The 68,604-nt window shown below is 50.8% G+C and overlaps 4 protein-coding genes across 11 annotated transcripts; 3 read left to right on the forward strand and 1 right to left on the reverse strand.

Annotated features, from left to right (window-relative positions):
* The first annotated feature begins 4,249 nt into the window (after positions 1-4,249).
* On the forward strand, positions 4,250-7,475 carry COPS7A (COP9 signalosome subunit 7A). Of its 2 annotated transcripts, XM_050897000.1 has the most exons (8): positions 4,250-4,436; positions 4,559-4,634; positions 5,206-5,294; positions 5,370-5,572; positions 6,049-6,154; positions 6,460-6,611; positions 6,853-6,918; positions 7,248-7,475. In XM_050897000.1, the coding sequence occupies exons 1-7, from the start codon at positions 4,275-4,277 to the stop codon at positions 6,890-6,892; spliced, it is 828 nt and encodes a 275-aa protein (XP_050752957.1). In that variant the 5' UTR covers positions 4,250-4,274; the 3' UTR covers positions 6,893-6,918; positions 7,248-7,475. The 2 variants fall into 2 exon arrangements, with proteins under 2 accessions (XP_050752957.1, XP_050752950.1); XM_050896993.1 differs by having other exon boundaries at positions 6,853-7,475.
* An 11,331-nt stretch (positions 7,476-18,806) lies between these two features.
* Positions 18,807-32,037, reverse strand: MLF2 (myeloid leukemia factor 2). Of its 6 annotated transcripts, none has more exons than XM_050893520.1 (11): positions 31,415-32,037; positions 29,471-29,578; positions 28,942-29,029; positions 25,486-25,559; positions 23,398-23,524; positions 22,900-22,935; positions 21,337-21,390; positions 20,786-20,911; positions 20,273-20,432; positions 19,944-20,184; positions 18,807-19,394 (listed from the first exon to the last, which is right to left on the reverse strand). In XM_050893520.1, the coding sequence occupies exons 3-10, from the start codon at positions 28,963-28,965 to the stop codon at positions 20,006-20,008; spliced, it is 780 nt and encodes a 259-aa protein (XP_050749477.1). In that variant the 5' UTR covers positions 28,966-29,029; positions 29,471-29,578; positions 31,415-32,037; the 3' UTR covers positions 18,807-19,394; positions 19,944-20,005. The 6 variants fall into 6 exon arrangements, with proteins under 6 accessions (XP_050749477.1, XP_050749486.1, XP_050749494.1 ...); XM_050893529.1 differs by having other exon boundaries at positions 28,942-29,333; XM_050893537.1 differs by lacking the exon at positions 31,415-32,037 and having other exon boundaries at positions 29,471-29,624.
* A 2,069-nt stretch (positions 32,038-34,106) lies between these two features.
* Positions 34,107-36,898, forward strand: PTMS (parathymosin). Of its 2 annotated transcripts, none has more exons than XM_050903714.1 (5): positions 34,107-34,280; positions 35,004-35,075; positions 35,843-35,924; positions 36,084-36,148; positions 36,773-36,898. In XM_050903714.1, exons 1-5 carry the CDS (start codon positions 34,233-34,235, stop codon positions 36,821-36,823), a joined length of 318 nt encoding a protein of 105 aa, XP_050759671.1. In that variant the 5' UTR covers positions 34,107-34,232; the 3' UTR covers positions 36,824-36,898. The 2 variants fall into 2 exon arrangements, with proteins under 2 accessions (XP_050759671.1, XP_050759674.1); XM_050903717.1 differs by lacking the exon at positions 34,107-34,280 and adding an exon at positions 34,746-34,824.
* Positions 36,899-55,050: 18,152 nt separating this feature from the next.
* On the forward strand, positions 55,051-60,446 carry LAG3 (lymphocyte activating 3). The gene is made up of 8 exons (XM_050915437.1): positions 55,051-55,138; positions 55,310-55,472; positions 55,631-55,857; positions 56,128-56,385; positions 56,566-56,859; positions 57,211-57,501; positions 57,781-57,896; positions 60,336-60,446. The coding sequence occupies exons 1-8, from the start codon at positions 55,084-55,086 to the stop codon at positions 60,444-60,446; spliced, it is 1,515 nt and encodes a 504-aa protein (XP_050771394.1). The 5' UTR covers positions 55,051-55,083.
* Positions 60,447-68,604: the final 8,158 nt, after the last annotated feature.

Genomic DNA, 68,604 nt, shown 5'->3' on the forward strand with positions numbered 1-68,604 from the left:
AGAGAGGGATGACGCTAGGGGTGGTTACAGCGAAGATTAGAAATCCCAAACATTCAGAAATAACAACACAGAACCTCCTCATGTCACAAGATTTATCTTAAAATTATGAAATGTTGTAAAGGCTTGCTTTCATCTGCACTCTTCGCCTCCTACTTTCGACTCTTTAGGTTACATGAAAATCACATTTGACAGTTTTCCTGTGACCATAAGGATAGGCGTTTGCTTTGTGAACAAAGTGAAAGCATGGGAGTTAATGACTCCAGGAGTCTGGAATTTAATCTCAACACCTGGCACCCTGATCTAGGGACGAGGCAAAGACTTCACTAAGTTATGGGGATATTACCGTGCACTCTCACGAGAGTTTGCCTGTTTCAGGAAGACCGTGACCTTCTCATTTGGAGAGCTCAGGATGTGATTCATTCAAAGGACTTTCTGGTCTTTGCCCTTGTTTTAGCTCTATGCAGGACAAAGAAGGAGCAGACAAAAACGTGGGGACCCAGCACACAGGACATAGGACCTAGGGGTCAGAGTGGAGAAGGAGGACACAGAGAGCATCATGTAGCTAGGATGCTTGGGCTGCCTGGCTTTATCTGACTAATAATGAAAGGCAGCAAGCGTGTCAGAGAGTGTGAGAGAAACAGATCGATAGAGAGATAAAACTGAGATGGAAGGAGCTGACGAGGGGGTGGGGAAGAGAGTAATAAAACACTACAAATCAGCAGGGTTACGTTTGAACCTGATTTGAATGCACTCTGCGCTGGTGTAAGTGAATACAGCAGGTGTAAGGCTATGGTGAATCAGACCTAAATACAGGAATAGAGAGGGAAAAGTAGGAAGGAGATAGTCCTCTTGTTAATACTGCCCTGTAACCTGCCTTCACAGCTCTGACCTAACCTTACAAGCCCTGCTTCTCCTTTAATCCTGCTCTATGGAGAAGCCCAGACCTCGCTAGCTCTGAGAATACAGATTGATGGCCTTTCCCTGCTTCCCTGGGGCACCCTGATCTTCAGCCTGTCCTGAAGATGTGTCTGTTGGGTAACATGCGTCCCGGTCACATTTCACCCGACCGAGTGCAGGAAATGCTCCTTACTACCTCGTTGACCAAGGACCCGGGGCAGGACAGCTTCTGACAATGCCCTGAACTGGTGGGTTCGGGGCACTTTTCTAGGAGAGATGATTGACTGTGCCCACGCGTATGTACCAACGGGAGCTGACCAGAGAAGCCTTTTTGTTCAGCTCCAGATTTTTGAGGCAAATGAGACTGAGACATCCCAAAGCTAAGGGGGCATCAGAGCATGTAAATGAAAACGTGCTTTGCCAGAACAGGACTGAGGGTCTGGGTACCTTCCTCTGTTAGGGCACCTTTTTGCTTCCCTGGCCCAGGCACTCAGAGCCGCTTCGCTCCTTCTGCCTGGAATCAGTTTTGAGTGATGTCCACCTGATTCTAGCGGCATGACCATTAACGTGAGAAGTTCGGTTTTCCACACTGACCATCGCTGTCCACACGGCTCCCTCGCTGTCAGTAGCCTCAGCGTGGAGACCAAGCACTGAAGGAGCCTCAGGGGCTGAAGGGACCCTGACAAGGGGTAGGGACAATACATATGGCTGTTCCAATGAGCTTGGAGCAACCTCTCACTGGGAGGCACAACGACCTAACTCCCCAAGGCAGCCATGGGTTGTATTTTCTAGCTCTAAAATTGTGTTTGGAGCAGTACAGTACCCCAAAGGAGCCTTCTCCACAACTCAGCCACAGCAGCTGTATGAGAAGAACTAGAGTCAAAGCAAGTGATGGGAAAAGAGTTGTTGACACTGGCAAGTAAAACCTTAACAAACTTAGACTTTACCCAGATGAAGATTTCAAGATGTTATGCTTATTTCAAGGATAACATTCAAGCATTGCCGTGTGGAAGTTTAGTACATTCAATTTCCTAAGAAAAAAACAAAAAAACCCCACCCCAATCCCCACCCCCAAATACACTATTTGAAAGTTAGCAATGATTGAAATCCCTCAGCTACTGTACAAAGACAGCCAGGGACGGAGCATCCAGACTTTTATTACAATTCATCCCTTGCCTGACGCAAGACAAAGCTATGCAGTGATTCAAGGTCTCTCGTTCCATTGTGTTCACTGACTTTCTTTCCACCTCGGAAAAGCAGAAGTGTAGGATAACCACGTACAGAAAATCTGTTGCAGACGTTACGTTCCACAGTGCAGTCTTACAGAAGTCTGGCAAAGCTCAAGTCAACTGCCTTTAATACGTGCTAAACTGATCAAGCTGAAGACCAATTCTCTTGCTGGCAATCATGTGCTGGAGCGCAAACTTGCCCTGACAGCACTAAGATTTTAACATGCTAAAACCATGTTGCCTGTACGGACTATATTGGGCTCCCATCAATTTGTTGCCTCCTTTGCTTTCATGGAAAAACATCCCTGATTTCTAAAGAAGCCAGCCATGAGGAAGTTGGTGCTGGACTGGAAACTCTTGGCCAAACAGCTTAGTGCTGCTTATTGAAATGAGTGTTTGCTGACTGCGCTCTTCCCAGTCCCCCTCACAACTCACCTCCGCCTACCACATGATTTACACAAGACAAGAAGAGCTATGAAGGTTTTTTCCAAAATGACCCTCACTTTTTAGTCCCATCATTGTAAAAACAGCTCTTTCACCTAGCATGGGGAAGCGTGCCCTCGGTGATGCCTCCTGATGGCATTACACTAACTCATTTGCCCACGAATTGATACTTAAAGTATACCATAAACATTTCTGTCCTTGTGGAGTGTTTAAACTATCTTTTTATGGCCATACCCTGCCTGCATCAGGGATTCATTTCTTGACAAGTGCGATGGTTAATGATTCAGCAGATAGTAAAGCTATTTTTTTCGTAAAAATTAATGCAGTAGAGGAGGGGATGCATGCAGGGATTTAAGAAATGCACCGTTTAAATACATAAGTATGGTGCTTTGCAACATAAGATTTTTTACATTTACATATCCCCAAAACAGTGCTCAAAATAGTGAGTTCTTAATGGTGTGAAAGCAAAGACGAGAGCGATGTGTAGGCACACACAAGGTATTCGATGCATCTCTTTTAATTCTGGTGTGGTACTTATGGAATATACCATTGAAATATGAAAAATACTGTACCATATAGTGGCATATCTGTTTTCTCATCGGTAATTTTAACATAAATATTGTACGGATAAAGAGTAGATCTTCACCAAAATGTATGGAAAGACCCATAAATACGTGGATATTCATGTGGCACCCGTGACCGCTACGCCAACTGCAGCTTGTTGGACACATTTCGGTACGACTGGGCGGCTCAGGGGAGCTTTTGACAGAAGGCGGGTCGCGAAGAACAGGAGAACGGTGAGTAGGTGCTGGCGGTGAGCAGGGCAGGGCGTGAAAGAAGTGGCGGAAAACGGAGATGACGGCTGGCTGGTGCCTGTCACCAGCGCGGCCAGAGCTGGTGACACACCGGTGGCCACCGCCAGGCCTGGCGGGAGGCTGAACCCCAGGCAGCCCCTGCGGCGGCCGAGTCCCAGCCCGGGCAGGCCCAGCCGCCCCTGGAGGCCCAGCGACCCGAACCCTGCCGTGCCAGGGTGGCGCGGGGCGGGGGGGGGAGGCTCCCCGGGCTGTGGCCCTGCCCGGGGCCCTGTGGAAGGGGGGTGCCGACGCCCCGAGGTTGCGCCCTGGGGGCCGGCCCGCCCGTGCCAGCCCGCCCCGGCCAGGCCTCCTCTACCACTTCACGCCAGACCAGGCCGCGCCCCGGGCCCCACGGAACCGCCCAGGCCGCAGGGGCTGGGGCAGCAGCGAGCACCGGGGGTGGGCCTGTGCCCGCCACCGGGCCGGGAGACGCCGGGGCCGAGGCGGGCGGCGCCCCAGGGCGGCGCTCGGCTGCCGAGGAGGCGACGAGGCGCCGCTCCGGCCGGCGGAGGGGCGGGGGGGGGCGCCCTCGCGGCAGGCCCGCCCCGCCGCTCGGCCTTCTGGCCGGCCAATGGGAAAGCGGCGGAGGCGGGCCGTGCCGCTGCCTCCCCCAGTCGGAGGCGGGCGCGGGGCCGCGGCGCGGCGGGGGCGGGTGGCGTCGGCACCCGGAAGCGGCCGCTCTGCGATCGGCGGTGCCATAGAGAAGTTCTGGCGGGGCGGGGTGGGGGCTGAGCCATCCGGCGGGTGGCGCCCGGCGGCGGGGCCGGGGCCGGGGCCGGGGCCTGCGTGAGGGCGAGCGCGGCGGGGCCCGAGCCCCGCGGGGGGCGGCGGCGGCGGCGGCGGCAGCGCCATGGCGGCCGAGGGGAAGGTGACGGGGCAGAGCCAGGAGCAGTTCCTGCTGCTGGCCAAGGCGGCCCGCGGCGCCGCCCTCGCCAGCCTCATCCACCAGGTGCTGGAGGCCCCGGGCATCTACGTCTTCGGGGAGCTGCTGGACATGCCCGCCGTCCGGGAGGTGAGACCGGCCCGGCCCAGGCACGGCCCGGCTCCCGCGGCCCGCCCCGGGCGGCAGGCCCGCCGGGCCCTGCCCGCGGCCTGGGCCGGAGGGCGGCGGAGCCTGACCCTGTGTCCCCGCAGCTGGCCGACAGCGAGTTCTCCCCCGTCTTCCGCCTCCTGACCATCTTCGCCTACGGCACCTACGCCGACTACCTGGGTGAGGCCGGGCGGCGGGGGCACGGCGCGGTTCAGGGGCCCTGTCCCCTCCCGGTGACGGTGGTCCCTCGGTGCGGGAAGCGTGCCGGGGCGCCGAGCCGTTGTAGACCCTCACCCAAACCGCCCGCCTTTGCGGCAAGAGCCGTGCTGCCGTCACTGCGGCCCGACAGATGCCTGATTGCGGTTTGGGCCCCAGACCACTGGAGTACCTGACAATAATTAATGCTACCATTTGCCGGCTGCGTGGGGAATTTCCAAGAACATCTTGACAAAGACGTTTTTTGAGGGGTGAGGGGAAAGACTTAGGTATCCACTGGGATGTGCAGACCTGCATAAATAAGGCACGGGACAGCTAGAGAGGATGACTTGAGGCTGAGGGGAGGAAAGGCTGCTCAGAAAAGGTCTTTTGAGCTGAGAATTAATGGGGATGGCTTGGCAAGATGAAGCGTTGCTTGGGGGATTGGTGTGCAGACGCTTTAAGAAACGGGTATGGTGCACATGCTTCTGTGCAGGGCTGGGAAATGGAAAATGAGGCATAAATTCTTATACCCTGTTCTTTCCCCTGACAATAGCTGAAGCAGCAAACCTCCCTCCCTTGACAGAGGCTCAGAAGAACAAACTGAGGCACCTGTCAGTCGTCACTCTGGCTGCCAAGATCAAGGTAGTGGCCCTATTTTTCCCCGAGTTCTCCTTCCACTGGGATTACCTCATGCTAGTTACCGTCATGTTTCCACAGTGCATCCCCTACTCAGTGCTGCTGGAGCAGTTACAGCTGAAGAACGTCCGGCAACTGGAGGACCTCGTGATTGAGGCTGTGTATGCAGATGTGCTGCGAGGGAGCTTGGATCAGCGGAACCAGCGCCTGGAGGTGGATTACAGCATTGGGAGGGACATCCGGAGGGAGGAGCTAAGCACCATCACCCGCACATTGCAGGAGTGGTGAGGAGGAAGCCCCCGATACTAACACCCAAAAAACGTTGCAGGAGTGGCCGGTGGCTTCCCCGGATCCTCTGTGTGTGGCTGGGGGGTAGTGTTGTGAGGTGGCCTACTCGATCCCCTTTCCCACACTCCAGCGGGAAGTGATTTTCCAAAAATAATTTTCCAAAATCCCCTGTTTGTTGCTGGAGGGGTGATGAGACCGCAGCAACCTTTGCACAGTCCTGGCTGCTGGCAGGAGGCTTTTGGAGTGTATATCTGTAGTTCCTAACCTAGTGTCACTTTGTTATTTGTCCCCCTCCCAGGTAGTAACGTCACTACATTATTACATTGAACTCCTGCTCCTCTGTCTTCCCTGCCTGGTGTAGCTGTCACCTGCCAGTCTTCTTGGCCTCTAGAGTTGAAACCTGTCATCTTTCACGTTTCTTTCTATGCTGTGTAACTTACCTGGCCTGTTCAGTTCTACGTCTTCTCTCCAGGTGCCAGGGCTGTGAGGTTGTCTTGTCGGGCATTGAAGAACAGGTTAGCCGGGCCAACCAGCATAAAGAGCAACAGCTGGCACTTAAGCAGCAGATAGAGAGCGAGGTGAGTGGGCCGAGGAGGGAGCAGCCAGTGCTCCTCACTTTAAAATGACTAGAACCAGCACCCTGTGGTTGTTACGGTCTCTGCTCAAGTAAGGCATTACCTTCTCCCTAGGCCAGACCCCCCAGGGGGTTGTGGCTGAAGAAGAGTCCTGAGTCAGCTTAACACTCCTCTGCAGCGCAGGGGTCTGGACAGCTGTTAGCTCTTTTGTTTGACCTGAGCTCGCAGCTCTTAACTCCAGGGCTTGCTTTAAAAACAAGCTAAAAACCTTGGGAAATTCCTTGGTTCTTGCTTTTCTGCTGTTGCAGGTGGCAAACCTGAAGAAGACCATTAAAGTGACAACAGCAGCCGCTGCAGCAGCCACATCCCAAGACCCGGAACAGCACCTAACAGAGCTCAGGGAGCCGGCCCCTGGCACCAACCAGCGCCAGGCGAGCAAGAAAACTTCCAAAGCCAAAGGGTGAGGAGTGGGGGCAAACGAACAGAGCCACTCTGTCTCTCTCTGTGGGTGGGTGGGTGGCTGTGGTGGGGGTGGGTGTGTGTGTGTGCAGTGAGGTTACTGACTGCAGGGGTCTGCTCCCTGGACAGGGGATGGTCAGAGATGTAGTCCCAGCTGAGCTTTTCTCCTGAAAAGGAAGTCAGGGATGAGCCCGAGTGTCCATTCTGAATTTTTTTTTTTTTCCCCCTCCCTCTCTCCACAGGCTCCGGGGCAGTGCGAAGATTTGGTCTAAGTCAAACTAGTTGGATCTCCCTTCACAACTGGGAGGGTGAGAGGAAGAGATTTGGGGGATGGAGGGGGTAGCAAGGGTCCCAAGTGTGATGCTTCTGAGCTCTTCTCCAGGATCCATCTTGCCAACTAATTCTCCTGCATGTTTGTTCTCTTTCCTATCTTCTTTACTGACTTTCCAGGCAGTGTCTCCCTCCTTTTCATCACAGCATTTCACACTCTAAGCTTCCAGTTGTATGCGTTGCTGTTTCCCCTACCACTCGAGCCCCCATTGCCATGGCCATGTGTTTCTCTCTTTCTCTCTCCCTGTCTTTTGACAGGTCAATTTAAAGAGCCATAAAACTGTGTCAGTCACCTTTGCACCCACAGGGCATCGCAGAAGCTTGGAAAGAGTGCGCTGGTGCTCGGCAATCATTTTGGCTCTGAGACCCCTGGGATACTTTGCTCCAGGATGCAGCTGCCATCTTTTGATTGTTTAATCTTTGTTTTGCTAGGTGGGAGGGTAGTTTTTGAAGGGATTCTTTTAAAAATATATAAATATATTATAAATATATATAAAACAATAAAAATATAGATCTATGGACATATCTATACAAACTTGTGCTCCTGTGGTGGCGTCTCTGTCTCGTATAGTGGTTCTGGATGTTCCAAAATAAGTCGTGATATGGAGACCCTCTGTCCCATTTCTGGGTGGAGTATCCTCAAAATAGTCACTTGCCTTTCCAAAGGGTAGTGTCGTGGTATGTGTCATGTCCTCTATTGGGACAAGAGTCCATAAAGCAGGAATGAATCATAAATCTTATTTAAAGAGATTCTTGTGTGATTGATTTGCATCTGGAACGTTCAAAAGAGGTGCTTTTCAGGTAGTCTCGGAGGACGGTGCAGGGACTGAGGAAAAAGTTCATATTTGTGTCAATACAATGTGATCCCGGACAAAATGGAAAGTGATGTGGGGACTTGTCTGACAGAGTTGAAGGGAGCAGAGTCAATGCCCAGCTGGGAGAGTGTTCATAGTACAGACGCTGCTTAAGCCAGTCTTGGGTGATGCTGGAGTGTGGTCAAAAAAAAAAAAAAAAAAGTGAATTGACTCCTGTGAGTTGCCCAGGAAAGAAACATCGGATTCTTCAGAGGATGCATCCTCGAGGCTGGCTTGAAGCCGAGTCAGACGATGCAAGTGTCGCACTGCTGTTCCACGATGGTGTACGCTGATGTAAATGTAAATTGACACCGTGACTCCCACCCCCGCTTGGTTCTGCCTCTTCCCTTGTGCCAGCGCTAAAATTTGATTCCCTGAACCTGGGTTTCTGCGCGCGAGCCAACCACCGAAAAATTAATCCGACGAGGGAAAGCCCTGGTCTTTGTCTGCGTGGAGGCTTTTTCAATTCACTGGCCCGGGTGAGTTTTCTTCTGGGTCAGCTCCCTGTGCAGACAAGCGAGAGCTGGAGCTGAGGCAGTGTAGGTGGGAGCCAGCCTTGTTAAGGGGGAGGGGAGGGGGGGTGAGACCGCGCTTGTTTTAGTGGTAGCAGGGTGCGATGCCATCTCAATGCTCGAACACCGCAAAACGCTGCTTTGTGCAATGTTGCTGTTTTACTAATTCTGGACTGCCGTGATACAGCGCTGACTTTCAGTGGGAAAGCCCTGTCACCTGAACCCATGAACTCATAAAACTTTCAAGCAGCTTCCTTCCCTGTGTGTAAAGTCACAGGGCCGGGCATGCCAGCAGGCCGTGCCAGGGGCAGGGATGTGCCGAGCTGTCCCAGGGTGACTGCGGTTGCTGGCTGAGGCCTCCAAGAGCTAGGGCAGCCCCACACCTTTCCCCCATTCTGTGCCCCGAGGCATCAAGCCCCTTAGCTGTAGTTGCCTGGCACGGAAGTGCCAAGTAGGAGAGGTTTAGCATGAAGTCGTCCAGACGAGAGATGCAAATCTGGCTGCAGGAGCACATAAGGGGGCAGCTGAGCCGGGGTTGTCTGAACCCACCTAGAGAGGTCTGACTAATTTGCAGCGATAGGGAGTCTACTTGACAAGTCCTGTTTTCCATAAGTTGCACGGAGGGGTTGTGACAACCCTTCCAGCTTTTGTTCAAATTACCTTGAGCCTTCCTCCCTCTGCATCACATCACCTTCATCTGTCTCTCTCTCAGTGAGGAAAGTCACCGTGCTCGCTGCATTTGCGATTGTCTGCAAGAAGCAATGAAGTCCGCGCGCATCAGATTCTCCCGCTCCCTGGGAAGGGCTAGTCTGGGACTGAGATGCCAACAGGGCAGGTGGTACCTGGCAAGCCCTGAGCACCTGTCAAATGTCTGGCACCTCACGCCCTTTGAAAGAGGAGCTGCTTGCAAAGCCATTGGGGTGTGATGTGAAAGAGGAGAATGGGCTCAGGATGGAGCTGAGCAGCCGGAAAAAGCATGTCTCCTAATAGCCGGCTGAGGTCCAGCAGGAGCTGGGTTGGAGCGGTGGCTGTAACAGTGCTGGAGCAGTGTCACCTCCAGGGAGAGCTGAAGTTACCAATAATGGAGGAGGATATTTGTGCCCCGCAAGAGTCCCGCTGCGGCTTAGGAAGAGCAGCCGTAACAGCTCTTTGTCCCAAGCGTCTCGGCTCCTCTCTGACCTGTTGGGCTCTGCTCTCTTTAACCGCACTGTGGCTATTAGGCACAAAGAGTCTCTTTAAACACTCTGAATCCACGGTTTAAATCCAGGCTGCAGATCCCAGGAGCAGAGTTGGAAGCATCCCTGAGCCTGCACTGAGAGCTGCCCGCCGGTCGCACGTGATACGCTTGCGTGAGCGCCCTGCACAGCACATGGCAAGGCGGAGCAGAGCCTGAGCTCCATACACAGGCTGACATCGGTCTTGTGAGCACAAAAACCCACGCATGGGTGACAGCAACCAGAGTGCGGACCAACATGGGGTCCTGGGGGGGCTCACCACACCAGACCTAGGCTGTGCTGAAGCCCCAGGCTCAGATCCTCATGGCTAAATCACAGCCGGCGTAAGTCTGCCTGCGTCTTTCTGCCATAACTTCATTTCGTGGCATCTGGCTTACCTTCCTCTCCGAGGCCAGCAGCGGCATTTGCCAAATGCAGCCATAGGCCTTGCTCCCCCTTCCCATTTTCTTATTTGCCCCTCTCAAGGCTGGTTGTGTTGTGGATTTCAGAAGAGTTTGGAATTAAACATATTTGATCAAGGGGCATCTGCACAGCTCTGAAAGTCTTCCATTCTGTTTACTTTTCAAAGGGAACACCTTTTAGGACCTCCATTAAGAAAAAGGAAGCAGAAGGTAGCAGATAAAATTACTTCAGACCTTTGGTATGACTGAAAAATAAATGAGAGGTGTGCAGTGCAGAATGAAAATATTGGTGCAAATTGCCTTGCCGGATGGCAAACAGCGGGCAGGAGCATAGGTTTCCCTTTGCCCTTCACCTGAAAACCACGCTTTTTATTTTCCTGCTCACTTCAGCCATGACTCTGAATTTCAGTCAGAGAGGATGTGAAGATTAATTAATTAGTTAACATTTGTAAATCACTTTGAAGATGGCAAGAGTGAGATAAGTACTGAGCATTATTATTATAAGTTTTCATTTTAATTTTAAATGTCTTTGTGTTTTAACCTTGTTTTTTCCCAAAGAAAAGACTGAGAAAACAGACCCTGACTAGAGCAGAGCAGAAATACCTGGACACATGACACCCTAAGCCCTGGCAAAGGAATGAGGTTTAGGGGATTGTAGAGGAGAGGGTATGGAGAAGTGTTCGTCCCAGCTAGAGGAGCAGGAGATCTGCCAGCCCTCACACGGAAAGTGTAATGACTCTTGCGCAGTGATTCATTGCAACCCCTCTTTGGGTATTATACATGGGGCTTTCACATCTGGATTCAGAAAAGGGAGGAGGTAGGACAGGACCCAAATGGCTCTATCGCTGATGTCTGACTTCTGCCAGCCACCTCCAGCTGCCCTCCTGCCAAGAGGTAACGATGGATTCTTATTAGGAATTGGGTTTAATGATGGTAATTCTTCTTATTGCGTTACTGGGGGCACAGTTTCTTCTGGGGAGCTTGCTGCTTCCTTTCTTGAAGGTGGTGGGGGTGTCAGACACCATGGTGCCAGCAGCCCAGTGTCTGCCATGGTGCCCGTCTGTACCTGGTGAGTGGGGAGAAGTGTAACAGCCGAGCAAGTGCCCTGCAGGACTTGTCCGAGGTTCTCCTCATCCTCCAGTGGTTTGTGCTGGAGGACCTGTGGAGGTAGAGGTGGTCTTTGTGCTGAACGGCCCTCAGCAGGGCTCCCCTCAACGGGAGCCAACATTTTGTTTATGAGGGTTGCTGGGGCCGCCCTTGCCTCTGTCCCCCAAATGAGACATTTAAGGGGTTGGTTTTTGTTTGTTTGTTTTCTGATGAACAGGAGGGCTGGTGCGTATGAAAGTATCTGTGCATGTGGCCGTGTGGTCCCCGGAGCTTCACGCAGGGATGCCTCACCTCTGCTCCAACAAGGCATTGGCTCACCTCCCCTCCGAAGGCTTTTTGTGGAAGGTGGGTGCCTGACAGTCTGGTCTGTTGGGTGGACTGACACAGATGGATGGGTGTCCTGGTCTGCTTCCCGCGGGGCCGTACCTTCTTGCAAAGGCTCCCTGCCAACAGCAGCCACTGAGGGTTGTGCCTGCCTCTTGCCACGGCTGGAATAGCCCCCCTGGGATGAGGCCCTGGATCTGCAGGACTACGATGCAGCGCAAAGTAGAGTAGCCAGAAGAATCCCATGGTCCATGTCAGCAGCTGCAAATGCATCTCTCAGATTTCTGACATCCTTCTTGTCTCCTTTTTAAGCCCTGGAATAGCTGCTCATTTTCCTTCTGTGACCACTTTCCCTCTCTGCCATCCTCTCCATGGGTGTCTGTCTGTGTTCCCACCTGCAGGGCTCTTCTTTCCTCATCCCTTTTCCTAGTACTAGTCACTGCTTAGCTGCAATACTCAGAAAAAACCACCTGCTTTCTCTACTGGTTCCTCAGCCACCCACCTCTTGGGTGTTTCTCTTTGAGGCTGCTCCAGTTTTCCGGGAGCATCCCTGCCAGTGCAGTGTGGAACTGGGCTGGATTTTTGTCTGCCTCCTCTGCTGGTGGCAGGCTCTGCCACTGCTGGGGGAAGGAGATTGTTTGCAACAAAATTCTTTGTGCAATGTGCAATTACATTCGTGTTGCGATGAATTCAATAGCTATCGAAATGTCAGCTGGATTCAAGAACCGTGACTCTTATACGGGTAACAAGAACATCCAGAATTACAGTAGCACTTGTGCGTGCGTTAAAAGCAACTCTACACCCTCCGGCTCAGAGGCACAAGTGAAGCCCCAGCCCCTTCAGATCTGGAGAAAACGTTTTGGGGGAGTCTTTACCCTGTCTCCTGCAGGTTTCCCTGCATCTGCCTCTGAAGCATTTAGCACTGGCTTTGGGACATGGGAAGATGGATGATCTGTTTGCTGGGAGCAGAAGTGAGAAGGAGGCTCCTGGTGACCGAGTGTGATCTCTTACCGGTACTGTCTCATAAACCCTTGTGAAAGCTTCTCAAGGGCCAACCAAAACCTGGTTAATTTTACTGTCCCCACTAGTCCCCTTGGCAGGCTGCCCCAGAACCTGACTGCAGTGGTGGTTAGAAAGTTTTTCTAATTTCCAGCTTAAATGGATTCACAGCTATTTTATATTCTCTTGTGCCTGTGCCAGTGCAGCTTTAGCTGAAGCTGTTCTTCCTCCCTGGTGTTTATTTCCCTTGAGTATAGACTTCACTTTGCTTAACTAACCAAACCAGCCCCCTCATACATTGTGAGCTCTCCATAGCTTCTAGGCTATCCTACAAGCTTGCTCTTACTTGCACTTCAAATTAAGCTTTCTTGGCTAGAAATGAGCACAGTTCTCTTCCACAGGTGAATTCTGATCAGCATCTTGCATAGCAACAGTAACGCATACCTACAGCTACTAGAAACGCCTCCCAGATTGCACGTGTCTTCTCCTCAATGCCTCAGTAGGTGCTTACAGCTATTATATGATTCACTGGTGATCCTGAGTCTTTCTTCTTTTCTGCTGCCTATAATCAAAGAGGCTCCAGTTTACAGCTAAGAAAGTCTTGATTTTAGGTCCTATGTGCCTTTTCCCTTTTACTTTGTGCTACTAACTTTAGCCCCTTTGCTGTTACTGACACCTTCAAGGCCACCTACGTCCTCCTGTGCGATACTCTCATCCAATTTGGCAATGTGTCTGGGTTTTATTTATTTACTCATGTATTTATTTTTTGCAATCTTTGTTCTCCTTTTCTCTTATTAGTAAGGGATGGATATCATGAGGCTAGTATCTCTACTTCCAGCTTACCTCTGATCATTATGGCACCAGCAGTTGGAGATAGGTAGTGTCTATTCTATTCCCCTTCCTTTGTATCTCCTTCCCCCCCAAGTTTGTATTAAGTGCCCTCAGGATTTATAAACCCAGCCAGCCAAACAGCCAGATGTGAGGAGATAGTGGAAGTAATGATAACCTAAGTGGAGTTTCCCCACGGGGACATTTTTTGAAGTGTTGTCTTTAAAAAACGAAATTTCCCAGGAGGAAAAAAATAGTTACATTTAAGACAGGGCTGAAAAATAAAATCAAGTCATTTTTTCAGAGTGTTTTGGAAAGTAGAAAAATGTTGCAAAATCAAGTTATTTTAACCTAGACCCCGTAGTCAGGTCTGTTTTAAATCCTGTTGTTCTCCAACACTGGAGCCGGTGCCACGGGAGTGGCATCTGCCTGTGGGATTTTACACTCCCGCCCCATGGAAGCGCACATTTGTTTCCCAAACCAACCATTGTGCCCACAGACCGCTCCGTTTCCTGCAGCTCGCTCTGTGGTCCCATGTGCTTTGAAGTCCCCGTCAAGTCACCAGGTCTCTTCTTCCCCTTCCCACCCGTCCCTGCAGTCTAGCACTGTGCTAGCCTGCTTTCCTCTCTGGTTCATAGATTTTCAAAGCCTGAAGGGAGAGGTACAATCACGTCGTTTGGCTTCTCAAGTGGCCAAGAACTACCTCACCCCGTTCCTGTGCCCGCTCTCCGACTTCTCTTTGAGACTCCCCATCTAGGTTTGGAGTAGCGAGAGCTGGAAAACCCAGGTATGCTCTAATGGACCCGGGAAGGTCTGCGTCTCATTGCCAGTTCCATCACTAGGTAGCTGCAGGTTTTCTGCTAGGTTAAAGAGCCCTCTACTGTCAGAAGCCTCATTCCCATATAGGTAACGCCAGCTCGTGCGCGAGTGGAACGAGCTCGGTCACAAGAGTCTCGAGTTCGTGTTATCTTGTAGGGCCAGTCAGTGTTTCCAGGCTTCAAGTCACCCTTGTTGCTCCCTTCTTGAGTCCTTCTCATCTTTGATGTCCTTTTTAGTGTCGTATACTCAGATTTCACACGATGGGTTCACTATTGTGATATAGGGGAGAAACTTTACCTCCCTTCTTGGTGAATGGAGGCTAATGCATCCTGTAACCCATCTTCACAGATGAAAAATTATGCAAGTACCATTCATTTACTTGGTTATGTCCCAGTCCCCTAATTCTTTTTGGAGTCCCTCCAGAGTTTCCTGAAAACAGTCCTCCATCTTGGAAGAGCACAGACCACATTTATGTTCCTGGACGAATGTCTTTCTGCTTTCAGTGCAGCCAAAAATACTTATTGTTTATAAATAAACACCACACCAATAGTTACAGACTGCTCCGCGCATCTCATCTTTTTCCATCATTTATCACTTTCATCGTCCCTTGGGTCCTCTGAAAGCTTCATCAGCACTGGTTTAATATCTTCTTTCAGATCATTAATCAAGTTACTACTGAGCATTAGTTTCAGAACAGCATCCCACTAGAAATCATTCATATTCTGGGGTCTCTTTTTCCCCTCATTACTTGAAATCTATCAGTGAACTAAAATTTATAATATCGGCCCTTTTGGTGTTTTAATAATTATTTATTTCTTTTTAATCAGAGCATATTCTTGTGTGGCTAAGTAAGATACCTTGTGCTGGTGTAACCTTTAATTTTAGGTCACTGTAGTGCCTTTGTTAACACAACCCATGATTTAATCAGAAAATATTACAGCTGTTGGACAGGAACAATTTCGAGAAAGTGAGATCGAGAACATTATAAAAACTGATACATCCATTTTTATTTTTAAATTTAGTGCATTTTCCATCTCTTATCTTGACTTAATATCAGTTTACCTGGCTTACAGCTGTGGATATCATCTCATTTACTGTTTACAAATATTGGCACAAGGTTAACTTTCCCAGGCTCATTGTATTTTGCCAGCATTCTACAATGCTTTAAAAAGTACAGTGAAAGGTGCACAGAGCTTCAGGGCTACCGACAAAAACATTTAAGGACAAAGTTCCCACTAGCTCTAATGGCTCTTATTTTCATGACAAATTTTCAAATATGGAAAACTGAATATACAACAAACAAAACCCCTTAAGTTTCTATTCTATTTGTGTGTAGCTAATGCACTCTCATCCGAGGTCATGATGTCGTCCATCTTTCTACCAGTGTTTCCAGCTTCTCTCCACCTCATTCTGTGCACCTTCCCTCCCCCCCCCCCCCGCCTTTTAAGCACGGCAGGCCCCTCTGTCTCACTCCAGGTGCCCTACTTGCTCCTTAGCAAGATCCAGAAGTACCACTGAAGTGCACTGCTTTGGCGCTTCAGCTAGCCCCATTTGAAGGTGACAGCTGTGGGAGGAGGAGTGAGAATGGATTTTGTCTCTATCGGATGGATAAGGATGACTTGGAACCACGCCCTGCGCATCTTAAACAAACACTGCTTGACTTTCACGTTGGGAACATCTAACCTCCTCTTTCTCCGTCCTGTTGGAAGAGCTGTCACAGACATCTCGAAATGTGAGAGACTCATCCCAGGCCTTCCCTTTGCCCCAATACAGGACGTGGACTACTTTTAACAGGAAACCATTTCACTTGAAACTGTAACTAACGGGGAAAAAATTAACCAGACATAGGTGTGGTCTAAATGCCGAAGTTAGGGTGGTGTAACAGAGGTGGGCTTTCTGATTGCGTGGGTGTTCTTGTTTTCGGGCAGCTCAATTAGAGCAGCGCTGCACGCACAGACTGGGCCACCTGCTTACAACAACATAGAGCTTCTCACAGCTTGTCTAAAGACAGAGGAAGAGGAGTAAATCATTGGTTGTGCACACATACCTTTTTGTTGCCTCCGTGCACTTCTCTGCGCGCTCTTCCACTGGATTAATAACCTACGTCAGCGATCAGTAGCAAGTGAATTTTCATCAAACCAGGGTATCGGCGAAAGGGAGAGCCCCAAGCACAACTTGCAATCACTCAGCAAAAGGCACCAGTGGCAGTGAGTCTTACTCCCGCTGGGGTACAGATCTGCCTTCTTTCTTTCTCCTTGCCTTCACATTCTCTTCTCGAGAGTCCCTCAAGCCACTGATTGAGAAGCACCATCGTGCCCGGATCAATGCCAGCCTGGAGCAGCTGAGGCGGCTTCTTCAGCAGAAGCCCGAGCAGCAGGTGAAAAATGGCCTCCCAGGACTGGAGGCATCGAGGGAGGTTCCCCTCTTTGGGAAAAAACCTCTTGCTCTCTAAAGTCAGAGGTTAACGTACCATGTCAGCCTCAGGGTCAGCGAAGGAGAGACCCTCCCAATACAATTCCCGTACTTACTTTTTGGTTTGGGATCCCTGAAACTCTCTCCTGGGCTCCTGTCTCTGCTTCCCAGCCTTAACACAAGGTCCTCCTCTAACTGAACCTCTTTTCTGTCTCCCTAGACCACCAGAGCCTTGTCATGCCTGGTGAAGGTCAAGATCTTGGAAATGACTGCTTTCGGCTGGGGTAGAGTTAATTTTCTTCCTAGTAGCCGGTACAGGGCTGTGTTTTGGATTTAGTAGGAAAATAATGTTGATAACACACTGATGTTTTCAGTTGTTGCTAAGTAGTGTTCATACTAAGTCAAGGATTTTTCAGCTTCTCATGCCCAGCCAGCAAGAAGGCTGGAGGGGCACAAGAAGCTGGGAGGGGACACCGCCAGGACAGCTGACCCAAACTGGCCAAAGGAATATTCCATACCATATGATGTCGGGCCCAGTATATAAACTGGGGGGAGCTGGCTGGGAGGGGCGGATTGCTGCTCGGTAACTAACTGGGCATGGGTCAGTGAGTGGTGAGCAATTGCATTGTGCATCACTTGTTTTGTATATTCTAATTCTTTTAGTATTGTCATTTTATTATCATTATTTTCCTTCCTTTCTGTCCTATTAAACTGTCTTTATCTCAACCCACGAGTCTTACTTTTTTCCCCGATTCTCTCCCCCATCCCACTGGGTGGGGGGAGCGAGTGAGCCGCTGCGTGGTGCTTCGTTGCCGGCTGGGGTTAGACCATGACAACTGTACAGCAGTTAGCAAGGCTCAAGCAGCCGGGTAAATCACACCCCCACCACAGCGTGGAAGAGCGCGCAAGGGTCCCAGATCTGTAAGCAGGATGGCACCCAACAGGGTGCAGAGGCTGAATCCAGATAAAAGGATAAGGGATTAGATCAAGATGAGGAATTCCATGCCCAAAGGGGAATGGATCCTCACATCTTAAACATCCAAGTTAATGCCCACCACCACCACGCCCATCTCCCTGTTCTCTTTCTCAGACCTTGCCTCAAAGAATGGCCAGGACTTCGCGGCTGGTTACCACCACTGCCTCGATGCTGTAAACACCTTTCTGAGCTCAGCTGGTTCTTCACTGGATCAAAACACCAGGTCCCAGATCTCACACCAGCTCAAGACTACCACTGACACGAGGGCTGCTGTTGCTCCAGTTCCTTCTTTCAAAGTCTGGCAACCCCAAGACGACTTGTCTTCCACTAAATCTCTCCCAAGCCCTGCTTTGTTCTGTGTAGCTCCTCCTTCGGCCTTGCTCTCCTTGCCTGCCTTGACATCTCCAGAAACCCAGTCCACTCCCAGAGGCAGCTGGCTTATCCCCCCGCAACACTTACTTCACTGTCTCAACCGAGGTCCCTCCCTTCATTCTCCCAGATGCCGGGGAAACCTCTCCAACTGCACCCGGACGTGGAGCCATCACCTGAAGACCAGGACTCCTACTGGGGTTTGCTATGGGACAAAACAGCGCTGGGAAGCGGGGACAGAGCCTGCCATCAGCTAAGGCTCTGCCCTGCACTTCCTTGAAGGGTGGAACATGCGCAAACTCTGCCCTAAGCTTCCAGGGGCTGGATTCCACATTCTTTTTTCAGGGAAAGATAGTCAGTCCTGAGCGGGGTGTCTGTCCCTCTGTTAGTGCCCACACGTACAACATGGGGATACGTGGCAAGATCCCGGCACACCACTGCCAGGTGTCAGTCAGTCACGCATCAATTTCCTGCCTTCTGTTCCAAACGAGTTGATGAAAAGGTTTACATAAGGGTGCGTGCTGGAGCAGGAAACCGGCCCAAGAACCCAGGAGATCTTCTCTAGTCCTGTATTCCTAATGCCTCTCAAGTTTCACCTAATACTGAAGAAGTTAAGAAAAGGTGATTCGTAACAACGTCAGCCTCAGTTGCAAAGAAATAGTAAGAAAATAATGGAAATATTCCCTGGCCGTGCAGGAACCCCAGAGGCCCAATTCAGGGCTGCGCAGATGACCAGGCAGCAAGAAAGACGAGCCAGCCTCCTGTGAGTGCACAGCAAAACTACAGCAATTAAAGGGTATTTTTGCAAACAGTGGGTTCTTGGGTCTTCTTTCACAATTTCCATGTTGAACATTATCTCACTTTGTAACTATATGGGAAGGCTGCAAGGCTCTTTTCTGTAAGAAAATAAAGCCTTAGAATTAAATACCGAGTTTCTCCTCAATTTCCCAAGGATATGAAAGAGGTTACTTAATTCCACAGCAGGCACAATTAGGTCAGCTGAAGGTAAAGACTGATCCAACAATTCTTTACAGTTTGTTTCTTTATTCAGTAAACATCTAGTTACAAGTTTCACAAATTAAAAAAGTGGGGGAGCTGATTGAAGAGGGGTCGGCGGGGGGGGCCCACAGGCTGATCCAGCTTTTGTTCTGCTTCTCCCTTCTCTAACGCACACATCCTTCTGCTTCTCCATAGCTGCACCAAGGAGCAGGAGGGGAATGGAAGCCTCTGTCCCGGTGAGGGGACCGACACGGGGTTCTAGCAGAATTCCCTCATATTTCTTTCACAGGGGACTAAACACAAACTTCAGAACCAGCCCAACCCAGCACAGAAAGAGTGGAAAGGATGGAAGAGGCAAGGTGGCAGCTCCTCATGCCCACCACTACTGGCAGAAAGAACAGAACCAAGGGAGAGCAGAAAGGGAATGGGCAATTAATGCGTTCCTTGCACATCAGTGAGATTCCCCACGCCCCACTGCAGCACCCAAATGGGGCAAAAAAGAGCAATGCAGAAGATTAGTTGCTTTGTTTCAATTCTTAAGTGGGAGGGAGGTTAATACTAAATTTGAGGAGGGTCCAAGTGGTGCTTTGAAGGGGCTTCAGAGTTTCACTGTCTGTACCTGGGAGGAAGGGAAACAGAGAACATAAAAAGAGTAAGTGGTGACTAGAAAGCAGCACAGAAGACAGATAAAGACATCTTTAAACCTGATATCTAGACATCAAAAAGAAAGGGAAAAGGTCCCTTTTCAAGCACTAGATCACATCCTAGTCAACCCTATTCAAAACACAGGAGAGCAGACACCAGCAGTTACTCATATTTCAAACTGGACTGACAGCAAATGGTCTCTAAGTTCTACACAATGACAGTATGAACACTCTACAGATTGCGATCCTACATCATTTCACACCATTTCAACCATCAGTTAAGGCTGACACCACACTTTTTGTTGATGACAAAGCTAACTTAAACAGCTTCCACCTTCCCATTCAGAACAGTATTTTCTCAAAATTCACATCTTCCCCTGCTCTCTAGATTAAGTGGTAAAACCCATTTCCAAACAACACTTCAAAATAATGTAAGATTGGGGCAATAAAAAAAAAAAAAAAATCATTTTGCTAAGAGGCAACCACACAGTGGAAGACAAGGAAAAAAACTTGTTAAGACTTACAAGAGCGTGTAGGTAGATTTGGGGGTGGCCACGCTGCACCCCCCACAAGGTCTGCTCTGGGTTCACCAGTCATACCGACGGGACTGTCTGGAGGGAGAATCCTCAGGGCCCTGGATCGCAAGACGAGTCCCTTCAGCCCGACGGCCACTGCTGCCTTCATGACGTCGGTAATCCAGCCCTCGCTGCGGCCGGAAACGGGATGTCTCTCGCCTCCACTCGTCATCAAACGCGGCTGCATCACCTATGTAAAGAAAGAACAAGCTCAGATGGGGAGGAGGTGGGGAAGGAGCACCTGGGTTTGCTGGGAGGAGGACACGGTCAGTACTCACTTTCATCCATGTTGATGTAGTCCTGCCTCTCCTCCTGGTCACCCGTGCGATGGTTCCGGGACCGCTGCATGATGTGGGCCCGCTCCCTGATGTGGTGTCCAATCGACATTTGTTCCAAGCCACTGTCCGAGTCCCTTACGGTCCGTCTAGTCTCACGGATCTGAGGGCAGATTCCCGTGTAGGATCAACATTTTAATTCATTCTCCCAGCCCCATAAGGCACTCTCATTCTTGCCTGCAGTATTTCAGTCACGCTGCACTGCCACCATTCCCAGGATGTCAGACGCAACATAATGAAGAGGGAAAAACGGATTCCCCCCCACCAGCACTTCCCATCCCCTCCCAGTGACCCTCAGCATGGTTCAGTGAGTCACAACGCGCTCCTCGAACTGCAACTGACTGCAAAGCAGAAGTGCTGTGGGTGGCCAGCACCGAGCCACCAAATGAAGTCTATCCACCCACAGCAAAACCAGCAGCCTCATGCTGAGAAGACGCACTGCAGCCTCCTCCTTACCCCACCAGGTGCTGAACGCATCTCTGAGGTCTCCTGATAGACTTTGGGCCCATCACCCAGGTTGGAATAGGAGATGACAGTTGAGGAGGTAAATGTCTGGCAGTTAGCACCACTTGTCATATGCTCCTGCATGAAGAAATGGGGAACAGCATAAAGAAGGAAGGGGAGGGAAGAAGAGATGGCAGTTAATTCTCTCTCTGTACAACGAAGTAGGAAGAAATTACAATGGAAAGAATGTAATTCCCATGGGTCTATTTTTCCGGAGAATACATCTTCCTGTTAAATTAATTCTTGTTTCTTGCTAAACAAGTCTACCCCCACACTTCCTTCCTCACCCATCTCTCCTCCCTGCACTCAGAGGGTACGCCTCAGGAACAAGCCCTCTATCACTGAATCCTGGTCACGAAGCAAGGCTTACAGCCTCTGCCACCTAGGCAGCTGAAGCACAGCCCATACCAAAGCAGCACAATAAGATGGGAGACATTAGAGGGGATGGCAGGAGCACCCGCAGTACTCCCCTCAATACAGACTGGTTTATGGAGGGTTCTTACCATGTTTCCAATCATGTCGTTCATCATCCCAAACATATCTATAAAGCCACCTGCCTGATAAAAAGGAAAAGAGAACACAAGAATAGTCAATTTGGAAAGACACAGGAGGAAAGAACAACAAACTATCTGCAAGGGACAAAAAAACGCTGTCTAAGAAGAAAAACCTTGTTCTTTTCCCTTTCTTTCAGTAGTGCAGAAAAAAAACAGGATTTGGGGTTGCTGTTCTCTCCATTCTCTCAGGTTGCATTGCCCAAGTGTTCTGGCTCTCCAGATCTCTGGATACAGCAAAGGTTGTTCTCTTAGTTTGGGTCTGACTCCCGATGCACTGGGGTTTGTGAGTCCAGGCACTCAGCAAAGCTAAGAGAAGACATCTCAGGAAGTGCACTAACAGTGATCTTAACCTTAAGACAGTCATCCTCGATGATGTTTTCACCTCATCACTGTCAACTCTTAATTTAAACCACAAGGAAGCTTCCATTGATTGTATTCTAACATAATAACAAGTTTTCTTATTTTTCCTACAAACACCTGACTTTTTAATCTTGCAAACCTAAAAGCTTCAGTAATATACTGGGCCAGCAGGTCTCACAGGTTAATTGTGCAATATGTAAACAAAATTACTATGTCAGTTTAAACTTGCTGATTTTTTTGTTTCCTCGAGTAGCCTCTTGTTCTCATTTCCAGCAGAGCAGTACTCACACGCAATGTTATTACCCTTTGAAGTCTATCTGTTTGTATTCTTATTAATCCTTCTCTGAGCTACAACAATTCCAGGACGCGTAGTCTCTTTCACTGAGGCAATCCTGCAGAGTAAGGCAGCTAAAGTTGCTGGATCTGGAATAACCTATTTCCACTGTATTACTTTAGTAGATGATGGAGATCAGCATGCTACAAGCACTGTGTTCTCACATACACACAGCCAGTCTCATTGCAGTCCTGTTCACCTGAAGTATTCTGTTGGCTTTTCCATCCACCACCACTGGCAAAGGATGTTGAATGATCACCTCTGCCTATTGATGGCCAAGTCTTTTCCTCACGTCATCACAGTTCCTCCATTACCTCCAAACAGATCCGCAGCTTCTTTTCAGGCATATGACGTTATTAAGAGACTATCGGCTCTTCCCAGATATTAACTGTCCCAATTCCTATGAAATACTGTGCTATAACAGCTTTAGGGCTCTTCTCTGGTCAAGGTGCAAATACAACCTCCCCATATAAACAGAGTTAGAATCTCTCCTCTAAAACAGGTCACAGACTAGATTAAAACACTAGAGGGGAAACAAGGGAAAGGCCTGAAGTCATATAGTAACTCAATGAGAGAGGTCCAAGAGAAACCTGCCTCCAGTTTCAGTTCAATACCCTGTTCCGTATTCCATTTACTATAAATCTAGAGCTCATTCTGGTCTCTTCACACCTTCCCACCCTCAACAACCTGCTAGGATAGATGGTCTTGCTCACAGACAGCTACATTTTAGCACCAGTTGCACACAGCGCTGATGAATCTCAGTACGGAGCCACTACCTGGAAAGCCTCTAATTTGACCCAGAAAAACAGAGAACTTACCATGCCGAGCATCCCAAAGGGTGAAACAGCTCCTGCCTGCCAGGACAACAGAAAAACAGAACAGAGAATGACCTTGCAACAGCCAAACACTAGATTCTCCTCAGAACACCCTCATCCTTCTCAGAAACAGAACTGGGAACACATAGGCCCAACAAACAGATCAAGAAAGTGCCCCACAGACTCATGGCGGTTCAAACCATACTACCCTAACAAACCAGACAGAAGGTGATGCTGCTGAATTTCTCCCAGTTATACTGATTTACGTCCTTGAGAAATAACATGTATTTCTTCCCTTCCTCCCATTCATCCTAGAACGCAGTTGCGTTCAATGTATTAATGCACGTGGAGTAAAGGACAAGAACGCCACTGTTTTAGAGATTAATTCTGTGCCCACCATCCATGTGAAGGTGAAGGGCGTTCCCAACCCAGTAACAGTGGAAGGTAGAAGCTAACAAGGCAGTTTAAGAAATCCTATCGTGTACTCAGCCCCTCTTTTACCTGCATCCTACGGCCAGCCTGGCGAGCCCCAGGTGTGGTCCCATCAGTGATGCCAAGGAGCGGGCCGAACCCGAAACTTCCAGAAAGCATGCGGTTCATGTGCTGCCGGTGGATGGCAAAAGGGTCCCTTTCGGAAAGGTTGAGAGAACAATGGTGAGGAAGGGATAACAGAAGACAAAGCCCTGCATAATCCACCCATCTGAGTTTCTCTTATGTAACTGTACATTCCTTTGCAAACTGAAAATCCAGAATCCCAAGAACTGTGTTGCTTATGGTGATCCTTGGGGCTGGAAGGGACCTCTGGATCCCATCTTATTTCTTGTAATAGAAGGTATTACACCACAGAATCCCCCTCAGGCGCTAACTGATGTCTGTTCAGAAGTAGTTTGGTGCTCTGCTCCCACTAACACTTTAGGGCCAAGCATGGCCAAGGCCATTCCAGAACCTCACTGCTATAACAGATGAAAACCACTTCTTAGATCTGCAGTCTGTGTACCACCATCATTTCATACTCATCTCCTCTTGTGTCATCAAAACCCTTTACGTTAACCGCTCTGCGAAACAATCAAACCCTTCTAGAAGAGCGGTTCTTCATTTTCCAGGGAGGTGCACGAAGACCCTCCTGGCTGCAAAGAGAGGACTACACTTAATGGGACCAGAGAGCACGCGATCCTAGATATTGTCCTCTCACCCCTACACACACACGTGCACAAACACACTCAAATGCAAGACTGAAACCTCCAGAACGGACTGTATGGCCTGACACTGCGTGACATCCCTCCACCCCAAGTAATTTTCATCTGCTATTTTCCTACAATGTTATGTGTACACCTGTCAAGAGGTTGACATCATATACAGCTTTTGTGGATTTGAGAGAGAAAGAGAACAATAACTGGGGTCCCTAACTGGTTTTCCTTCCCTTCCTTCTTTTGCAGCCTCTACTTTGAGGGCTGTACGCACTCACATCTGCTGGAGGAGCAAGGAGAGAAAAAGGAGAATAAGGACAAATGGTCACAGAATACAGTGGCCACAGTAAAAAAAGTCTGGGAAATACCATAGCATTTCTCTGCACATCTTATAGTCCGCACTTATCCCTCTCAAGCGTGAATAACCTCAACAGCATAAAATATTCCTGAGATCACAAAAGCACCTACCACAAACCAATACTTTTCTGTCTCTACTGAAAATACTTCCCATAATAAAAGGTAGACTCATATCTGCCACATCAATGAGAACATACAGTCATTCTGTGAGTAACTGGGACATCAAGGTCTCCTCTCCTGCTAATTTGTTTACAACTGATAAAATTCTTACTACCAATTTTATAAGCAAAAAATGGACTTTATTCTTCTACATAAATTAATTCCACCAAATTTCTAGTAGTGCCATGCTTAACATAATCAAATTCTTACTGTATTACAGTTATTCCTTAGCCGCTTTGGCACGGACTGCCTACTTAGTTTCACTGCCAAAATTTATCAATAGCATCCAATTTCTGGACGGTGGACAGAAACAAAAACATTCAGTAAAAGGAATTCCAATAAGAGTTCTTGGGACCTTTGCTAGATTTCAAGACTCATATTTCAAAACTACTTGTTGTCTTCTCTTTACTCGGTTCCTTACAACTTGACAACTGCTTTAGCAGTCTTCTCCAGCTCCATTAATGATTTCCTGTGCAGAACAGCAACAAACACTGGACGGAACAGCAGATTTTATCTATCTGAACTGAAACCCTACTCGGCATAAGAAAAAAAAAATCCTTATGCAAAGAAAAAGATTAGGTATTCCAGCCCTCTCTTCCTCAGACTGTTGCAATGCCTTTTGGCCTACTTTATTTCATTACGCTTTCCTCCAAGACCATGCTCTAGTATCACAGAAATCAGACCAAGGCGAACCAGGTTATTCCCTGTGCTGCCCCTCCAGAGAACGTTTGTGTTTTTCTCCAGACAGCTCCTGCGCTGCGGTATTTCCCGCAGCCCGGAAGGCCCTCTGCCCGCCTATTCGGACGCGAGGGTAGCGCACACCTGCCCCCCCGCCCCCGGGGATGATCCAGGCCGCCCCCCCCGGAGGATGCCCAGCTCGACTCACATGGCAAACATGGGGTCCTCCGGCTCGCCATCCCTCATCAGCCGGAACATGCTTCCCTCGGGCGGGGGCGGCCTCTGCGGAGGGGAGAGGGGGGGAGTGAGCACAGCCGAAGCAGAAGGCCTGGGAAGGGACGAGCAGCTGAACCGGCCCCCCCCCGGGCCTCCCCCCCATCCCGGGCAGGTGATGGCAGCGCGACCCCCCGCCGCGGCCCTCCCAGCACCGGGCCCGGGCCCGGGCCCGGACCCGGGCCCAGGCCCAGGCCCCGCCCCGGCCCCCTCCGCCGCGCCCCTTCTCCTGCCTGCCGGCGCGCCGGTGGGTACCGAGCGGAGAGCGCAGCCCTTCCCCTTCCGCGGCAGCAGGACGCCTGCGGGCCGCTCACGCCTCCGCTCCCATCACGGCCTGGGACCGCGCTCGCCCCTGCCGCCCCGCCCGCGCCAGCCGGCTCGCCCCGCGCATGCGCGCCTGCCCCGCCTCGGCCCGGCCCGGGCGGCGACGCGCTTACCGGGGGAAGGCGAGGGGGGAAGGCGAGGGGGGAAAGGGGGGGCCCCGCCCCTCGCCTCGGCCCTGAAGCTCGGCCAGGCCGGAAGGGCTGCGCGGCAGAGCGCCCCCTGGCGCCAGGCGCCCCCCCCCCCAGCGGCGCGGCTGGTAGGCCCGGGGGCCGCCACCCCGGAGCCCGCACCGCCCGGCCGGCCTGCGCACCGTGAGGGCAGCCCCGCCCCCCCTACAGCCGTGCCTCTGCCGGCGGGGCGCCCCGGGCCCGGCTCTGCAGGGCCAGCCAGAGGAGGACGCCCCGGGCCTGAGGGTCGTAGGCCGAACGCCGGTGCGGCGGCTTCCTCAGCCCGCCTTACCGTCTGGGAGGCCGCGGCGCGGCAGCGGCGGGCACCGGAGCGGCGGGGTGCCGCTAACGCCACCCGGCGCGGCGCACGGCAGTGCCTGGCGGGTCCGGGAGCGAGCTGCAGCTGGCAGCAAGTGAAAACATGCCCCAGTCACAAGGGGCCATTGTTCCTCGGGCAGAGGCGATGGCGGACGGCACGGGGGGTGTCGCTCACCTCCCGCCTCGGTAAGAGGAGGGGCGGCTGGCGGGCGAGGGGAGCACTCGAAGGATCAGAACGAGAGGGAGCGCGGTCACGGGTGCCTCTGCCACGCTCACCGGCCAGGGGACACGACAGAGGAGACGGAGGTTGCCACCTGGCAGCTCACAGTAACGATAACCCCAGTTACCGGTTGGTGACCAGTCAGTTCACTGCCAGAGTCCGCGGCTACGCCTGGGCTGCCGCAGGGACCGCACTTCGCCCGGGCTTCCTGCGCAGCGTGGGCATGTCAGGGGCACCGACAGATCTGCTCGCCTGTGCCGAGAGCACCGACAGATTGCTCTGCCGGGCAGGAAGGGGGAGGGTACTTCGTAAGCCGGCTGTGGGTCGTCACTGCCCCGGGGCAGACGCCGGGAGCCACAGACGAAGCACAGGTACTCGGTGTGTGCACCCACAGCGGTGGCGGGGAACCTCCACACATCAGTGGGGTGATGGCCTCTGTCACCATCCCTGGGGAACAGTGGTTGCCTTCAGCTACTGCCGGCTCCGCTGGATTAAAAGGAAGAGGGCGGACTGCCTCATTCCAGCTTGAGACCAGGGCACGCTTCCTTAGTGGCGTTTTTGTTGACTGTTGCATCCTGCCCAGTATGTGCGGGAGCCAGGCTAAACCCGTGCCAGAGGACTGGAAAGAGCAGGTTGCAAGATGTGGTTGAGAAATCGAACTCCTGGGTTGTGGCGGGAGCCACGTCCTTGGATTTTGGAGTCTGACAGAGGAAAATGACCCGGTAGCGTGCGTTACGTGGCGGAATGCACAGGGGACCTGGCAATTGATCTTGCTACAGCAGGTCTCAAAACTGCTTGGTGTCCGGAAAGAACTGAAGACCTCTCGCTGGAGGCCCGTGCCCGTGCCTGTGCAGAAGACTCTTCAGATGTCGTCCACTGTATCCAGTACGTGCATTCTTCAGAGGCTGAAACTCATGTCCCCAACAGGGAAGCTGTGGATAGCACAATGGTGCAGGATCGTGAGGTGGAGACAGATCCTGTGGGCAGGGCACGGGCTAAGCAGTGACAAACCTCTGGGGCAGTGCTCCTTAGGCAGGCTGTTCATAGGTGAGCTGCTGAAACACGTTCCTGTCACCAGCTCAGAGCTGATCTGCGAGCACAGAGGTTCACACAGAGCCTCTGCTAATGCCGCCTCAGCCTCTCTGCCGCTTCTTTTGCAACCCTGAATCATCTTTCAGAGACCTCCAGTCTGGAAAGCCTTTCCTCTTTGGTGTGTTTTCCTTCTGCTCCGAGGCTCTCCTGGTGTTTGGTTAGAGTGCATGGAGCTGACCTCGAGTGGCAGGATTCAAAGGCAGGTAAAGAGCTTCTTGGGCAAGAACATAAGCATCTTTTTTTTTTTTCCTTTTTCTTTTTTCCCCCAGATACCAGTGATCCTCCCACTCCTGGAATGTCCTAGAGATGGTAACGACTCCCTCAGTTTTTTCCAAATACTAAGTCAAGCATTGCTGCCTTCCAAACACAGAGATAGGGAAGGAACAGAACGGAGTTCGGAACAAATATTGCTTTGCAGATCCTTTTTCCGTCCCTAATGCTGCTCCTCTACAAGTGGCCTGCAACCCAAAGGGCTGAGTTCATGAGACTGGGGGCCGAGGCTGTGAGTCTTACTGGGTATTTCTGTAGCCTTACAGGCAGTCCTTACACTTGCTGAACCTATGTTACCAAAGATTGCATTACCAGTGGTATTACCAGTTCAGCAAACCTCGAGGGAATCTAGCTTGCAAATAATCGTGCTGGTGGCAAACGCTGGAAGGAGGAATTGGAAACGCAACCTTTTTCTGGAACATGGACAAGCCCGCAGTTCTGGGGAATGCAGAAGCTGTGTCACTGCACTACCTGTGGGAGAGGTTTCTGTATAGTATGCACTACATTATGTCTAATGTGCACCAAGGGGATGGCCATTTGCTAGGTTAGAATAACGAAGCACGTGGGGCATGAATGAAAAGCAAGACTCCCATCTCACTCCTGTCACATCCTCTATTTAGGCTGCTTCTGTTTTTGTCATGAATAAAAGCTGTTGAGTACGTCTCTCCATTTCCTTTCTTCCTTTTTTTTAAGCTGCCCAGGTTGTGCTGGAGGCGGTGGAGGATGGGGGGAAGGGGAGGAAGAAGGAGCTCAGCAGGCAGCCAGGAGGAGGTGAGTGAAGGGCAAAATGGAAGAGGGGCGAGTGGCGCCGCTGCCCTCAACTCCACCACCTCCCGCCTACCGCCGGCTGCTGCCAGGCAGCCTCCCCACCAGCATCCCCATCGCCCTTAGCGGCACAGTCGGCCAAAGGGGCAGCCACAGTGGAAGCTTTTTAAAAGCAAACTGAGTATCACGTGGGGAAGGTAAATAAACAGTACGCTGAAAAATCATGCCTTGTTACCTGCTGCTTCCAGGGACCCATCATTTTGGCCAGGAAGACAGAAACAGCTTCTTAATGCGTCCAAATGTTCCAGGGCCCCTGTGGACGCCTGTAAGACAAAGAAATCCTCGTTATCAGAAGTCAGAGCTACCCACAGCCATTTCCTCATTGGTTCCCTTCATCTGTGCCTCTTACGTAATCCTCACCCAACAACTAACTCTGACCTCAGATGAAGGGCACCCTGAGTGAAGGACAGCCCTGATTTGATCCTCAAACGTGACAATTCCTATTTGGGATGCTAGAGCCAGCTTGTGGTGGCTGCAGCTTGTGTTGTGTGGCAGCGATTACTTTCAGAATATTTTCCTCGTGTTAAGGATGTCTGTCACGCTGTGAGTGAGAACCACGACCTCCATCTGTGTTGTGTTAGCAAAGAGAGGTTCACAAAAATCACAATTGAAAACCTCCCTCCCCCTTCCAGTCTTCCGACAGGCTGTGTCGCCCCTCGTCACTCCCTTCTACTCCTCTTGCTGCCTCTCGTCGTGTTACCTACCCTGCTTCCCAGCCCTCTGCAGCGCTTATTTAAATGTGTGGCCTCTCATGAAGCCATTTCCCAATGCAAAGTTGGCTGGTGGCTGGATTCTTGGCTATTTCCTCTTGACTTCAGGATACACCATCATGGAAGAAGAACAAAACTGATTATCTGCCTGGATTTTTAATGGACACAGGACAGAAAGATGAACAGTGTGGATTAAATACATAAATGCATTCAAACACATTCCCTCTGCACATGGAGATTTTGCTAGTTTCACTGTAAGCGAAAGGACAGATACTCTCTGTATCTGAATTTATGTAAATCTAAGAAAAGTTAATGCAAATACACAACCTTCTGCTCTTTTGTTGTTCAGCAGTTTGGAAGAGTTTCGGAACCACTTATGAGTTAGTTCATGAAAGCAAATTCTTGAAATACCCAGTATTGTGTTTTGCTTTTGCTCAGAAAATGGCTCAGAGTTAGTTCAGCCTTCAACACAAACAAAAAAGTCCCTGTCAGCCCCCCCAACAGAATAGTGACAGGACTAGCAAGGTATTAAAACAAAATGCATAAATATTTGCTTCTAGGTGCATGCACCCTGCATATGCTAGAAGCAGAAAAATACATACCACGCATGAAAGCCCAGACACATATGCAAGCACATGCTCACGTATGAAGACACACACATACAAGCTTAACACATGCCTCAGGAGAAAAGTACCATACTTTCTATACTCACAAAAGTAAATGCATGTAACAGAAAGAAAATATCACCACTGTACACAAATAGGTACGTACTGCATCTAAACACATGCACATGCCTGCATAAACACAAAGCACAAACAGGGTACAGCACAAAAATTGTAACTTCTTCTACAAAGAAAATTACATTCATATTGTCCGGGCTGCAGACAGACATGCACAGTGTCTATGTTCCTAAACAATGATACATCATGTAACTTCTGCACCTCCCTCATTTTGTCTAAGGACATAAGACTCTGAAAAGGATGGAATATATTCTGCTGAGTTGGCGAAGCAACTTGAGGCAAAGATTACAGAACATACTGAAAAGGGATTCGTATCTGCAGACTGCACAATGAGTATACTTGCATTTGCAACAAAGGGAAAAACACAGATGGGAGAGGGGAGCAGAGAAAAGTTGCAGATCGATCCGGCAGACGAAAGGCAGCGTGGCACAAATCAGATGGAAGAGCTGAAGACACAGGGAACAGTTAGGTGAGACAGTTAAGGGATGCCGTCAGGGCTTGAGTGAAGCAGCTGCACACTAGAAGCCAAGGGAATCTCACCATCAGGATCTGAAGGGCAAGAAGAGTTGGGATGCAGAAACGGGCGTGTCACAAGGCACAAAGAAGAATTTCAGATTGGATTTAAGGGGAAAAACAGAGTTGATACAGGCACGCAGGGCAAAACAGGACACGTGGAAAACGAAGGGGGGAACACGAGATGAATTGTGTACGGGGGATAAAGGATGTCGCAAAGAGAAGCCAGGGAGAGGGCCGCGGGAAGAATGCTGCCAAGCATACAGGTAGGAGGCAAAAGCTGAGAAGCAACAGATGAGGTAAAAATTGCAAAGAGGATATGGTGGGGAGTGTGGAAGGGAAAATGTGAGGCTGCACGCTGCAGGTGCTGGGGGGGGGAGAGCTCACAGGTGGCACACCGGTTTGCAGAGCTGACCAAACAGCCCCATCCTACAGGTTGCTGGAAACACGCTTCCCCTACACAAACAGGCACTTGTCTATTTGCATCTGGGGGTGTGCTGTCTGTGTCAACAAGGCACTTTGGGCACAGCGACATCACTGAATATAATCCTTGCTTTCTCCCCTCTGGGATGTTGTGTCAAGGCCTGTTTGTGCATTAATGTGAAAATGTCTCTGCCAAGGGATGCATGTTGGTGTAGTTTTGCATTTTCAGTAGTTGAGTGTGTGAAGGAAAGGATAAAAATACCTGGATCGGTGAAGAGAACAGCAGAGCCATGAGACATGCATCTCCTGACAAGCAGAAGCAGAGAGGAACAACATCTGGCCACTTTATAGATTTTTTCGGCTCCTATTTTTTGGTGTAGCTCCAGAAATTAAGATTTTCTTCTTGCAGAAGAGAGGGATGAAAGAGGGGTACTTGAACCAAACCAGGGCTTGAACGCTGATAGCAGCTAGACCTGAGAAGCTGGCCAGAGGGGCTTTGTGAAAGAGTAGCAGGGGAAAAAAAAAATTAATGCATGCATTTTCACGATTTGTTATTTCAGTACTAGTCTAGATCTGTATGTCTGGGTTACATGACAATTTCTTTGGGGGAGGCACTATGCACTGTGTGTAGCTAGGAAGAACGTAGATTAGCAGATCACGAGAGGAGCAGCTGTAGCTGCAGAGGAGACGAGATGACAAGGTGGGGACGTCCTACCTCCCTGTCACACACAATTTATCCAATCTCTTTCATACTTTCCTTAAGGAGATATGTACTTATTGCACTCTCTGTTCCACAAGTACCCATTGCTTTTTCTATTAAATGCTCAAACTGAAACATATTCAATTAAACTCAGAGCACCAGTTCCAAATCCTGACTTTGCAGAGAGGCTTACTGAGTTTGTATCAGAAGGACAAGGGCTTGTGTGCCTAAATACATTTTCCAACCAGATGGATTAACCACACTTCTAACCATTTGTCTTGTACCTGTGAGAATGGCTACATGTGTACATCCATATGTACTCATGTGCATGCTTCGATTTGTACACAGACTTGCAAATGCATGCAGATTTTTCGTGTGTGCCTGTGACTAAGAGTGGGACAATATAAATCTTCTGAGAAAGGTAAAGGGAATTTAGTCATCCCGGTCCGCTCAAGCTGATAAACAATGGTCTGAAGCGTAGCTATAGAACATCTGTTTAGTTAGCAACAAATCCCTGCAGCTGCAAGACACAACCTGCCATTCTGCAGAAAGGACTTTTGCTTAAAAGGAGACTCAGAGCTGGGTGGTGATCCTTCTCAGCGGGCCGCCCCCTGCCCGGAGGCACCGCCAACGCCTCCGCGGCCGGCGGGGGCCGGGAAGGAGCGCGGGCAGCAGGCGGGAAGAGCCCGGTTTCCAAGGCAGGCGGGCACGGCGCTGCGGCAGGCAGCAGGGGTCAGTGTTGCACGCCGTATGCTGCCCGCCCGATCCGCCGCTCGGCCCGCCTCGCCGCCGGAGCGGGAGGCTCGGCTGGCAGCGGGCCGGCACTGCCCTTGCCGAAGAGCGTCAGCGGGGGACTGGCACCGCCTCGGGCTACCGAGCGCCCGCCGCGGCGCCGGAGGGGCCTCACGGGGGCCCCGGCCCTAACACCTGCCGTGCTACCGTAGAGTAGCACGCAGAGCTGAAGACACCGCCGAGGCGCGGCCCCGCTCACGCCACCGAGGGCTTCCCCGGTTTAAGCACCGGATGCACGCAACGCCCGCGCCCCACGCTGCCCGGCTGCTTCAAAACAGGCCCCTCTCCTCACAAGCCGCCGCGGACACCAGCCAAGACATCCCCCCCGCCCCCCAACCCCCCCCCCACGGAGCGCCCACAGAAGGGCAGGCCGGCCCCGGGCAGGAGCTGAGCCCAGCAGTGCCCCACGGCGCGCCCTTGTCCGCGGGAACGGGCGCGGCGCTGGCCACCACCGCCCCACGCCCTCGGTCCCTCGCGCGCCTTCCTCACCACCCCACGTGCCACCGGCCCCTCCCTCCTCACTGCAGCAGCCGTCCCTGCGCCCCCCTACCAGAGAGCCTATCCCTGGCAGCCAATGGGGAACCTGTTGCCAGGCAGATGGCTCATTTGAATAGCCCAATCAGGCGCCCACCCATTAGTCCCTCCTTATATGGGGAATCGGAATGCGCACGCTAACCCTCCCCCCACCGCCAACTGCCTCGCCGACGCGCGCGCGAGCTGGGCCCCGCCCTCTCCCTCCGCCGTGGACAGAGCGCGGGAAAAACAGCCTCGCTCCCGCCCCGCCCGGCGGGGTCCCAGTGCCGGGGGGGAGGGGAAGGGAGGGCCGCGGGACGGGCGGGAGGAGCCCCGGCGCCGGGAGCACTTCCAGCGGGAGGGCGGGCAGCTGGAGTGGAAAATTCCAGGCAGGAGGCCGCGTGAGCCCGGCCGTCGCCAGCCCTGCCCTCCCACACCGCCCCGCAGCACCGCTCCTCGCCCACCCACGGTTCCTCCGGGAGGGGCGGCCAGGCTGTACGGGCGGCTTCCCACCCCCCCGCCCCGGCCGTGCTGCAGGGGCGGCGGGCAGAGGGCTCGGCTCCCCCTGGGCAGTGCCTGGTGCCGCAGCCCCGCGGCTCGGCGGGAAGAGCGGAGCGGGGCTTTCGTGCTTCGCGCCCCCGCCTGGCCTCGACAGGCCGGGCGGCGCCGGAGCGGGAGGCGGCGCCTTCGCGGGGGCCGCGGTGTGCCCCCGCTGCCGGGCGGCCGCCGGCCCCCGTGGTGCGCCGAGCGCACATTGTTCTGGCGGCCGCGCTCCCGGCGGCGCGGCGCGGCCCGTCCCTCTCCCCTCCCTCCTCCGCCTCCCGTCCCTCTCCCCTCCCTCCCCAGGTCCCTCCTTCCCTCGTCACCGGGCGGTGTATAAATCCCCTTCCCCGGCGTATCCCCCCACCGCGGGAGACCCTGGTACTTTGGCCCCCCGGGCGGGAGCCCGCCGCCTCCGGATCGCTGGGACTTTGCGCTTCCCCCGCTGACACCCCCACCCCCCCCCCGCTCTCTCCCCGCGGGGGCTTCCTCGCACGGTTCCCACCGGCCTCTTCCCTTCGCTACCCGGGCCAGGATGTCGGAAAAACGCGTCGAGGAGGCGCCGGCGGAGCTGAGCGCTAAGGTGAGGACCGGACACCCCCCCCGCCCCTCGCCAGCCGGGCCGCTCCGGGGGAGGGGCGGGGGGGGTGGAGGGCGCCCGGCCCGCTCGCCTCACCGGGGGACCGCACGGCAGCGTCTGAGGTGCCCGGCCGGCGGGGGGCGCGCGCGGGCCCTCGTGCCGCCCGGCCAATGGGGGGCGGGGCGGGGCGGGGGGCGCGCGGGCCCGCGCGCCCCCCGCCCCGCCCCCGCCCCCCATTGGCCGGGCGGCGCGCGCGCTGGGCTCGGCTCAGGCTCGGCTCGGCTCGGGGGGGGCGGGGAGGATCGCGCCGGCGGGTCTCCCGTCAGGGCGGGAGAGCGGCAGAGCCGTTAGGGAGCGGTTTAACGGCGGCGGCCCCCCCCCCCCCCCCCCCCCCCCCCCGGGGGGCGGAAAGTTGTGTGGACACAAAGCGCAGCCCCACCGGGTGGCGGGGGAGGGCCGGAAACGCCTCGATCCGACGGACAAGGTTCTTTTAAAAAACATTAGAGTCTTCCGTACTTCTGGTTTCCACATGTGTGTGGTCTAAAAGGTAGCTCTGACGCGTTTTCGCTGCTGTTTCTTTGTCAGGGCGGGCAGATTTAACGCCTAATATGTTTTCTCTCCTCACCGTTATTCTGCATCTCCTTTAAACCCTCTTTGTTTAAGCATCTCAGCCGTTTATTTTCTTGCTGCTGACCACCGGAATGGTTTTTCTCATCTCGCGTATAGGAAATGAAAGAAAAGAAGGAAAAACTTGAGGAGAAAGCAGTCCACAAAGAAAAGAAGAAGGAGATAGTAGAGGTGAGGCCCTTCTGAGGGATAGATTTAGAGGCATCGGGGAGGGTTTTATAAGAGGTGGTTAGCCTGGCTCGCTGTGGGTAACGAATACGAAGGGAATACGGCAGATTAAGAAAGAGGGCAGGCCAAGAGAGCTCCTAAGGGAGAGGGGCAAATGAAGAGCGAGCTATAAGATAATTGTGGAGAATGAGCCTTGAAGGACTTAGCATAGTCAGCATGGCCCAGCGAGAAGAAAAAAGATCAAAGAAGGGAATGGAGACAAGAGCAAGTAGGAGTTAAGAGAAGGTGGCACAGGAGACATGGTCCTGCACCCACTAAAGTATCCTGAGGTGCATAGGGAATATAAGTTGAAGAAGGTGGGGGGAGGAACGGTGAGGAAATGCACAGATTGATGAAGGTCAGAAGGGATCTGGAAGCAGATGTACTACGAGCATAGGCTAAGCCTGTAACCAGAGAGATGTTCTGATTGTTGGGATGGGCTGGCAGCAGCTTATCAGGATGTAAGCTTGTGGAAGTCAAGGAGGTTCATATTGGTGGGGAAGGACTGGAAGGATTGGTTTTGTAAAGAAGGCTGGGTGGGAGGAAGGTTTCAGCTGGGATGGTGGGAATAACGGTGTCCGAGTAACAGTGCAGAGGTCACTTGATACACATGTGAAACTGAAGTCTGAAGTGGCTTGAGCTGTGGAGATTGTTCCTGCGCTTGCAGCAAAGAGGACGTGGAAATGTCATCCTGATGCCAATTTCTGCTCTGACCAATTTGTTTCATTCAGGATGAGGAAAATGGAGCTGAAGAGGATGCAGAAGAGAATCCTGATGATGTGGATGAAGAAGAAGGTGGTGATGAGGATGAAGGTAGGAATAATTGGTATAGGGAGAATGGGAGGAATCAGGCTGCAGGGGAATAGAAGATCATGGAGGGAAATTCCTTCTCTGAGCCCTCTGACTGTGAGATTCCGTTCCCTTAAATGCTACTTCAGTTAACCTGTGAATTCCTCTCTTGCTTGTGCTTAGAAGGAGACGAGAACGGGCAAGAGCAGGATGGTCATGCAGAAAAACGATCTGCAGAGGAGGAAGAGGTGAGTGATAGTGTGAGAGTAATGGCAGTGAGAAGGAACGAGGTCGCCTGCTATATGCTGATCAAATCCATGTGGATGCTGCTGCTGAGTGTCTCAAATTGCACTCGGGTCTCATTGCTTCAGCAGCAGATGGGTAAACAAATCTGATGTGGCAAGGGGATAATGAACCCCTGTAGACTCCGTCTGGGATCCACATCCTTCCACTAGCAGTCACGGTGCTGAGTGTTTGAGAGTCAAGGTGCTTGAGATTGTGCGGGGCGATGACCCCTCAAACACCTGTGACTTCTGGGCTTCAGGCCAGAAGATGGACTTGTAAGGGTGGATCACAGGGTCTGTCTGAAGTGATGTGAGCCTGGACTTCTTAGGGCTTCTTAGACCTCCCGAAAGTAACAGCGTGGGTATCCCTCCAAATGGAGCTGTCCATGTCTGAAGCATGACCATCAACAGAACAGTTGCGTGAGGCACTCAAGGATGCTTTAAAGAGGAGTGGATTTAGGGCGGGCCAAACAGAGATTTCCACATGGAGGAAAGAGCAGCAGTAAGAATTTTGTGGAGGAATGATATGCCTTGGTATGGTGACTGTTTGATGGTAACTCCTTTTTTTCCTCTCCGTGTCCTACATAGGATGAAGTGGATCCAAAGAGACAGAAGACAGAAAACGGGTCTTCAGCTTGAGTCCTCCCCTCCCATCTCCTCTGTTCCGTCCATCTCTCCTCCTCCGTTCCAGCCTGTGCTTGCACTGTCTGTTAGCCTCTGGCTTCACACAATCTCAGATGAGGAAAGATTAGAAATGCTCTCAAACAGGGAAGACAGCAGTTTCCTTCTCACCCGAAGACCTAGCCCATCTGTGACATTCCCCAGCTGAAGTTATTCCAGTCCCCCACATCCCTTCAGCTGTGCCCCACTTACAACTGATCCTCTTCCCTCAAGAATCTCATCGTTTCCTGGGGCCCAGTACGTAACCTCGCCAGGCCCCTGTGCCAGGCTCCTCACACGGCAAGCACTTCTCCTTCCCTTTTCACTTGCCCTCCTTTTTTTGTTGCTAGTATGACTGAGATTCTTGACAGCTTCTGCTCCCCAGACCTGCTGTCAGATATCCTCCCTGAGTCCAGGAGGCTGTGGGTACAGATCTCATGGTGCGTTTTCCAGTCCTAGGCCTCCTCTCATCTGCTTTCCCACTGAACCTTGGGAGACAAAGAAAAAGAATATTACAAGCAAATAATGGCTCTATTAAACCACACACGGACACAGAATTTATTTTACGCTTCCCCACCACCACCCCCAAGTTTACATGACAGCAAGCTGGCCCTCGTGAATTTTTCAGAAGATAAGGGTTGTTTTTATATATGAATTTCATCTGAACTGCGTATTTTTTTAATTTGGAGGCTTTTTTAAAACAAATCAAGAGAGAAACAATTGGGGACCAAACTTTGATTTCCATATTTTCCCTTCAGATTTTCTTGTGACCATTTTTTGTAAATGAAAGGCAATATAGCCACAGCATTTTCTATGGCACAGACATCACGAGGATGATAGATATAAATATATATATTGTTTTCAACTAGCACTGTAAATAAAAGCGTTTAAAAATATTTCAGACAGCCTGCGTGGACGGTTGTGTCTGTACATCTTAGGTTATGTTCTGATCGGGATCGGTAGAAGTTGGTTTGCGGAAGGACGGGGTGGCTTGACCAGCAGCGGGTAGGGAGGGGAACCCAAGGTTACTCAGAAGACCTGTGTTAGTCACCTGAATGGCCCCCGGCGCTGGAGACCAGCGTGCTTGGGTCCTGCTCCCTCCCTCCGCCAGGCGGTTACAGCGCGGGCACGGCACAAACGTAAGATAAAGCTCCAGGGCGATCGTGAAGCTCTCGAAACCGAAATCGGGCCTCGGCACCAGGCGGCGGAGGTTCAGAAGGGGAACCCAAGCTGTGGCTGCTGGCCACGGCCGAGCACTGCTCTAACCGTACGCTGCCCCGTGGCCGCCCTGCCCTGCCTGGCTTCAGGCACGACCCGCGCAGCATCAGTCACAGCAACAGGGAAGTGTTTTAAGAGGCAAGGGCTTCAGTTCTTTGTCCCACCGGCTGCCTGGGGGAGATCTGTCAAGCATTTGTCTTTTTACCTTTGCAGACCTTGAAAGCTGCTGTTAGCGTTTCTTCCTTTTTAAGCTTGTACTTCAGCAATCACGCAATGAGCCACCGAGACTGGGAGCTGTCAATAATACCAACTTTGTCTGAGCATCGGTGGCTTTGTGCTTGTCCGACTGCAGCAACAGATCGGACACTGGGAGCGCAAACAGTTGCTTGTCTCTGGAGGGGCAAGGCGTCAACTGTCATTTTCTCCCAATGTCTGCGTTTGGCTGCAGGCCTGGCCCCAGGGCGCAGAGGGACGTGAGCGTGGTGCAAACGGCACAGCTGCTGCCAAGCCCCTTCCCACCTACCAACGTCTCTGGGGGCACGTGCCTGCCTGGTGGGATCTCACTGCACCGCAGGGTGTGGGTGCACCGCTCGCCCAGCACCCATTTGGTGGTGGAGCCTCTGCTGGGTCTGAACCCATCTCAGCACAAGGGCCACCACAGCCCTGGTGGTCCTGCCCCGGCCCCTTCACTCCTTCCTGGCTCAGTGTCAGGGAGGGGATTTGGGCCCTTCTCCTCCAGTAGGGATGGGCCTGGTTCAAACAGGCCCCTCTGGTCCTGAGACATCCCCTTCTCCAGCTGGAGCCATGTGCTGGGCTCTGCGTTCAGGGGCCTTTGCAGCACAGTCGTTGCAGCCATGCCCTCTCTCTGCCGCCCAGGGTCAGCCTCAGCCGTGTTCACTGCAGCCCCGTCCCGCCCCGCAGCTCCCTCGGCAGCTGGAGCTACCGCCGGTTAGGGTGCCTTCCCCCTGTGAACAGCATTTCAAAAACAGGTAGCTGCTGCCTGGGGTTGACTTGCAACGCCTCTCCCTGCTCCTGCCCGCCTTGGGCACTGTGATCTGTGGGCTGCTTCAACCTGCATGTATCTTTTAGCTGCGCTTTTGCAATTTTGTATTCCTACTATTGCTCCATTTTAAAAAACGATGCATTCTAGTCTCTGTTCAAGATACTTGCACATGGGAGCAAGTCCTCAGGACTCCACCAAACTTTCTGCTGGCCAGTCACCTTTTACTGTTCAGTACTAAAGATAAATTATTAGCGGATGATACAATCTTTGCAGAGGCTGATGACAGTTTTCACGCTTCTTCCCCACCACTGCAGCAGTGCCTGACTATGAGTAGTGAAGAATGTACTTGCCAATGAGAAGCTGTGGAGAGATAACTCCATCTCTGCTTTCTATGTGGATGCAACACCAGTACCTCTGGCTCTATCCAGCCAGTCATCCAGAAGGAAGTGAGGCAGCACCTGATTGTTAGGCCAGCACTAGCAATGTGAGCAGCCATCCCTCGTTTCCTCTGAGGGCAACACTGCAGGACAGAGGGAAGTGACAAAGGGCTGACAGCCAGGCTCCCCGTGTCTCTATGGACACCTTGACTCCACAGCTTCTACTAGTTCTTCCATCTTACTCAGTTATATTGAAAACCTTTGTCATCGTCTATGGATAGTTAGAAGATATAGCTACAGATACAGAATAGTGAGAAGAATATCTGCTTTGGTATTTTTTCATCTCGGTGACCTGCAGGACATCATCACTGACTTGAGGTGAGCGCTACAGATAACATAATGGGAAATCGCACAGTTTCTTCCCTTTCCTTAGACCTGCAAAGATCCATGCTGTATCTGGTGGTATTTTAGCTGACAAGGTGATCACAGCAAGAAGTTCCATAGATTTCCAGAAAAAGTTGAGGCTACAGCATTCTGCACTGCACTTCACCTCAAGCCTGCCTGTGTGCTTGATTTGCATCCAAACTTGAAGATGCTTTTTATCATTCAGTCTAATTCTTCTTCCACAGTGAGATCAATGGTGTTGTGCCGGTGTCATCAAGGTAAGAACAAAGCCTATATTCACCAGTGATTCCTCAGAAGTAATGATAGCATTCAGGGGCCTTATTCACCTTTCTTAGCTCTGTGCTAATCCTCCGCTCATCGAATGTGATTCCTGTGACCATCTGTTTACCTCATCAGCTGGGGGCAGAACTCCCTGAACGCTGTCAGTTTTGCCAAAACTTACACTAGAAGTCAGTGCATGCTGGGATTAAACTGCAAGAGATTGTCTGCACAGAAGTGTGTACCAGCTGAACCTAACTGTCTTTTCATCAGGTCTTACCACTGGTCAAGTAGACCAGACCTTAGTTTTCAATAAGCCCGCAACAAAGTCCTCAGTGGTTTCACCTGAGAGAGGTTTTGGTGTCAGGAGGCCTTTCCTAAGCAACTTGCTTGCTCCAATCACAGTATCGTTAGAGCTGTCAAGGACATGTCTGGTGCTCATGGTCCCTTCCTTGCTTCTGATGGCACCTGCTCCAAGCTTCTAGCGGCTCTTGTCCTGCCAACCGAGCGGCATCGGAGATTTCCTTCTTTCTCATCCTCCTCCGGGGCTGCTTGCTTTGAGCGAGTTGTGGAGGTGGTGCAGTCATGCTCTTGCAGGCTCTGCTAGACTTCCCTCTAGACTGACAATTTCTGCTTCTGACGGCCATTTTGTGTGGTTTAGAAAAGCAAACGCAGACGCCAGTGCAAAGAGCGGGTAGAGCTGCCTACCAGGTCTTAGCTGCATCCCTGTCCTAGCTCGGATGAGTGAGTGACCCCTCGCTCCCCGGCAGGGATCACCAGACAGTTGGGACCTGGACCCACTGCGGTGGCGAGCTCACCGCCTCAAGGCTGTGGCTGTGGTGGGGGGTGCCAAGCCTGCCAGGACGGCCCTGGCAGGATGCGAGCTGCTCCTCGTTGGGTGACCGTGCAGGCGCAGCCTCCTGCAGAGGACAGCTCTGGCTGCGGTGGTGAGCTGCAGACGCCAAGCATGAAAGGAAGCAGCTGTACTCCATGTTGATTGAATAAAACCAGTTAACGCTTCTGGTTAAGCAGAGCAACCTAACTTAACTTTGGAGTCAGCTCTGCTGCAACCAAGGGGGTTGGGCTAGAGATCTCCAGAGGTCCCTTCCCATCTGCATCTTTCTGTGATATATGAAGAAATAGAGGCCTGCCATGGAAAGTTTGAGCTGAGTCTGAAGACATTTTGAAGTGCTGAGCCCAGAAACAAATGCTCTTTGCATCTTACAGCTGTCACCTCGTCATTTCCCCCTTAGGCAAATGATCCCCTCCACCCAGCCTCTTTGGTCTTTCACACCAGTTTTAAGCCAATAAATGAAACAAGACCAGCGTAATCAAAGCCATTGCACAGGCAGAATCATGAACCCTCCTTCAGACCTGGAAAAAGTGAGCCCTCCAGCCGCTGCTGGTCTGGGAGGAAAACCCTTCTTGCTTCAGGAAAGTCCATAATCACCCTGTTGTATTAGCTTTTAAAAAATACTGAAGATTAATTACTTCCATCCCCCACCCCTTCCTCTGGGATCAGGGGCTTCTTTAGGCTCTCTGGTTAGGAGACGCATTGCTCAGCCGCTTCCCATACGCCATATGGGAAACTGAAACAACTTGCCTTCCCAGATCCTTAAGAAGCCCATGTACTTTTCCCTCCCACCTCTCTCCCTTATTTCAAGAGCAGAGTCAAAGACAGACACGCTCATGGCTGATCTAGTCTGTGTGTTTTCTCAGGGAAGAACTCTGTGTTTACATGTGTGGGCTCAGACTGGGGACATATCGCAGATGGACAGGACCGGAGTGCTGCGTATCAGTGGATGAGTTTGGGGTTTGTTTCCTGGTGAGCTCTGATGATTTTAGCAAAACATGGACAGTCACAGGGGTGAGGGGAGACCTGAGGTGTTAGTATTCAAGGGTCTCAGGCACATAGGATGGCTTATGGACCAAGTGTGGTGCCATCAGGTATGGCTTCGCTCTTGTGGGAGGCATTTTCTATCAGACACAGAAGAAGATGCTTTCCCACCTCAGGCTGTTCAGGAAGCCTGAGTCCCAGCTGGAAGTATCTATGCACAACAGTAGATCCTTAGCTGAGCTTCAGAGAACTGGGATATCAGAGCAGACAAGCTTCACCTTGTCAGGTGTACCTGTGCAGGCAGGCTATGGCAGATGACTAGGCTACTTCCTGCAAATCATCCATTAAAGAGGATAGAAGAGCACGCGACCCATGGATGTGCTGTGCGTGATATCTAGCTGATGCTACTTGTCATCAGGGGGCTGTAGGAGCTGCACAGTCTACAGATCTTCAGCGGTTTTTATAATGACATTTATTGTTCCCATTCTCTACCGTGTATCTTAAACACTTTGTCTCAACAAGTCCAGCTGAACATTTCCAATGTCCTAGTGGGGTTCAAGATGCTTTATTCTCAATTTAGTTGCTTAATCCATGAAGCAGTGTCATAATGTCAGCAGGGTGTTTGGCCACATGTCCTGCAATGAGGAATCTTGTCCCTAGGTCTGAAATATTACCGGGGCTTCATGCATCCAAGATGGAAGATCCTAAAACCAGCAAAGGCTGTAAGATGTAGCAAAAATAGTCAGCTTCCAGAGCTCTGTGATTATGTAGATCTGCCAATACCTCTCTGGCAGCTCAGGTAGAGTCATGTCTTAGACTTTCCCAGGTCTTACAGCAATTCATCCATCATTTTAGGATGCATTTATTAGGCTGCATAGTTTGTAATGAAAATTTTCTAAGGCCCTTACCTGAAGCATCCTTCAGCAGCTTTTCTGTTGTTGCACATCCAAATGACTTCACAAAAGGGTCTTCGTTGGACAGCACTCCATGAGCATGAACTCAGGTAGCACTCTGTTAGGCTCGTCCATACACACACCAGAAATCCCATCTGAAAACTTAGAGCTAGTTGCTGTTTTCCTGTGTGAAGGACAGTTTCTTAAATGGTACTGAGACAGCTGAGGCTGTCGTATATGGCTCCAACAAACCTCCTGTGCTTCCAGGATAGCAGCATGGTAGATATGGACTCAGATTTGAGCTGGGAATTTGCCAGTTCTCCACAAAGTAAATTTCACAGAAGATTCAGTAGAGAAGTTTGGGAAAGCCAACCTTGTAATTCAAATGAGTCATGAGGTTTTGGTCATAACTAAAGAAAATACAGACTGCTTCAGGGTCTGTGAATCCCTTTTCATAGCTGTAGAAATAAGCATTCTTGTAGAGCACTGCTAACAGTGTGCCATGTTGACTGTAGTTTCTCGTTGGGAGAGGATCCTGTTCCACCTCAGTTTCTCTATGTTTTAAAGGGTTTCCAGATCAAATCCTGACTTAAGTTCTCTCTTCTGTGGCAGGATTCCTATAGGTGGCCCAGTATTCCCCAGTGGTGCTTTTGCGTTTACTTCCAAGGGTAAAAAGCTTACATATAGCTGATGGGATCCCAGACTGCAGACAAGAAGGAAGACTGCTGTCATGGAATTGGGATATAGTGGTGACACCTGCGGTATTCTAATCACTATAGAGCAGAACATCTCAGTGCTGTACATGCTCTCATCGCTGAACACTCCAGCAGGACCCAGTCCTTCTGCATTACCTGAGACACAAAGGCTAAGCTCCAATCTCTTCTTTCAAGACCTCTGCTTGTGCTGAAAAAGAGCACCACTCTGGGAGAACAGGCAGCACAACCAAACATAGCTCAAACTGATACCTCTCTCAGCTTGGAGAGTGCACCTTATATTGCTTTTCTTGATCCTCTTGAACGGATTTATTACTGGGAGAGGAATTGCTGGGGTTCTTTAAGCATAAGTCTACAGCTTTCCTGCCTCAAGGGCCCCCTGGTGGCACCAAACTTGACATGTCTGTAAATACTTGACTGAAAGATTGTGAGCAGTCTTCATCCAAATTTCTCTGTACCCAACATGCCGGGCACAGAGCATGCTGTGAGGTGTCTCCCAGAGTGCAGGAACCAGGAATGGCTCTGATCACACCGCCAGTGTTAGGAGAGACCTAACTCAAACCTGGAGAACTGAGAAGTCCCTGTGTGGTCAATCAGCATCAGATTTGTCTTGGCTGGGTGTCCACAGGTTGATTTGAACACACACAGGTGTCTCTCTGGCTTCTGGGAGAAACAGACCTTTGCCTAGAGAGTCCAAGGCAGGTCTAGGGGACCTCCACTAGAAAGGCACATATACATTCACACCACTTACAGTCTTCTCAGCTGTAGCTGATTCTGGACCCTTTCCCAGTAGCATTCCCTCCCTTATGGGCTCTAGATAGAGCCTTGGAGTTTGACTGTCCCCCCTTAGGAAGTTAGGGGCCTGTTTTTCTCATTGTCTACAACTCCAGTTGGTTATCAAGAACCTATATTGCATGCCCAAAAGCAGAGCCAGTACCTGAGATCACTGCAACTTTCTGGAGAACCTCTTTTAGGGTTGTCAGTTGCAGAATTTTCTTGGGGAAACAAACTTCTGGGTTTAGCTGGCAGGTCCACAAGTCCCCAAGCAACTACAGCAACTGCCCCAAGTATCTTAAAATCTATCAGTGCCGTACTTTCAGCTGGGTTTAGGACACTGCTTGGATAGTCCACTTCTCCCAGAGCCATGGACAGATATCAGCCATCCATCCAGAGTGTAATTCTACGTGACAGCAATGGCATTTTAAAAGTTTTCTGTCCTTTCCACTCCTCAGCACAGTTTCTCATCCACTCAGTTGTGCTAGGGCAGCTGCCTGTAGGAACCTGCTATGGAAGTCATTTGAGTTATTCCCTATAATTACACACCTTTTCTTCTCCTCCTTTTAAACCTAATGTTTACATTGGTCTGGCTTACAGCCCCATGAAGGGCCATATTATTGCAAATTCTGCAGTGGGAGTATGTAGCCAGGGGCAGTCATTCCCAGTGGCATTGAGACAGGAAGGCAAACTTGGAAGGGAGTCTCTTGAATCACTTTCCTCATGAGAGCAGCTGTAAGGTGAAATCCCACCCTCAAGCACCTGGGAAGATTCCCAGGTCATCTTCCAACCTGTCCTGGTTTCGGCTGGGACAGAGTTAACTCTCTTCTTAGTAGCTGGTACAGTGCTGTGTTTTGGATTTAGTGTGAGAATGATGTTGATAACACTCTGATGTTTTAGTTGTTGCTAAGGAGCGCTTATCTTAAGCCAAGGACTTTTCAGTTTCCCATGCTCTGCCAGCAAGCAGGTGTGCAAGAAGCTGGGAGGGAGCATAGCCGGGGCAGCTGACCTGAACTAGCCAAAGGGGTATTCCATACCATGGAACGTCATGCCCAGTATATAAACAGAGGGGAGTTGGCCGGGAGGCGCGGATCGCGGCTCTGGCATCGGTCAGCAGGTGGTGAGCAATTGCATTGTGCATCACTGTTTTTCCTTTTTTTCCCCTCTTCTTTTTTTTTGTTATATTCCTTTTCATTACTATTATTATTATATTTCATTATTATTATTGTTAGTATTATATTTTACTTTAGTTATTAAACTGTTCTTATCTCAACCCACGAGTTCTACCTTCTTTCCCGATTCTCCTCCCCATCCCACTGGGAGTGGGGCAGGGAGTGAGGGAGCGGCTTTGTGGTGCTTGGCTGCTGACGGAGGTTAAACCATGACATGACCCTTCAATGAGCATGCCCCTTCACTTCGAGGAGTCCTCTGTTTTTTATATTCACCCCAAACATTTGTTTTTCACAGACCAGGGCAGGAAATGCTGTTAGTCTTGGGGTTTTTTTCTTCTTTTGAATAACTACTCTTGAGCCAGTATTTTGACTGTAGCCTTCTTTTCCATTATTAAGGCTTCTGAACTTTACCTTGGGTCACGACTGGACCATTTTGTCCGCATTTCCTCCTCTGCACAAGCTGATCTGGTCTTACAGCTCAGACAGGGGGCACACAGAACCCTCAAGGTTACCAGTCTTTCAGAGTGACTTTTATTTTGACTTAATAAGCAACACAGAGAAGAAAGTGATAGTAATTGAAAAAAACCATGAAAAAAAGAGAAACCCCTATATCTCCTTCAAGTCTGGAACAAGTGAGCCCTCTGACCACCTGTAGCTAGGGAAAAAACAGCAGGTCCCTGCTAAACTCAGGGGAAAGTCCCCACACCCACATGCCACCACCACCTCAGTTCATTTGAGTCCAGGAGCCTTTTCCTTCCTTTTCCCTGTGGGTTATGTGCCTCAGCTCAGCAGTCATACTCCTCTGCTGTTTCCCAGCCCTGCGCTGGAGTTTTCTTGCAGAGCAAGACGAGCTGGCTTTTTTCCTGAGTCTTAAAAAGGGCCCACATGCACTCTTAGGGAAGCCCTCCAGTCAGGGCTGTGAGTAAGGGAAAAGCCTGGGGAAATATGAATACATAGATAGTGTTTTATTCTCATGATGGTGATCAGCTAGCTTGGCTTCCTTGTTCCTGCAGAGAGCCCCATATCCTAGGGCTGAGCAAGAGGATGCCATCGACAATTTTTCACGTCAACAGTCTGCAGGTGGTGAAGAGGCCACCACAAGAGTTCTTTCCGTGTCAGAGCTTTGCTGTGAAAAACATGTACCTCATTTCCAGCCAGATTTTGGTTTCAATTTCGAGCCACCGGCCATCCTTATGCTCCTCTGCTGGAGTAGAGGACCTGCCTCTATTTCACATCTTCTCCTCATGGGGAGAAAATATCAAAGATATATTGTGAATGTAAGACCATAAAAATGGCCATACCAATGGTCTCTCTAGGCTAGTGCTCTGCTGTGGCTGATACAAGATCCATAAGAAAAGGCACTGAGATTCAAGGCATCATATAGAAGCTTCTTGTAAACAAGAGTCAAGGACATCCTTGGCATGGCAGTCATACCGAGGCCATCATCTTTAAAAGCCAGTGAGGAATTGATCCTCCACAAATTATCTAGTCCCTGTTTGAACTCATTTATACTCCTGGTTTCCACAACATCCTCTATCAATAATTCTACTGTCTTTGTGACGTGTAAAATTAATTTCCTTTTGTTTGCAGTAAAATTGCTGCCTGAGCTCACTGTTTCCTTTGGATGAGGTAAAATAGATCAAACACCTCAAGTTCTGTACATTTGAAAGCATGATCTCCAGGCCTCAAGTCAGGTTTTTTTGTACCACTCTTCTAAATCCTTTTCCATTTTTCCACATCCTTTTTCGAATTATGGACATGTTCCAGTAACTTGTGCTGTAAACAGAGGTAACACAATCTGTTTGCTCTTTGAGATCCCATTTTATACAGCATGTTATCATGTGTCTCCCTCCTTGGAGTCTTGTCTTCCCAGGATACTGTATTCTGTTCTGGAAGTGTGATCCACATACTTTGTTCCTCAACATATAACCTTATGTTTTAATTCTAAGTGTGATTTTACCAGGGGTCTTAGGAGGCAGTTGCTTCCCATTAATCTTGCCAGATATGAAGTGTGCACCATGCCAGGAGAGACAGTCACACCTGCAGAGCTGTGAAGCCCTCCTAACCACATTTTGGCAGCGTAAGACAGCCATGGACATCAGAAAGCAGTTGGATGTTGAACAAATCATGTGGCAGCCTAGCACTGGAAGCTCACAGAGTCTGAATTTCTAGGGCGCTTTCATCTCATCAGCAAAGGGTCTAAAGTATTTACACAGAACACAAAAGCATTAGCTGCTTTATCTTCTACTCTCATGCACGCTGTACAGCTAGAGAGAGTCCCTTGGTCTTCCGTGGCTTTCTGAGAAAAACCTGGCAGAGAAGCCTGTTACAGCGGAGAGAACGCTGCTCAGTGTGCCCTGTTCACCTCCTGGAGAACAGGGCCTGACATCTGCAACCAGAAACTTCTTAGAACCAGTAAAAATTATAAACAGCACCAAACCAAAAAAATCAAGCTTAAACCCATGTTTTCCCCATGTGGCCTTAATTGCACCCCAGTGACTGACTCCTGGCAGAACCTTCTAATATTTAGTTTGTTGGATCTCCATCTTGGGAACCCAGATCTCTCCCAGCCCTCATCGTGACATGGGAGGTCCCATCCCTTCCTAGGAATTTTAGAGCCCCTTTATACAGAAGTATAGTTCCATCTTTTTGGTCCCAGCCTCCTTCCAGGGTAAATAAGAGTCAGCCCTTACACCAACAAAGCCTGTTGTATGTGCCATAATGATAGCCAGTCATCTTCCAGTGTGGTGAGAATGGGGGTACCTCCAGAGCCAGCAGGGTCTCTTTGCAGTGCTGAAGGCTAGCCAAATGCTGGGCTTCATTAGCAAGAACACAGCAAGCCATGATTAATCCCATCTTCATGGCACATGAAAAGCCACATCTGTGGCTTTTCACATCTGTGGCTTTTCCCAGCCCACTGTGGGACGCTGACACACTGGAGCAAGTCCAGCGAAAGGCCCTAAGATGGCTGTGGGGTGGAGGACATGAGGCATGACAAGGGGCGTTTGTTCAGCCTGAAGAAGAGGGGGGAGCTAACTGCTGCCTGCTACTGCCCAAAGCGGGTTAGAGAGAAGACAGAGCCAGACTCCTCTCACAGCAGCACAGAGAAAGGGCACAAGACAAGGAGCACGGGTTGCAACAAATGAACTTCCTATGAGACACAAGGAAAAGCCTCTCCTGTGAGGGTGTTTCAGCAGCAGAACAGGTTTTCAGAGAGGCTAGAGAATCTCCACAATTGGAGATGTTCAGGAATTGCCTGGGCCAGCCACTGAGCAACCCAGTCTAGCTTGAGAGTCACCCTGCTGGGAGCAGAGGGATGGAGTGGAGACCCCAGAGGTCCCTTCCCACATGAATCTTCCTGTGATGCTGTGACTAACAAGTGGGTTTGTTTGATTTTGCATTTTTTCTTATTGGGGCAGTAGAAGCTATCTTACAAAACGATACAGGCTGCTACCTGCCATGAGGTGCCAAATGGAGAGGAAATTGAAAAAACAGCTCAGCTGCCACCACACTCTGAATTGTAGTCTGTCACACAATCATGTTAATCCAGCATAAATGCATAGTGTTGCAGAAAGGGGCAATCCCATCTTCCCTTTCGTCTCTCCTGCTGCCTCTCTTTTGTCAACACTGATGAGCATCAGAGAACTGATCCAGCTGAAAACTAAACTCTAAAGAAATAAATCCATTTTGATTTACAATGAGCCCTTTCAGTTTAAAAATGCACCATCTCCCTCCCTAGCAGTTTTTGTTCAAAGCAAAGTGGTTGGGGATCACCAAATCAGACACTTTATTCTCTTTAGGAGTATTCTGGAACACTGCTGTCCCCTCCCTTGCTACATGAACCTTCCCAGGGATTGTATTCTTCTGCAAATGATTGCTCATAGCATCACATGCTCCTTTAGTTACCCTCTACTTTTTTATATCTAGCTTTCCCACTAAGAAAGAAATAACATATTCTTTATTAATTAATAAGTATTTGCCTGTAGCTTCCAGAGCTCCAGTGTACCATAAGATATGGGCTCATCTTCTCCTGCCATGATGCACCATGAAAACACAGCACGTGGACCAGATCTACTTTTTCACAGTTCCTGAGGACACATGCAACTAAGCCTAGAGCCAGACCCTTCTGTGCCCTGTGCAATGCTCAACCCCCAGCATCTGAAACATGTCCAAGGTGCCTCTTCTGTGTCAGAGACCCACGCTTCTGCCAAGAGTAAGACGTAGAGAGGATTCGAGCCCCACAAGCAGAAGGCACATCCTTCTGTGGCCACTTTTCTTTGAGGGGATACTTGCTGTAGTGTCAGTTGAGACTAACAGCAGCAATGGGGATCTGAGCCTGGCGTATGTGGATCAGCCTATTTCCCTCTTGGCACCCAGGAGACCATCGATATTCCCCCGGATCAGCTGCTGGAAGGTCTTACACCAGCAGACACAACCCACATCTGTTCTGGAGATCCTCCAGGCCAAAACATCTCTCGGGAAAAGCAGTCATACAGTCTCCCTGCAAAACTGTCAAGAGACTGGCAAACCGAAGAAGCCACACCTAAGAAGGGGCTTGTAAGTAATCTATTGGGGGAATCTGGGTGCCCTGGTTTCACCACATGTCCAGCATCATCCTCCCAGCCTGTCCTGACACCACTCTTACCAACAGTCTTGGTGCCGACGGCTCTTTCAGAAGTCTTGTTTGCTGGCCATTTCTGCCAGTGCTCACCCGCTTTCTGGACTACCCCTGATGTCCAGCACTAGTTTGCCATCCAGCTCTGCTGTCAGCACTGGAGCTTCCAGCCCTCCAGGGCCCAAGAACCCTGCAGATGGTCGGACCCTTTCTCTCCAGCTACCCCTGGGAGAACCACGTTTTGGGAGTCTCACTCGCAGACCAAGGTTCAGCTCCTATCAGAGCACTCCTCAGCTCCTTTCAGCCCATACCTGAGTCAAGGGAATCTTTTAGGACCATTCTGCTACTGCCCCAGTCGCTCAGCGACACGTGGCACATTGGGGCAGTGCCTGACTCCTTCACCTCAGTGTCAGGTCACTATAACTGAGAGCTAACTCCTCACAGCTGGCATGCTTCTCCCATCCCTTGTATGTGTTGGGCTCCTGGGTACCTCTTTGCTCTTGAGAAAACTCACTGCAGCCCTGGCACGTTTGGGAGGCTATCGCATATTTTTCCATTGGATTAAAAGCATGGCATGAACGCTGCAATGAGAAGTGAGTCAAAATGTAACCTAGCTTGCTGCATGGATTTTTGTAGTTGATCCACCTCACCCTCTGTGTTGCAAAACACAGAGGCTGTGGCATCAAAGACATCCTGTGGCATCAAAGACATTGCTTAACTAGATATTGGCCAAGGTACAGATATCCATCACCATCTCCACAGGTAGTTGTGGATGTCCAAAGAGGATCCTGCAGCATCCCATCTCTCCCCCAGGAAGGATATGGCAGCCTTTTGAAAGAGAACAGTTACACACTTCTCTACAGCTAATGCTGGCCAGATACAAGATGCTAGCTGCCAAATATGCCCATGAATGCTGCAGATTCTCTTCAGTGATTAAATCACTGGGGTTTTTTTAGCAGAAATGCAGCCCACAGCTTTGGCCAGCAGCCCCCAATGTTGTTCCTGACTTTCTAATTCAGGTTTCTCTGGGATATTCAGCTGTCTGCTGAGAATTGTCATACATAGGTCGCTCGTCTTTTAGCACTGTAAAGAAAGAGGCTGTGGATTTGTCCAAAGACTCCATGAAGCTGTGCTTTCCTAAAGGTGTTCCCATGGGATTCTGGGAAGCAGGCCACTGCTAGACTCTCCTCAGCTCCACATCAGAGACCTGTGGTGACTCAGGCACTGCCCATTCAGCAAACCCTCAGAAAAGGACCTTTTCAAAAGAGCCTCCCAACAAATGTCAGGCAGCCAGCCACTCTTCCTCCTCCTAGCACTTCTGCAGAGGCACATTTTGGTTTTGCCCAGATCTATTGGCAGATGTGGACTTTCTCTTTTCTAATCCTCTTCTCCTCACCCCTTTTGGGATCTGTCACCTCAAATAAATGGGTCCCTCCTCCAAGACCACTCTCTGACGTGTGGCATACCCTGGCCCTGGGAAGATAACATGTTGCTTCCAGGCATTGCGGAGGGACAGAAGTCTGGAGCAACTGCTTCCTCCTGAGAGAAAGGAAGCATGTCTGGTACCCACCCTGGATTTAGAGAAGCTGAGCAATTTCATATACAGAATGGATCTCAGGTTGGCACCTTGGCAGAAACCATCACGGCCCTTTGTGGGGGAAGAGTGCCTTGCATCCCTGTACCTCAGGGGTGCCTATTTCAACACATTTCCATATTGTGCATCTCACACAAAGCCTGCCAAGCCGTGGGCACTGCCTCTTTCTGGTTCAGGGTTCTGCTGCTTGGCCCCTCCACAGCCACAAGGTGTTGACTCGGGAACATCTGTCCTGAGCACCCAGAGATGGGCAGCTCCGCTACTTCCCCTCGGGAGCTGAGCTTAGATCTCTTTTAGCTCCCTGACCTTCCCAGTCAGTGACAGAAGTGTCGCAGTTAATCCCAGTTCGACCCCTGGAAACCCCGTTGCCTGTCCAGGTGCCTGTCAAGTACCAACCTGCCCGTCAGCTTTTGCTCACACTACATCCCCTGCCAGACCTTCCCTTCTGTCTCCCCAGGCGTGGCTGCTTTCTGTTTACAGTCCCTCGCCACAAAGTTGTTAGTTCTCTCTTATTAGTAAGTAACTTCTTTTTGCTTGTTACGTTTGCTTTAGCTCTGGGCAAACAGCAATCAGGACGTTTTACATGAGGTCCTTTTGGTGAGCGCTCTATCTCAGGAACACCCAGACCAGCTGATCTCAAGTTGCACAGCTGACAACCCAGTCTTCAAGTCTCGGCGTGATTTCTTAGGTCAGTTAAAGTCTGCAAATAAATTATAGAGCAGCTCAAAAAGTCAGCACAAAGCAGAAGATTGTGACTAGCTTCAGACTTGATGCTGCAAGGACCAAAACATGAAAGTGGAATCACTCAGAGAAAAACATCGTATCACAGAAATCTGGAAACGCAACGGAAAATTCCTTCAGCAAGACTAACTCAATGATACTGCAGAATAGTGTTTTCTATTCCTATTTTTCTTGGTAAGCGTAGTTTGCACTCATAAGACATGCCAAGAGAGACAAGAAAAGCAACGTATTAAGGTTGTGCGCAAGATGACTGCTGCGGGTAAGTCTGGAACCTGGCTGAAGCTAGCTAATGCCTAACACGGACAAAGGAGTATTTAGTGACCTGGGCTTCTGTATCCCTGTCCTGGGCTACTCCCGTCGTAGCCTGCCCCTCATTCCCCATGGCTCTGCCAGAGTCCCACGCGTCCCTGTCAGCCCCTCTGCCCAGGGGACCCACGCAGGTGGTTCTGAGAAGATGTCCCCGTGCTGATCTTGCTCCGGTCACCGTTATTTCTGCGGCGGGCTCCTGTTCTGGGAGATGACGAAAATGCCATTCAAGGGAGTCAGCATTTAAAATGGGTCGTTAGACAGAAACGTCACAGGTGTCTTTGCTAAAGATAGCCTGGTGCTGAGTAAAACAGTGCCTCCAAAACCTTCATTTCACAACATGCTCATTCAGCATAATAACCCCTCGGCCCCAAACGCACCCCCAGTGCCAGACAGCTCTGGTCACTTTCCTGGGCTTTCCATCAGTCCCTCGTGACCGCCTCTCGGGAAGCGGCAGCAGGATGGGAGTATGTCTCTGTCCTTTGCCAGTTCTTACAAGAAAGCAGCGTTTCCTAGAGCACGAATTCAGTTAAGGGTGGTTTGGGGGACTAGAGGGGAATAGTGCCAGGACACCGAGGCTAAGAGTGCAGAGCGGGTCGGGATGGAGGGGGAGAGCAGCAAGCTCGGTGTGTACCCTGGGCGAAGCCAGGGGAGGGGGAGCAGATGGCGTCGGGCTGCAGAGCCGTACGTGTCTCCCCACCACGGTTCCATCTCCCTTTTCTCTCTCTCGTCTTCACCCACACACTCACACCATTCTCACACTGCTGATTCAGGGGAAAGAGAGGTTGATGCTTTCTGCTTGGACTGGGCACCACAAACTGTTTTTCTTGAACAGGAGGAAAAAACACCTCCCGCCAACTGTCACAAGTTCTCCCCCATCTTCTCTCCTCTCTTCCTCTCTCATGCAATCCCATGGGCTGTGTAACACAGAGGGCACGAAGGACCACTACAAAGCAGTCCCCTGGGGACATCGAGGCACACAAGGTTGCACCAGGTTCCCATACACCGATCCTACTCCTCAGGAGGCTGAAGAGCTGTGTGTGATAAGAGACGAGAGCTGTCACCACAACAGGGGCCTGCTGAAGCCCTTTTATCCTCCACCTTCACCACCCAGCTGAGGAAAACTAGAGAGCGAGCAAGGATCCTTCCACAGTGAAGAAGTGGCTGCTCTGAGTCACCTGCCTTTCCTCACCCCCAGGAAAAGCCCCAGCCCAGCCCTCGAGGGATGAGCCGCCGAGGGGCTTGGGTGTCTGACACCCATCATGAAGGGCTGATTAAGTCCGAAAGAGTCAGAGCCAGTGGGTTGCTGGAAAGTGTGAGCCACAACAGTGGGGGTTCTCTGAGGCAAAAGGGGCCCCAGGATGAGGCATGCAGATGGAAATGTATTGCCCTATGCAAAGCTCAGCAGCTACACAGGAGCTAGGATGACCCCCCTCAGCACACGAGCTTGGGTGGGTTTTCCCCAGCGCTACTGGAGGAGGAGGGTCCCTTCCTCACACCCCTCACAGTGCCACACAGCATGCAGCCCCTCTTCTCAGTGCTGGTTGCTTCTCCTGGATGCTCCTCTAAGTGTCCTCAGACCACCTCATCTTTGTCCTATATTGCCCCTGGACTCTGGATTGATCGGTCACATGTGCCCTGGTTGGAGATCACCATAGACCCTTTCCTCATGCTGCCTGTGAACTGGCCAATGAGAAAAAGCCAAGAAATCAGCACATTTGAAGGACTAAATAAGGAAAAAAAAGAAAAAAAAAAAAACAACAAATAAAAGAACAGCAGAAAAAAGACCAATGTGTTCTCAAAAGCCCTGAAACAATTAGAGGTAAGCTGTAAGAGGCGGAAAGATCAAACCAAAAAAGGTAAGAGATGAAAGAAAAACATGAAGGGCACTTGCTGGGAAGTGTCTTCTACACTTTTTCCACTGTCTATGTAGAAGCGAAAATTGTAAGAAAAACAACAGCGACTCAAAGAATTTCCACTAAAAGATGCTTAGAGCAGTGTCTCTGGTCCCTCCCTCCTCTCTCTCACTGGCTGCAGCTCTGCCTTCACGTGCCTCAGAATTATACTGGTTTCTTGGTCGTGACGCATCTTCTTAGTGATATGAGGAAATTAGCTGCCCACCTGCAATATAAGGACATCTAGGGAAATACTTTGATCAGAGAGACAGACAGCATGAGAGCAAGCACATCCAGCTGACCCCTCTTGGTTCATCCACCCACTCTAATATCTTCTTTGCCCATGCCTCATTTTTGCTGATCTCTTACAGCTTCGGACCTGATCAAGCACAGACCTGAGTGGGAAGACGCAGCCCCTCACCTCTCCTGGATGCCACCATGAGGCCGGTGTCCCTGGTGCTGTTCCTCACCTTCACTTTGCTGGCTTTCAATGGTAAGAGGGGCTGAAAGTATCAGGGAAGGCAAAGAAGCTCAGTAAGCTGAGTCTGGGTGTTACTTGGTCCCTGACAGGTCTGGAAGGGAGAATTTGTGCCCTTCTAACCCCACTGAAGATGGCCAGATATTGCCCTCTGCTCCCTTTGCTCAACCCTCCATCTCGTTGCAGCTGGCCACATCCTACCAGGAGTAGCAGAGGGGGAAAGCAGGGAGCAGAAAGTGTGGGCCAGAGCGGGGAGTTCAGCCGTGCTGCCTTGCCACCTGAGCCCCAGGAAGATGTGGAAGCAGCTGCCTGACAAGACATCCGTGCTATGGAAGCGGCATGGGGGAAGGTACGCCAGGGCCAAGACAGATCTGTGTCCTTGTGGGGGGACTGGGGAGGGTGGGAGACACTTTGAGCCCCCTTTCTCCTTCCCCACATTCCCTCCTTCCTCCCCCCTGCCGATCTCGCCTTTGCCTCCACACAAGCCGCTCACTTTCCCGCTCCCAGCGCCCACCAGGAGCCACACATGGTGCTGGAGGTGGGGTGCTCGGGCCTCCGGAAGACGGCGCTGCCCATGAGGCGCCGGGTGTCGGTCCAGGACTCTGCCTTACGCAGTGGCAATTTCTCCCTGCGAATCAACCCAGTCCGGAGCGAGGACGCCGGGCTGTATGAGGCACAGGTGGCATACAACACGGAGGTCCAGAGCTGCCAGGTGGAGCTGGGGGTAATTACAGGTAGGAGAAGATGGAAACCCTGGAGAACGTTGATTTTAGGACTGGGGAGGTTGTAAGGGTGGGATGGGGTGGGGACGCCATGTTTGCCAGGGCAGTTGAGAGTACAGGCAGCAGCCTCCTGAAAGCACACAGTTTCCTGCTGTCTGCTCTCAGCTCTGGAGAGAGGACTGCCCGAGGGACAAAGCTAGGACAGGAGGGGCACAAAGGGATGGTTTGGTAGTTCCCCCGTGATCTTAGCTTCCCCACCCCACCACGTTCTTTTTTTTGCAGTAACCCTCAGTCCACCCAGCCCTGTGGTAGAAAATGAGCCGTTCTTGTTGAGCTGCAACTCCAGCCACCGGGCCAGCCTTGTGGAGACGTGCTGGTTCCACAATGGGCGCCTGGTCCCCACCTCTGGGACCTTCTGCTCCTTGCATGGGGCTCTCTCCATCCTCCGGCCAACCATGAGTGATGCGGGCTCCTGGCGCTGCCAGCTCAGATACTCCGATAACGAGATCATTTCTGCCACGTACAACCTGCAAATTCTAGGTGAGCTCAACCTCTGCGTTGCTACTCCAGCATCCGCAAGTTGCTCCCTTTGATGCGACTGACCAACCCCAGTGGCTCCAGCTTCCCAGCTCCCACCCTGTCCTCACTTCGCAGGCCAGTCACCTCCCTGCGGAGCTCTTTCCAGCCACCACCCCGCATTGTCCTCTCTCTCTGGCTCAGGTTTTGATGGCCCAACCAACCCTGTGGTCTATGCTGCAGCTGGCTCTGCAGCTGATCTACCATGCACCCTGAGCTACCTTCCCAGCGGCTTTGGGATCAACGCGGTGACAGCCCACTGGAGCCGCCTTGCAGGAGGACACTTGCAAGACTGGGGCACCTCCCAGAATTCGAGCAGCAGAAGCTTCCCCTTTCATCTCCCTGCAGTGGGGCCAGGTGATGCAGGGCAGTACCGCTGTGCTGTCTCTGTTGGCAGCAAGACAATCAGCAGGGACGTGACCTTGGCAGTGGTTACAGGTGAGAGGAGAGACAGGGAGGTGCATCACCCCTCTGGGGTCCCCCACTGCTTGCAGATAAACCTCCCCGCACATCAGTGCAGTGAGCGTGGGTTGCTCCTGCTCACAAGTTCACACCCCAGGGCGGGAAATAACGTCTCTATTCAGGGCATTGCACTGCACTGGACTCTGCTGAAAGCAGAGGTTTTCCTGGGGAACTCGATTATTCTTCTTCTTAAGACTGAGGAAGACAAAGAAAATAAATTAGAGGAAGTAATAAAGGAGGGGTGTAATAGAAGAAGGAAGGATGAGGAAGAGATGTGTGGACCTGCCTGTAGTCTTTCCTGAGGGTATTTTTTTTCCTTTGCTGCAGTCACTCCGAGCATCCAAGGACCGGTTTCTGAGGGGTCTCGCTTGCTGCTCATCTGCAGCCTCACACACCCCCGGGGACATGAACGTTTCCAGTGGAAGCACCTCGACTCAGCCCCTACTAACAGCAAGCTGGCTGTGGCCACCTCCCGTAACCTGAAGGGCCACAGACCCCAGATGGGCCCTACCTTGGAAATACCCCAAGTGTCACAAAAGGATACAGGCACATGGGAATGCAGTGTATATGGCCCAGAAGGCAGATTGGGAGCAGTGGAGTATGGGCTGCAGATCACAGGTACTGTCCACCATGGATCTGTAACCGATCCCTTCTTCTCCCCCTATTTAATTCCCTGGTGCCCTTTCCTCTCTCAGCCTCACTCTGTCCTTTTCCCCTTTGACCGCTTGGGTCCCATCTTGTTGTCATCCTGTCTTAGCTCTCACCAGTTCCTCCTGTTGCTCCTTCCAGTGCCCTGCACCCTTTTCCAGTTTGCCTGTCTTTCTTTGTGCAGTCCCAGCTTTGCCCCAGTGCAAAATCAACCTTCCCCTCCTTCCTAACTGTGGTTCCTCCTCACAGGTGCCCAGGTCTCCAGCCCTCCCACCATCTTCAGTGGGCAGGTTACTTTTGGGCTCACACTCACCCTCTTCCTCCTGCTTACAGTTTGTGTTCTGGCTCTGGCCCTACAAAAAAGGGTAAGTGTCCATCACCCCATTTCTGTTGGTTTTCCTGTACATCAGCCCTTATTTGACCTTCCCCTGGGTACCCTAGAGACAGCAGTGAAATGTCTCAGCGGCACAGCAGCCAGGGGAAGAATGGGGCTCAGGCAGCCTGCTGAGGGTGTCATGGACATGCAGTGAAAGCTGTATCCTGGGCATCGGCAGGTCTGGCTAACCATGGCATTCATCTGGGGGCAGGTCAGACACTTAAGAGGAGGGGAAAAACCTCCTGGGAGACAATCACAGCCCAGCCTTGAAAAGCTTCTTGTTTATTCTCACAGAGATCAAGCCACGTTGTAATAGAGAAGGGATAATTTCCAGGCTTTTGTAGGTGTCCTCTCCCTTACTCCTTATCTGGATGCTTTGATGTAACAGAGTCTCCTGTTCCATATAAATGCTTGCTGATTCCCAGACGCTGATCTCGGTGCAGGTCTGTTGTTGCTGGCTCAGCCCTCACACCTCAGCTGTCTGCTTCCGGCAACTTACTGCCCTTCGTTTGCTCAGCTTGTTCCACTATCTCGTCTTCTGAAAACTCTGCCTTGCCTTTGTGATCCCAAAGACCAGGCCAGGACTGATCCTCCCCAGCATGCCACTGGAAAAAACTGTGCCAACAAGTCTGACCGTTTCTCTGCAGTTTTCATACTGTTTCTCTGCAAATGAATTACATGGCAAATTCTTCCTTCGGGGTTTCCCTTTGCTGACAAGGGACACCTTTCGTGAGTAGCTGTAATGTAGTTGCCTTCTACTTAGCTTCTTGGAAAGGGCCCACAGTGAAAATCTCCTTCCAGTGCAGAAGGGGCCGGGGGCACAGAGCGATCTCAGGTTGGGAGAGCTTGCCCTGGCGAAAGAGCTGGGTGCCTTGAACCTGCCTTGAGCTGAAGACGAGGGATGTGACAGCATTGATGCAAATTGTTAGCAAATCCCGGTGGCTGGAGGCTGAAGATGGGCAGCATCAGAACAGAAGCAAGATGGGCACTTTAAAAAAAAACACTGCGGGTAGCGCTAGAGTGACTTGTGACTTGTTCTTCGTGATTGGTCCTTAATCAGCACTGATGGCAAAGGATAATCTGAGGCAGAAATCTACAGTTTCTGGGTCACTCTCTAGACTGTGCAAGTCCAGGACAAGATGATCAGAACCACTCTTTCTGGCCCAAAACCTTGGACAGGAGCCCCTTGACAGTGTAACTGTAAAGCCTCAACTAGCAGGAAAGAGGATACCTGGGTGTCCAGCTGTTAGCTTAAACAGCTCTAATCCAGCCAGGATATTTACGACCTCAAAGCATTTGTATATGACCGCACGGCCTTCCTTTGCCAAGTAAGCAAAGCTCCTCTGTTGCAGCACAGGTCCTCCATCCACAGATGGTCCTCATGCCCTTCTGTGCACAGTCTCCCTGGTGGGCTCATCCTTTGTGAGAGTGAGGATGAGGTGCCTTGAGCAAAGATATTAGCTCTTCTCTTGTTCTCTCCCCCTCTCCGCTGGCATTCTCTGAGATTACATTTGCTCTTCTTGCATTGGTTGAACACTGGCTGCTCACCAGTATCCCTTGATGGGCTGTTGCCCACACAGTAGGAATTCCTGTTCTGATCCCCTGAGCCTACCAACGTGCAGTTGGTGCTGTTGCATTTCATTCACTCCGTCATTCAGGTTACTTCTCCATTCTCCTAAAATATCTGGGTCTTGGGTGACATTTTCATCCTCTTTCTTCCAAACGAGGCTCCTCAACTGTATCAGCTACGTAACTCATTAGCACTTTCACACTCTCTGTGCCATTAATGATTGGTCCCACAACTGATCTTTGAAGACTTGTGCTTATCATTTCTCTACAGCCTGACAGAAACTCGCCAGCAAAATCCCAGTCCCTTCCTCTTAGCTGAGATCACACCTACGATGCCATTCTTTTACTAATCTCATCTTTCTTGCTGTATTGTCTGTGTGTCACCATATACCGTTATCAGGAGCCCTGAGATCTACCTCTTTTCCATTGTCTAAAAAGTCACTTGTTAAAGCAAGATGTGAAAGTGGTTCTGTCTTTAATTTGTTCTTATCTCGTTTTGCACAAACCTTCATACCTTTAATTATTCTCTCTGAAAATGTGTTGGAAAATCTGGCATACCATTGAACCTGACAATGGCCTGACCATTGCCCAGATCATTCTTTGCTCTCTCTTAAGCATGTCCTGTCTTTGTTATTCCTTATGCCCATGACACCACAGAGGATAATGTTGAGCCAGCCTTCCCCAGAAGAAACTGCATGTCTTAGAGAGTGGGACTGGGGCTCTTCCCTGGCTCTAGGAGGGAAAGGGAGCCTCGTGCTTGCAAGCAGTAAGACCATGTCTTCCATGGCAGGGAGAAGCCCAGACTTGTGCTATTCAGTCTCCCTCCCATGCCTGATATTGCCCCTTTCTTCCCTTTCAGACACGGCCTCCTGCCTTCCCAGCATTGGAAGGGATGGTTGCAGTCACTGTGCCGAGGAAGAAGGAGATGGAGGAAAACCAGAAAGAGAAGATCCAGCAAACTGAGTGCTGATGGGAGCAGGGACACTGGGCCCAGTCTGCATGGGAGGATGAAACTCTGTGTGCCATGCTGCAGAGAGATGGGCACCATGCAGACCTCTCAGGAGGGTCTAGAGATGGCATGAACATAGCAGGAGGCCGTGGGAGCTCTGTACCTGCAGAGGGGCTGGAAGCTGCATACCAGGGCAAGATGAGACTCACCGCTGCAGTAAGGTGGCAGGCAGCACATGCGCTTTGGAACTATTGGGAGTATTTGAGCCAGTAGCTATTGCCTGCTTCAGTGCCACTTCTCTCTTTGCCCCTCCTTCATGGCCTCTCTCACAACCTTTCACTGGTGGGACACTTAGACACAGGAGATGGCTGGAACCCAGCTCCCCTGCAGCCCCATGGTGTTTTCTGCCCCCCTGCCTGCTTTCTTCTCCCTCTCCCTGCACTGCCCTGCTCTTAAGCTCATTCAGTGGCAGAGGGGACCCCGCAGAGGACTGCACATGTTGCACATTTTGAGCGTTTTATTTTATTAGAAACTCAGTTTAGAACCTAAAATAAATCTGTCTGACAAAAAAACCCGCTGGCCCCTGCGTGTGCTTGTGGAGGATTGCGCCTGTTGATGGTGCCGGGTGTACCTCTGCCTGTGTGAAGCAGCTTCTAAGGACTTTGCTGCCTTCTCTTTCTCTTTCATTCTGTATTACTGAAGTTGCCTGTTCATTTCTGACATTTTCACAGTGGGGAAGGGGAAATTAAATGCCACTAGAGAAGAAAGAATCACAGAAAGTCTCTCCTTTTTGCTGTGCTTCAGAGTCTTTTTTTTTTCTCCTGTCTGGCTGTCCCTGTTCATTCATTCATTTATTCCTTTAGTCTTCACATTTTCCTGATAGATCTTCGATTGATGTTAGGGCTCTCTGTCACTCTCCTCTTGCTAAGGATGTACTTAGTAATGTAAGCCTGAGTCCGCCAGGTCCCATCTCTCAAGACCCTCAATGTGTTTAGGTTTCATGCAGTCAGAGAATGCTCTTCACCTCCTCTCCGAACAGCCACGAAGGACTGCGGTACTGCTCTTGAGCAGTCATTGCATGCCACCCCAGAAGAACGCCTCACTAGTAAAGGGAGTCACACATGTAGTTTCTCCCATATGGGTCCCCAGGCTGTGGCTGCTCAAGGAGGCGGTGGTACAAAAATTAAGCTCTCAGTGTTTAGAATGGAAGATTCTCTTGACTTGAGTAGCGAGCTCCACTACCAGACCAGCTTTTCATTATTTCAGCAGGCACATGAAGAGGCCTTCTTGCTGTGTGGCTCTCATCTTCCCCCTCTGCAAGAGGTTCAGGCACACAGGTAATGAATGCACTCTGGGATCCTCAGACTGCAGGTAGTGGAGCAGCACCCAAAAAGTCGCAACTAGCCCACTCTGGAGAGCATGTCTGGACTCCACAGCTCTTTAGCTACTCGGCTAGCCATGCATTTTACTGAAAATGATACCCATTTCTCCACTGAGTCCTAGAGAAACGCAGCAGAGGTGCGAGGTAGACTTGTCTGCTTCGATTGTCCCACGCATTTCAGGCAGACACTGAAACAGAACCAACATAAGGCAGGACAGTCCAGCCTGGTACCAGGCATCTTCCTAGTCAAATGATAATGCTGCAATTTTTTCAGGTTGGAGTGATCTGTCTAGCTCAGTGTCCTCTCTCTGCCAGATGCTTTGGAGACAGAGAAAAGGTGGGTTAGCCCCAGTGGGGCTAAGGGGCAATCCAATATTCAGCAGGACCACATCATATTCTCTCAGTGCCTGACAGCGGTTCGCTCTCTCAGACACAGTGGGATGCTCTCTCCTCCTGTAGGTAATACTTTTATGCATTGCCTGTTACCAGCCTGGATGTTCTCATTGCTCAGATGTATGCCCAGTCTGTCTTTAAACCTCACTGTTTTCTTGTACTCTCTGACTTCCTCTGGCAATCATCAGTCCTCGGGTCTGCTTATTCACTGTGTGAAAATGGTTCCTCTTTATCAGTTTTGAATTCAAAGCTTTCCACTGTCATCATCTGTTTTCTTTTCTCCTGTCACAAAGGCTGGAAGAAGAGGGACTCCCAATCTATCATCTCTGGGCCGGTCATTATTCTACTGCCTTTTATCACATCCCTTTTTTCTTATTTCCCCATCCCCTCCTGACTCATTGCCTTTCAGCTACAAATCCCAAATTTTGGGGACTTCCTCCCTGACAGTTTGCTCGGGCGCATCTCTATGAATGGTTAACTCTCCTCAGATCCTTTGTTCTGGAAGAGGAGGCAGCAGCCCTGTGGGGGAGCAGTGCTGGCTTACATGGAGGCACGGTGCCTTTCTCCGCATTACTTCCATCCTGCCCTTCATGGGTCCCGATGTCTTGTCTGCTCTTCTGACTGTAGTTCCCCACTGAACAACACTGACCTTGTACCTAGCTGTTCACTGTGTCCTCAGCAAAATGCCTGTTGTGATGCCCGGGGCTCTTGCCTGACCTGGTACAGCTACAGTAAGCCAAAGCCTAGAAGTATTTATGCAGTTTACATTTTCGCTCCAGCTACATGACTTTGGGAACAGTGATGCTGAATTTCATTTGCCTTCCTGTTGCTGATGAGCACAGCTTTCTTACCTGTCTCCAAAGCTCTTGTCATTCTCTTGTCTCCTGACAGATTTAAATAGCTTCATGTCATCTACATAGCTGGCCTTCTTGCTGCGTACCTCCTTGAACACTAGTAACTCATGTCTGAATTCAGATACTTTGGGCCCCACTGCTGCCTCTGATGACAACTGGCAGTTTAATCCTCCTCCTTGCTTCCCACCGCGGGGCCAGTCTCAGGCGCACAGCAGAGCTGTCCTGCTCGCCCCCGCGCAGGGTCAATCCATTGCCCTGGTTCGCCCTGCAGCTCCAGGGGGACAAGGAGAAGGTGCAAGCTGTTCAACATGTAAAACACAAACTGAACGCTGGATTATTTACTGTAACACAGTTACTCTTGCTTCATGAATCTTCACCAAGAACCGATGACACTTGAAGCCAGTTTGACCAGAGGCATTCACGGTTATGTACGGTTACACTGCAAGACCTGAGTATGCAGTAGGCACCTCCACAATCATTACAATACCTGTAGCAGGTCCTGAAAATACTTTCTTTGTAACGGAGAGGACAATGGTGGCTGAGCTGTATAATCTGTGTAGGTTAGGGTGGCACCATCTACAAAGGCTACGAGGCCTCAGACATGGTTGTGTATAAATACAAATACAAATTCCACCAGCTCTGAAGTGCTGAGAATGATATCTGAAGCTTCATAGGTGTTGCAGTCCTGCTTTTGTAACCAGCAGAGCACTTCACGCAGATGAGCATTACTGACAAAATACAGGCACCAACAAAAATGACAAGCATGGCCATTGAGCTGCTTTGTTTGACAGCCCTCAAGGAAAAATGCTGGAAAGCCAGCTGCTACCAATGCAGAAATAACTGCCTATGGCCACAGGAAGCTTTACCTCCCAAACGCTGCAGGAGAAAGAACGGATCAGTACAACACTAGGAAGTACGAAAATATTTCTGAATCAAGATGGCAAAAGGCAAATCAGTAGAGTTGAAGTGGAAGGACCAAGAGTCTGTACAAGAAAGCAAACAAATCTGGAAATCTGTCCCAAGTGGTGTCAATAAGTAGGAACAGTAAATAAAGCAAATGTCATACGAAGGAAAGAGACCTGATGCTTTTCCACAAGGATACAGCTACAGGTGCAAAAATCAGATAAATATTTTCAATGTGCCAGAAGCAGAAAGCTTGAGAAAAACACAGGAAATACAGTGGATTCCGTTTTGGCAGAGGGCAGCGTTAAGGAAGGCAAAGAAAGTTATGCATGCAAATTCCTTTGCATCTGACTCCTCCAAAGGGAATGGGAAGAGGATCTTTAATCCTAAATGAATCTTTTTTGATAAGAAAGACCAGCACTATCAGAAAAAAAATCATAACTAGGTCCAGGTGTTCTACATCCAAGACTACTGAGGGATTTCAAGTGAGAGGCTAAGTAAATGCGAGCGAATAGTGTAATCTGACAAAGAAGCAACTAGAAACAACACATCTATCATGGTCTTGGTACATTCTGCGTAGCCTTTCAAAAATAATAAAAAATTAGAACCAGATCTTGAATTATCTAGGACACTAAGGCACACTGATTTTTATACCTGCTTGGCAAATTGGTGGGAACAATATCAGCGCCAATGCTGCAAAAAAAACCCCCATGCCTCACTACTTTGCTTGGATTTCTTCAACAATTTGATGCAACAACGAACAAAACCAAAATATCTGGGGTCCATCATTTTGCCTTCCAAAGGTTCACCCAAACCAAGCTCCTTACAGGAACACTGTTGTTGTAGGTACCGCATCTTGTGCCACGCACTGAGATCCAAGGCATCTGGGACAGTCGTGACATAGTTGTTGACTCCATCATGCTCAAGAGGTCTTACTCCTAGGTTTCCATCTTGCTGGCCTGCCAGTTCAATGCAACTCACTCCAAAAGCTGTCATATGGTGTACTCTGAAATGGATGTCACTCCCACCTGAAGGGATGGGTTTCAGAGGGTCTTATGGTAAGAGAACACAGGACACTTGCTGTGCCTAGGAAATATGGCAGGAGGTGATGCACAAGGGCAGCTTTTGGAAGGACTTCTTAATTCTCATTCTTATTGAGGTTTCTCATGTTCCTCTTCTTTTACAAACACTGTGTGTCTTCCTCTCTGGTCACCAGATCAGCATCCCCCTTTTTCCGTGGAAAACGACACAGGTTTTTGGACCGAGGAGGAGGCACCAGCAGACTCCCTAACAAGCCTTGCGGGCTGGCAGCAGCTCAGCCGGGATCCTCCGGTCAGGCACTCCCCAGCCCTTCGAAATCTCACGCCCCGGGTGAGCGCAGGCGCCCAGGGCCCCCCAAAGGGTGGTCTCCCTGCCTGCCCCACCGCCCGGCCCCAGGCATCCCGCAGCCCCAAAGCCCCGGCTACCCGGTGGCGAAGCCTTGTGCCTCCATCAGCAACCGAGGGCGGTCCCGGGGGGGGGCGGCAGCGCTGTGCGGGGCACCTGGGCTGAGGGGGTGAGGGTGGGCGGCAGCCCGAGGGGCCATGGCTGGGGCTGGCCGGCCCTTGCCCCTCGCTGGCGGCCGGGGGCTGCTGCTGCGCCTCCTCCTCTCCTTCCCCAGCATGAGGCGCCTCCTCTCCTTGGCCCGGGTTCATGCCGCCATCTAGTGTCCACGCACGACGGGGATTTCCCGCCCACCCGCACTTGCGTTATAAGGTACATCCGTCATTTGTTCCTTTTGCGCTGTGAACACCCGTGACTCAGCTCTCCAGTGACCGGTTAATACGCCCAGGTCCTTCTCTCCCTTTGCTTTCAGCTAAGGAAGTTAAAGCAAAAATTCTTATAATTACTACTCAGAAGCAAAACCTTACAGCGTGTGCTATTGAATTGCATCCCACTTTAACGCTCCAAGCCTCAAGCTGCTTCCAGTGCAATATTCCAGACCCTCTGTACTGACGAAACCCCTCCAGTTGTGCATCATGACAAATACTGTCACCAGCTTCTCCCCCTTCCTTTTGCCAAGGTCATTAATAGTAAGATAGTAAGTAATATCCATCCCATACAGGTCCTTAAAAACTCCTCCAGCCACCTCTCTCCTGCCTGTTGCATTTCTGACACATCTTTAACATCAGCTTGGTTTTGTTTAGGCTCACTTTAGCCCCTGGCACTTTTGGTGACACACTTTTGCAGTTGGTGATTCTTGGACCATCCCTCTCTCCAGTGCCCCCAAGCAGTCCCTGACTTCCCAGCACATCTGGCTAGTCTTTCTCCATCAGACTTCACGGCTCCTGCCAAAACACAGGGGACCCCTTGCTAATGAAGAACTTCTCTGGAGATTTCCTGATTTTCCTCTGTGATCAGCAAATGAACCTTCATGATATCTGCTTAGAGAGTCCTCTCTTCCCAATTTCAGCTTCTGCAGAGAGACTCCAAGCGCCTGCAGGGAGGTATCTCCCTGCAGCACAACCTAGGAGGCTTCCTCTTTTCCAAGGCACATAGCTGTGCTGGGGCAAATCACCAGGCCTCCTCACTAGGCGGCTGGTTGTTTCTAGCCCTCCACGTCTAGCATCAGAAATGCCCCTCGACAAGCTCAACAGGTGTCAGCTGTTCTGTTGCAAAGAGAAAGCTCCTGGCCTTTGAAGCCACTGACATTCAGGTGCCTGAAGATAGGGTTTTCATGCTGTGTTCCAGACTTGTCCTTCCTTCTTTCCAATTGCTCTCTGAGCAATCACTGATTTTCCGATATATCTGGGTATCCTTTACCCATTAGAGTTCACAGGCACACTCCTAGCCCTCGCTGACGTGCAGGGAACTTGGTTTTAAGGAGACCATCTCTGGAGGTTTCTTGGCTTTCCACTGGAGTCAGTAAAAGGTCCTTCTCAACATCTGATTTCTGAGACCCTTTTCTCCCTTTTTCACACTTCCTTGGAGAGACTTCGTGTCCCTGCAGTGTGACCTCCACGCAGCACAGCCTGGGAGCCTCCTTTCTCCACTGAGGTCTACGAGAATCTGTTACTCACCAATACCCGTTTGCAAAAATATTGCTGGTGATGGGATTAGAGCAAAGAGAGATAGCACGGGGTGGGTCGGGAGTGTCTCTGCAGGGGAGAAGAAAGGGAAACATAACAGCCACAAACTTGGCTGGGGGGGAGCAGTGTGTAGTGCTCAGTCTCTTCTCACTCTGCTGCAGGGTCAGTGTGTGATGCTGGATAAGCCCCACTTTCCCCACAGGTGCAGTACAGCAACTGTCCCAGTGAGGTAAGAACCAGACTCGCATGGAATTTAAAAACCTGTTAAATATTTATGAGAAATATTACATTCAGAAGAGAGACTGGCTGGCTAATATTATTCATGCCTCCTGGATTCTGATATTTAATTAATGCTTGCAAAGTGCTTTGAGATGCTTGGATGAAAGTGATACAAACACATCGCCGCATGCTGTGACCCTCAGTCCCAGAGGTACCTGTTAACCACACAGCTGTAGCAGCTCTGAGAGATGAGGCTCCCTCCTAAATCCCTTCCCTGGGGTGAGAATGAGTCCATGTGGGGGCCAAGCCTGCAGTTTTGTCACCTCAGACTCACAGCCCTGCTTCTCCTTGCAACTCTGCAGCAAGTTCAAGTGCGTTTTGGAAGCTTTACCCCTTCAGGGAATGCTATTTCTGGTAGATATTTGCAGTGACATAAACCAACTGTTTAAAAACAAGCCAGTGTTTCTGCATTACAGCATGCTGGGGAGACAAAATGCAAGCCAGAATCCGTGTGAACTGAAGCATCAGCTCAATGCCCCGGAGCCCTAAGCCATGAGACGCCAGGGTCTTACAATCCCAACCTGACTTTTCTCAGCTCTCTTTTTCCCAGGACAGCCCCTCTCTGGCTGCTAAGGACCAGAAGGGACATTTCTATTCGCAGGCATGTGAGAGCATTTTGAAGATACTGATGTGATGCGGCAGACTCTCACAGGAGAGCCACGTCTCCGAACAGGGCTTTCACAGGCTCTGGACACCAGCAAAGTGGGCACCCATCCCATCTCGTCCCATCCCGTCCCATCCCGTAGCCTGTGTCCCACACTGGGAAGTTCCTGTATCACACAGGTAGCTCTTTCCCTGTGATGGGACGGCTTTATCTTTCTCCAAAGACACAACCAATGGACCAGCTGTTGCACTCGAGGCCCGATCGGTGCTGTTCCTTTCACACTTGGTGGCACATTGTGAATCTCGGTGCTGTGTCTGTCTGTCCCTGCTCCTCCAAAGCCTTGTTGCTTCTCGCACCCCCATCCTCCAGACAAAGGGACAAGTCACTGCCAGGAGGAGAAGAGTGGGCGGCACAGAGATGAAATCTCAGCCATGTCTGGGGCTCAGTGGGTTTCCGCCGTCTTGGCTGAGGCTGGGATTCAGAGACAGAGACACCAAATGTGGGTGGAAAACCACAAAAGCCCCCTCCTCCACCCTACAGAGAAGGGAAACAGCTGAGATTCAGTAGCGGTACAGGTTACCTAAGAGTAACCTTGTATTGGGTTTGCATGGCAAGGTTTTGGTAGCGGAGGGACTGCATGGGTGGCTTCTGTGAGATGTTGGCAGGAGCTGGCCCCATGTCAGTCAGAGCCGTGTCC

The sequence above is a fragment of the Gymnogyps californianus genome, chromosome 1 (assembly GCF_018139145.2).
Source record: "Gymnogyps californianus isolate 813 chromosome 1, ASM1813914v2, whole genome shotgun sequence".
NCBI lineage: Eukaryota > Metazoa > Chordata > Aves > Accipitriformes > Cathartidae > Gymnogyps > Gymnogyps californianus.

Excerpts from the sequence above, each read along its gene's own strand:
- COPS7A (XM_050896993.1), top strand. The coding sequence starts at position 4,275 with ATGGCGGCCGAGGGGAAGGTGACGGGGCAGAGCCAGGAGCAGTTCCTG. Across the intron at positions 5,295-5,369 it reads CTCTGGCTGCCAAGATCAAG|TGCATCCCCTACTCAGTGCT; the intron begins GTAGTGGCCCTA and ends ATGTTTCCACAG. Across the intron at positions 5,573-6,048 it reads ACCCGCACATTGCAGGAGTG|GTGCCAGGGCTGTGAGGTTG; the intron begins GTGAGGAGGAAG and ends TCTTCTCTCCAG.
- MLF2 (XM_050893520.1), bottom strand. The coding sequence starts at position 28,965 with ATGATGGGTCCCTGGAAGCAGCAG. Across the intron at positions 22,936-23,397 it reads AGGCTGGCCGTAGGATGCAG|GCAGGAGCTGTTTCACCCTT; the intron begins GTAAAAGAGGGG and ends TTGTCCTGGCAG. Across the intron at positions 20,912-21,336 it reads ACGACATGATTGGAAACATG|GAGCATATGACAAGTGGTGC; the intron begins GTAAGAACCCTC and ends TTCTTCATGCAG.
- PTMS (XM_050903714.1), top strand. The coding sequence starts at position 34,233 with ATGTCGGAAAAACGCGTCGAGGAGGCGCCGGCGGAGCTGAGCGCTAAG. Across the intron at positions 34,281-35,003 it reads CGGCGGAGCTGAGCGCTAAG|GAAATGAAAGAAAAGAAGGA; the intron begins GTGAGGACCGGA and ends TCTCGCGTATAG. Across the intron at positions 35,076-35,842 it reads AGAAGAAGGAGATAGTAGAG|GATGAGGAAAATGGAGCTGA; the intron begins GTGAGGCCCTTC and ends TGTTTCATTCAG.
- LAG3 (XM_050915437.1), top strand. The coding sequence starts at position 55,084 with ATGAGGCCGGTGTCCCTGGTGCTGTTCCTCACCTTCACTTTGCTGGCT. Across the intron at positions 55,858-56,127 it reads GGAGCTGGGGGTAATTACAG|TAACCCTCAGTCCACCCAGC; the intron begins GTAGGAGAAGAT and ends TTTTTTTTGCAG. Across the intron at positions 57,897-60,335 it reads CTCTGGCCCTACAAAAAAGG|ACACGGCCTCCTGCCTTCCC; the intron begins GTAAGTGTCCAT and ends CTTCCCTTTCAG.